The sequence below is a fragment of the Oncorhynchus nerka genome, linkage group LG12 (genome assembly GCF_034236695.1).
Source record: "Oncorhynchus nerka isolate Pitt River linkage group LG12, Oner_Uvic_2.0, whole genome shotgun sequence".
NCBI classification, from domain to species: Eukaryota; Metazoa; Chordata; class Actinopteri; order Salmoniformes; family Salmonidae; genus Oncorhynchus; species Oncorhynchus nerka.
In genome coordinates, this window is record NC_088407.1 from 31,036,252 (window position 1) to 31,106,479 (window position 70,228).

Consider the following 70,228-nt stretch of genomic DNA (forward strand, 5'->3'; position numbering starts at 1 on the left):
TAGTACTGTGTACCTCCCACAGTCTGTTCCATGTCACCAGCAGGCCAAAACTCAATCCCATCAAAACAGGCTGAGATTTCAGGGGGGGCTTTTCAAACAGCACTTACACTAAAAAAAGGGCATTATCATCCTTTTCACAGTATTATTCCAACCTTGGTGTAGAAATATACACTGATTGTACAAAACATTAAGAACACCTGCTCTTTCCATGACATAAACTGACCAGGTGAATCCAGGTGAAAGCTATGATCCCTTATTGATGTCCCTTGTTAAATCCACTTCAAATCAGTATAGATCACAGGTCTCATTCCACGGATGGCCAAGTGGCTGAGGGTTTTCGCTCCTCCCTTGTACTTGATTGATGAATTAAGGTCACTCATTAGTAAGCAATTCCCTACACCTGGTTGTCTAGGTCTGAATTGAAAGGAAATAACAAAAACCTGTATACACTCGGCTCTCCATGGAATGAGTTTGACACCCCTGGTGTAGATGAAGCGGAGAAGACAGGTTAAAGAAGGATTTTCAAGCCTTGAAACAATTGAGAAATGGATTGTGTATATGCCCTTCAGAGGGTGAATGTGAATATTTAAGTGCCTTTGAACAGTGTAGTAGTAAGAGCCAGGCACACCGGTTTGTGTCCAGAACTGAAACGCTGGTGCGTTTTTCACGATCAACAGTTTCCCGTGTGAATCAAGAATGGTCCACCACCCAAAGGACATCCATCCAACTTGACACAACTGTGGGAAGCATTGAGTCAACATGGTCCAGGATCCTTATGGAACGCTTTAGACACTTTGTAGTGTCCATGCCCATGAATTGAGGCTGTTCTTAATGTTTTGTAGACCCAGGCAGTATCAGCATGCACATACATACACACGCACACATATATAATATATATATATAAATAAACAATTAAAAATAAACAATAGACAACTTAACATTTCACAGACATTGGATCCACTAAACTGGACACGACAATGGCTGGGACTTAATACCCAACCTTCAACATAAAGTAAAAAGATGAAAAAAGTCTAGACAAAAACACAAACTCAGACGTACATACTTTTCAACAAACATTTTTGACATCATACTTGCTCAGACCTAAAGTGCCTTCAGAAAGTATTCACACCCCCTAGACTTTTTACCAAAAAATGTGTGTTACAAAGTGGGATTAAAATTGATTTACACAAAATAATCTGTAATAAGTGGATTTTTTTATTACATTTTTTTTTTTTTTTTTGTACAAATGTTAGAAATAATAGAACACTAATATATCATCTTGATTACATAAGTACTCAACCCAAAATCAATACATGTTATAATCACCTTTGGCAGCGATTACAGCTGTGAGTCTTTCTGAGTAACTCTCTAAGAGCTTTTTTTTTTTTTTTACTCTGTCAAGCTGGTGGTTTATCATTGCTAGACAGTCATTTTTCAACTCTTGCCATAGATTTAAGCTGATTAAAATCAAAACTGTAACTAGGTCACTCAGGAACATTCAATGTGGTTTTGGTAAGCAACTCCAGTGTATGGCCTTGTGTTTTTAGATTGTTGTCCTGCTCACAGGAGGCTGCTGAGGGGAGGACGTCTCTTAAGAATGTCTGGAACGGCGCGAAGGGAATGGCATCAAACACATGGAAACCATGTGTTTTATGCATTTGATACCATTGTACTCATTCCGGTCCAGCCATTACCACGAGCCAAATTAAAGTGCCACCAACCTCCTGTGGTCCTGCTGAAAGGTGAATTTGTCTCCCAGTGTCTGTTGGAAAGCAGACTGAACAGGTTTTCCTCTAAGGTTTAGCTTATCTCTATTCCGTTTCATCATTAAAAAAACTCTGTAGTCCTTACCGATGACAAGCATACCCATAACACGATGCAGCCACCACCATGCTTGAAATTATGGAGAGTGGTACTCAGTGACGTGTTGTATTGGATTTGCCCCAAACATAATGCTTTGTATTCAAGATAAAGTTAATTTAGCAGTTTTACTTTAGTGCCTTATTGCTGTACAGGATTAATTTTTTTCACTATGTCAATTAGATTAATACTGTGGAGTAAGTACAATGTTGATCCATCCTCAGTTCTCTTATCACAACCATTAAACTCTGTAACTGTTTTAACGTCACCATTTTAAAGTCAACAGTCATAATGGTAAAATTCCTGAGCGGTTTTCTTTCTCTCCGACAAGATAGTTATAAAATATGTATCTTTGTAGAGACTGGGTGTATTGATACACCATCAAACATGTAATTAATAACTACACAATGCTCAAAGGGATATTCAATGTCTGCTTTTTTTTACCCATCTACCAATAGATGCTCTTCTTTGCGAGGCTTTGGAAAATCTCCCTGGTCTTTGAATTTCTGTTTGAAATTCACTGCTTGACTGAGGGACCATACAGATAATTGTACATAATTGTACATGTGTGGTACAGACATGAGGTAGACATTCAAAAATCATGTTAAACACCATTATTATTGAGTCCATGCAACTTATAATGCGACTCGTCAAGCAAATGTTTACTCCTGAACTTATTTAGGCTTGCCATAACAAAGGGGTTGAATACTTTATTGACAAATTATTTTTCATTTTTAATTCATATGTAAAAATGACAAAAAAACATAATTCCACTTTGACATACATTATGGGGTATTATGTGCAGGCCAGTGACCCCCAAAAAATCAAATGTTCAATTTATTAATCCATTTTATATTCAGGATGTAACACAACAAAATTTGGATAACGTCACGAGGTGTGAATACTTTCTGAAGGCACTGTACATATTCCCACAGCCTCCATACCAGTCTATTTTGTTCTCATAATAACATTTTCTTCCTCATTTTTTATCCTTTGGATATTTTTTGTGCTTGTAATAATTTATGTCATATGGCTTCAAATTGTGCAATTTTGTTTCTCTCTGTAGCCCACATTTTTAAAAATATTTTAATAAAGCATTTGATTCATCCACTGTCTTAACGATGGAGGATCATTTGATTTCAAGTAAAACGTTTTGTCAAAATGATTAATGAGAAAAGTATGGTCCAACCCATTGGGTCTCTCACCGCACCCCATATGCCATGTCTTGAAATATGCACACAGATTAAAAAGAAATATACATTGTAAAATGTAGGATAGCCAACTTTCTAAATCCCTTTGAAAACAGGCTATGTGGCATCGATTCGAAACAGTAATTCTAGTGTCAAAATTGGCTACAAAGTGCAAATAGGATCATTTTGGTCATAAAGTCAGTCTCTTCTTAAATGGAGTTTGGAAGGTTTGGTTTTGATTTGACCATGTACATTTCACCCACTTAACCTTGGGTGAACAGCTGCAGTGATTGCGCTCTATACAATAGCATAGACAGTGAGACAGACCTGCCCAGAAGGTCTGACTTTGTTTAAATGAGACAACATATTTCTGAACTTGAGAAACACAGCACCAAACACTTTAGTTAATGTAAAATTGCACAACTAAAACATCCTCAGCAAAAAACGTCAAAATTAATTCCACATTTCTTAAATGATCTTAGATTAATTCTGGTTACTGAGGAAGTGAAATAGGCTTGGGAAACAAACATCATTAATCAAATGGAATCAGTCAAGAAACACACGTTTTTGGTACCCTTCCCCAGATCTGTGCCTCGACACAATCCCATCTCTGAGCTATATGGACAATTCCTTCAACCTCATGGTTTGGTTTTTGATCTGACATGCACTGTCAACTGTGGGGCCTTATATAGACAGGTATGTGCCTTTCCAAGTCATGCCCAATCAATTGAATTTACCACAGGTGGACTCCAATCAAGTTGTAGAAACATCTCAAGGATGATCAATGGAAACAGGATGCACCTGAGCCCAATATCGAGTCTCATTGCAAATGGTCTGAATACTTATGCAAATAAGGTATCTGTTTTTCAAAATGTCTAAAAACCTGTTTTCACTTTGTCATTATGGGGTATTGTGTGTAGATTGATGAGAAACCTTTTTTAAAATCCATTTTAGAATAACGGCTGTAACGTAACAAAATGTGGGAAAAGGGAAGGGGTCTGAATACCTTCCGAATGCACTGTATATGCAGCCCATATGTAGTAGTAAGCACACTGGTACTTTGTATGATCTGTATGGTAAATGTGTGAAATTATGTGGCTGAGAGTTTTTAATTACATCGCTTAGTTTCTGTTGCCCCACTCATTTGCACATGTGGATTGAGAGTTTTTGCTTGGGTTTCGGCTATGCAATCGGCAAAGTCTTAATGGTGGCACAATTATATGGCATTCACAATGACATTAATAATGTTTTCGATGCCTTTTGTTTTCCCTGCCTAAATACTTTTGCGAAAGGATTTTTTTTAAGCATTTCCAATTAAAAGCCTGGTTTAAGCACCTAATCCGCTTTAATTCGCAATTGCTTGTAATTCAAAACAGTTCTCCATGCTAAACAGCAAGTGTTTTATTGTTTCAATGTGTTCTCCTGCATTGCAACTGACCTGAATAGAATCACATAAAAGCAACCTTTCCAAGAAATGTGTCCTTAACCCAGGAGACGCCATCCAAGTCAATTTAAATCAAGGAATTCAAGAAACCTACCCTTTATTTTGGCATCAATCAAGCGGAACGATTTGCTAAATAGTTGTGAGCCCTCATAACACTCACGGCAAATACTTTCACTCCCATTCTTGTTAGGGAGATGATTATAACTCACACGTTCGCAAATTACAATCCTTGGAATTCGATGAAGACAGATTTCATACCTCAACATTCGTTTTTAAAGCAGAATGATTGGGCTGAAAAAAAATATGAAGGTAATTATCTCCAGAGACCATACGGCTGTTCTGTAGAAGCAGTTGTAGGCCTAGTGCTGCAGGATGAAAACATGGCAATACTGCTCATCATCAGGTAGCTTTGTTTGAAAACCAATAACTTGTATATCTCTTCAAATTGCCTCACGCATTGCATCCAATTGGTAGTTACAGTCTTGTCCGTACGTGAGTTGCAGCTATGAGACTCGGGAGAGGCGAAGGTTGAGAGCCGTGCGTCCTCCGAAACACAACCCAACCAAGCCGCACTGCTTCTTGACACAATGCCCACTTAACCCAGAAGCCAGCCGCACCAATGTGTCGAAGGAAACACCGTACACCGTGTCAGCGTGCACTGCACCCGGCCGCCACAGGAGTCGCTAGTGCACGATGGGACAAGGACATACCTGCCGGCCAAACCCTCCCCTAACCTGGACGACGCTGGGCCAATTGTGCGCCGCCCCATGGGTCTCTCGGTCGCGGCCGGCTGTGACAGAGCCTGGACCCGAACACAGAATCTCTAGTGGCACAGCTAGCACTGCGATGCAGTGCCTTAGACCACTGCGCCACTCGGGAGGCCCCGACTCACTTATGCTTTTAATGCAAAATGTAGTTTAACTATGGAGCACGCAGCCAGTGGATATCAAATATCAAATTAGAGTTCCTTCAAAGCAATGTTGTGTTCCTGTTGGTTCTGATTTATTGATAGGACTTCTGGCATAAGATTTATTCTCTCTATTGGGTTAATTCATTATTGATTTCGAGGGCGTGCAGTAGTTGTTTGATCCCTTGCCCAAAGCTGTGTAACTTTAGAATGGTAGCCTATCTGAGTTATGGGAGTTGCTGTTTCCTGGAGAGTATAGGGCAGGCACTTAGCCGATGCATTTCAATTCTATCAGCATATCACAAGTAAAAAAGTTCACAATGCCTGAAGATGGAAATGTAAAACTATGTTGAGTGGGACAGAGGCATTTTGATGTAATGGAAAGTCAAATTAGTAAGATATTGCAGCGAGTTTGTATTTAAACTATAGTAGTATAATTATTGCAATTTTATATTATGTTATGTATGATATTATAAACTGGATGGTTCGAGCCCTAAATACTGATTGTCTGACCGCCGTGGTATATCAGACCATATAGCACGGGTATGACAAAACATTTAATTTTTACCGCTCTAATTACGTTGGTAACCAATTTATAATAGCAATAAATCACCCTGAGGGGATGTGGTATATGGCCAATATACCATGGCCAAGGACTGTGTCCAGGCACTCCGTGTTGCGTCCAGGCACTCCATGTTGCATCGTGCATAAGAACAGCCCTTTGCCATGGTATATTGGCCATATACCACATCCCCTCAGGGTGATTTATTGCTATTATAAATTGGTTACCAACGTAATTAGAGCGGTAAAAATTAAATGTTTTGTCATATCCCCCCCCCCCAGGCTGTATTGCTTAAGTAGCCTACAGGTCAGGATATATTGAATGGGTGATGTCACCTCACATGTCATGATAAGCCTATCAAGTTTCCAAAGGTTTATTTGGTGGGATGTCCCAGCATGGGGACAGTGATGTAGCCATAGTGCAGTAAAGTAGCATAGTGTGACGCCACCATAAGAATTAAGCTACATTTAAATAAAGACCACTCTTCTTAAAGTGGGTATCAGGAGTTCAAATAATATTAAAGCTTTTCCCGCCCATGTTTCAAGGATGGGGCTGGAGAAATGTAACCACTCAAGTTCATAGGGATATGGGTGCAAGGGCTGACCATCCATGATATCAACATTCTAGTTTTAACCATGTTTTGAGGCTGTAATTTTTTTTATATTTACTTTGTTTTCAAACATTGTAATAAAACAAGTTTATATGTTGGGTTTTTAATGGGGTACGACCGTTGAACTAAGCTCGTTAGGCACTTCTAAATTATATTCTTCAAGAATCAAAATGGGTACATATTTAATTCATTTATCATTCAAAAATGTATGTAGCAACTGCTGATTGCCCCTTTAACTGAATTGTCGCCATCATCACGTTGCATTTGCCAGACATGGTTCAATTGCTTTGCACGATTTCCTCAACTTCATTTATGTCTACCTAGGTTATTAAAATGATACATAGCAGCCTAGATAGACTACGAGCTATTCACTGCTGCGCTTCTCAATGGGTTTGAATACATCCTAAAGCATGCACCTGCTCGCGGCAAAGGACAGGATGGATACTTTCATAGAGTCAGCGAGGAAGAGCGGAGTCACGTTCCTACCTGCTCATAAGAATTCTCCCAGGTGAGGTTCAGGAGGCAGGAGGAAAACAGCTCATCTTCTGTCAGCGCATAACCTTCCATGGTCTGTTGTGTCGCGACGAGTGAGTAGAATTTTTGGTTCGGAAAGGTTTTATTTCTTCCCTCGACGAGTGTTTCTGCCCCGCTTGCTGCTCTGGCGCCGTGTATTAAAACGAACGACCGCTGTATTGCTTGCTGGCTCCGTCACGTGGGCATCTTCTCCCCAAAACCGGGGATGCAGGACACCTTCACTGGACCAAGATTCTAGCAAGCTCGTTTTTTTGGTTTTCATTCCCTGACGACAGTCAATGGACTGTCAGCACAATAATTGAACCAACGTTTTGCAAACTTATTTGCAATTGTTGCCTCTCAGTCAGACGTTGTGCTGGTGGTGACTTGGCATAAACTTCAACAGGTAGCCAGCCGAGTTATCTCATGGGGGATTTTCTCCATCATGTTGCCTAAGAAACTAGGCTCCATCAGGTACTCTTTCATACAGAGACTGAAATAACTGAAATGTATATTTTTTGAATGTAGTGAAATCAAGTCTAGTACCCATAGATAGCATTAGAGTGCCATACCATTTATATGGTACACATAGCCTACCTGTTGTTGTGTGCATAATAGGGAAAAGTATAACATCTACAGTATGTGGTTCATTGACCATACTTCTAAAATGTCTACATGGGAATTTGCTCTGCATTTCATCATTGGGAAGCCATTGATTGGTCAAGCTAATACTGCATTGTATGTCGGGGATTCACATGTACTCTCCCCTACGTATTTACTTGGACAGTGAAGCTATTACTTTTAACTTGGCACTATAGTCCAGCATTTTGGATTTGAGATCAAATGTTTGAGGCAACAGTACATAATGTCACCTTTTTTATATGTATTTCTATACATCTCTTTGACCGTTTAGAAATGAATGCACTTTGTGTGTCCAGTCCCGGCATTTAATGGTGTTCTACACAAAACATTAAGAACACGTGCTCTTTCTGTGACACACCACGTGAATCCAGGTAAAAACCTATTATCCATTATTGATGTCACTTGTTAAGTCCACTTCAATCAGTGTCGATGAAGGGGAGGAGACAGAAATGATTTTTTTTAAAGTCTTGAGACATGGATTGTGTATGTGTGCCTTACAAAGGGTGAATGGGAAAGGCACAATATTTAAGTACATTTCAACGGGGTATGGTAGTAGGTGCCAGGCGTACTGGTTTGTGTCAAGAACTGCAACACTGCTGGGTTTTTCCCACGCTCAACAGTTTCCCGTGTGTATCAAGAATGGTCCGCAAAGGACATCCAGCCAACTTGACACAACTGTGGGAAGCATTGGAGTCTACATGGGCCAGCATCCCTATGGAACAATTTCAACACCTTGTAGAGGCCATACCCAGATAAATTGAGGCTGTTCTGAGGGCAAAAGAGGTAGGGGGCAGGGGTACAACTCAATATGAGGAAGGTGTTTTTAGTGTTTTGTACACTCAAGCAGTATCAGCCTCTCTCCAAAGGGGAGTCCAGCAAGCAGCCCATGTATTAAAAAAACATTGGAAGATTTTGGTTTTTGGACAATACACAAAAGACAACTTAACATTTCACAGACATGGATCCATTAAACTGGACACGGCAACGGCTGGGACTTAATACCCAACCTTCAACATAAAGTAAAAAGATGAAGAAAGTCTAGACAAAAACACCAACTCAGACATACATTTCAATAAACATTTATGGGGTGTGCAACTCAATATCAGAAAGGTGTTCCTAATTTTTTGTATACTCAGTATAATTATTTAGACAAATTAACTTAGTGTATTACATTTAGTCAAAATCTATTTGTTCCCATATTCCAAGCTAGCAATTACTACCTCAAGCTTGTGACTACAAACTTGTTGGATGCATTTGCAGTTTGCTTTGGTTGTTTCGGTTTGTTGTACACAATAGAAATGAATAGTAAATCATGTATGGTGTCATTTTTGGAGTCACTTTTATTTTAAATAAGAATAGAATGTCTCTAAACATGTCTACATAAATTAAGGTAATTCATGAATGAATCGTGAATAATGATGAGTGAGAGTTACTCGGCACAAACACAACCAAAACAAACTGCAAATGCATCCAACAAGTTTATTGAGTCACAAGCATGATGTAGTCATCGCGTGCTAGGAATGTGGGACCAAACACTAAACCTTTGACTAAATGTAATACACTAAGTGAATTTGTCCAAATACTTAAGACACCTTCAAATGGGGGACTAGATACATAAAGTGCTTTAATATCTAAACGGTAAAAGAGATTACTGAATTTAAAAAAATCAATCAATCAACACACAATACCCCATAATTAATTGGAGTCCACCTATGGTAAATTCAATTGATTGGACATGATTTGGGAAGACACACACCTGTCTATATACAGTTGAAGTTGGAAGTTTATATACGCTTAGGTTGGAGTAATTAAAACTCGTTTTTCAACCACTCAACAAATTTCTTGTTAACAAACTATAGTTTTGGCATGTCGGTTAGGACATCTACTTTGTGCATGACACAAGTAATTTTTCCAACAATTGTTTACAGACAGATTATTTCACTGTATCATAATTCCAGTGGGTCAAAAGATTACATACACTAAATTGACTGTGCCTTTAAACAGATTGGGAAATTCCAGAAAATGATGTCATGGCTTTAGAAGCTGCTGATAGGCTAATTGACATCATTTGAGTCAATTGGAGGTGCACCTGTGGATGTACAAGGCCTACCTTCAAACTCAGTGCCTCTTTGCTTGACAACATTGGAAAATCTAAAGAAATCAGCCAAGACGTCAGAAAACAGAAAAAAAATTGCAGAACACCACAAGTCTGGTTCATCCTTGGGAGCAATTTCCAAACGCCTGAAGGTACCACGTTAATCTGTACAAACAATAGTACGCAAGTATAAGCACCATGGGACCACGCAGCTGTCATACCACTCAGGAAGGAGACGCGTTCTGTCTCCTAGAGATGAAGGAACTTTGGTGCGAAAAGTGCAACTCATTACCAGAACAGCAAAGGACCTTGTGAAGATGCTGGAGGAATCAGGTACAAAAGTATCTATATCCACAGTAAAAAGAGTCCTATATTGACATAACCTGAAAGGCCACTCAGCAAGGAAGAAGCTACTGCTCCAAAACCGCCATAAAAAAGCCAGACTACGGTTTGCAACTGCACATGGGGACAAAGATCATACTTTTTGGAGAAATGTCCTCTGGTCTGATGAAACACATATAGAACAGTTTGGCCATAATGATCATCCTTATGTTTGGAGGAAAAAGGGGGAGGCTGCAAGCCGAAGAACACCATCCCAACCGTGACGCAAGGGGGTGGCAGCATCATGTTGTGGGGCTGCTTTGCTGTAGGAGGGACTGGTGCACTTCACAAAATAGATGGCTCCATGAGGAAGGAAAATGATGTGGATACATTAAGGACAACAAAGTCAAGGTATTGGAGTGGCCATCACAAAGCCCTGACCTCAATCCTATAGAACATGTGTGGGCAGACCTGAAAAGGTGTGTGTGTGAGCAAGGAGGCCTACAAACCTGACTCAGTTACACCAGCTCTGTCAGGATAAATGGGCCAAAATTCACCCAACTTATTGTGGGAAGCTTGATGGAAGGCTACCCCGAAACGCTTGACCCAAGTTAAACAATTTAAAGCCAACGCTACCAAATACTAATTGAGTGCATGTCAAATTCTGACCCACTGGGAATGTAACGAAAGAAATCAAATCTGAAATAAATGCTTCTCTACTATTACTGACATTTCACATTCTTAAAATAAAGTGGTGATCCTAACTGACCTAAGATGGGGCATTTTTTTACAATGATTAAATGTCAGGAATTGTGAAAAACAGAGTTTAAATGTATTTGACTAAGGTGTATGTAAACTTCCGACTTCAACTGTAAGGTCCCACAGTTGACAGTGCATGTCAGAGCAAAAACCAAGCCATGAGGTCTAAGGAATGCTCCTTAGAGCTACGAGACAGGATTGTGTCGAGGCACAAAAAAGGCTACCAAAACATTTCTGCAGCATTGAAGATTCCCAAGAACACAGTAGCCTCCATCATTCTTAAATGGAAGAAGTTTGGAACCACCAAGACTCTTCCTAGAGCTGGCCGCCCGACCGAATTGGGGGAGAAGGGCCTCTGACAGAACTCCAGAGTTCCTCTGTGGAGATGGGAGAAACTTCCAGAAGGACAACCATCTCTGCAGCACTACACCAATCAGGCCTTTATGGTAGAGTGGCCAGAGGGAAGCCACTCCTCAGTAAGACGCACATGACAGCCCCCTTGGAGTTTGCCAAAAGGCACCTAAAGACTCTCAAACGATGAGAAACAAGATTCCCTGGTCTGATGAAACCAAGATTGAACTCTTTGGCCTGAATGCCAAGCATCGCATCTGGAGGAAACCTGGCACCATCCGTACGGTGAAGCATGGTGGTGACAGCATCATGCTTTGGGGATGTTTTTCAGTAGCAGGGACTGGGAGACTAGTCAGCATCGAAGGAAAGATGAACAGAAAGTACAGAGAGATCCTTGATGAAAACCTGCTCCAGAGCGCTCAGGGCCTCATACTGGGGCGAAGAATCAGCTTCCAGCAGGACAACAACCCTAAGCACACAGCCAAGACAACGCAGGACTGGCTTTGGGACAAGTCTCTGAATGTCCTTGAGTGGGCCAGCCAGAGCCCGGACTTGAACCCGATCTAACATCTCTGGAGAGACCTGAAAATGGCTGTACAGCGACGCTCCCCATCCAACCTGATACAGCTTGAGAGCTCCCCATCCAACCTGATACAGAAGAATGGGAGAAACTAGTGGTTAGAGTGTTGGACTAGTAACCGGAAGGTTGCAAGTTCAAACCCCCGAGCTGACAAGGTACAAATCTGTCGTTCTGCCCCTGAACAGGCAGTTAACCCACTGTTCCTAAACCGTCATTGAAAATAAGAATTTGTTCTTAACTGACTTGCCTAGTTAAATAAAGGGTTTAAAAAAAGAAAATACAGGTGTGCCAAGCTTATAGTGTCATACCCAAGAAGACTCAAGACTATCAAAGTACTGAGTAAAGTGTCTGAATACTTATGTAAATTTAATATTTAATATTTTTAATTTGCAAAAAATTCTAAAAAAAGTTTTTGCTTTGTCATTATGGGGTATTGTATATAGATTTAGGGGGGGGGTTAATTGAATACATTTTTGAATATGGCTGTAACATAATGTGGACAGTGAAAGAAAAAAAAGAAAAAAATACAAGAAGTCAAGGGGTCTGAATACTTTCCGAATGGAATGATACAGAGTGTGTGAGCGCTGGTGACATTCTGTACTATCGCCTAATATAAAACATTTGATCTCAAATCCAAAATGCTGGAGTAGAGCCAAATGTAAAGTTTTAGCTTCACTGTCCAATTAAATAGGTAGGGGAGTGTACATGTGCAGGAGAAGAGACATAACAGCAAGATGTCATATTGACCCAGAAAAATGTCAGAGGAGGAGGTGTGTCAGCTAGCAAAGAGAGTCCACCCTTGTTCCTGCACTCGCACTAGGCCAAACATCTACGTTTTTTCTCCAAATGCAAATCATGTATCTTCCCAGAGGCCAGCGCTCACACAAAGTTTGGTTTTGGGTTGTTGAGATTAAAGCAGTGGTTCCCAAATGGTTTCGCCTCGCGACCCAATATCTGAAAAGTATTTTTAATGCTATATTGATAGAAGTAGCAATTATATGACAAAGGAAAATAGGAAATAATTACATTTTGCCCATATTCTTCATTAAGAACATTAATAAGATCACTATTTTGAGACCATCAAATTGACCAAATCCGCTAAATAGCGCTGCTAATAGCATAAAAGAATGCCATTTAAATTATTGAATCACTTTCTACCTGGGTTTAGTTATTTAAATTCAGACGGGATTATTTCTCAACCCCAAAAAATATATTTTTTAAAATTCCCCAGACACCTGGAGCCATTCAAAACCTCACAACCCAACAGTAGAGAATCACTGGATTAAAGGATACCAAACGTTGCTCATCAAACAAGGCTGATTCTCTTGCCTGTATTCTCGACTCACTTCAACTAGGTCCACCAACAGAGCTTGTTTGGAGGGCTGTCTTTCGCCTGTTTATCATGACTTGTTGCTGAGGACCACAAAGCAGCCAGAGCCTTTCATTCTCTCCCTGTATCTCTCTTTGCTCTCCTCCTCGTTTGATTTGACGTGTGTTTGTCACGCATCAGCTGTGACCTTTTTGAATTTTGGTTGAGTGGCTCAATGTTGTGCATTTTCATTCACACACAACTTGTCATACACTTCACTGGCTAGAGTAATGTAAAAATGAAATGGACACTGATGGTATTAACATGGAAGGAGAAACTGTGTTCACTGTAAAAGGCTTTTCATACAGCAATCAGATTTCAGCATGGTCACTTGGTTTGGAGGAAGATAAGAAAAACACATGTTTAATGTGTCACAGTTAATGTGGCCAATAGGGAATTCATGTATCATGCAAATTTCACATCAAAATGCATACTGTAATTGTATTTAATTTGTCAATTAAATATGATCAAATTGTCTTAATTGGGATTTACCACCAAGGATCATTAGTGTCATGTTTCCACTATAATTTCTCCTACACATTCCTCTTATATTTCCCTGGACTAGTGATTGCAAATGACCTTTCCTATTAAGGTCATTAGTTAGAATTCCCAAGTGTGGTACTGCCTTATAGAATGACTGTAAATAGCCTAAACCTAGTTTCTATGGGTAGAAAAAAAATAGGTTAACCAATTAAGTAGTAAGAGTAAGGAGGCCTAGATGAAAGTATAGAGAGTGGGGGGTGGGGGGGTGACACACGCCATATGAACACTGGGGGGGGGGTGCGTGGTTTGTGCTTTATCTCTGTCATAATCTACCATAATCTGTCCTCTACTGTAGATTAATTTAAAGATTGCAGAGCACCATGCATTTACACAGCAGAGGGGAGCTGCACAGCGAGAGAAATCACAATAGTCTGAGCAAGCTCTTTAAAAACAAATGTATTACGGCACACGCTACCCTTCAGGGTCCATTGCAATGTACTGAATCTTTGCTTTCTGTGATCTCCCTTTCTTATTACGTCTAATTCTAGGGGCATATTTGTTTTTCAGAGAAATCGCATTGACAGGTAGTAATAATCCACTGTGACAATCATGTGTGCCATTTCAAATACTGGTATATTTTAATAATTTCCATTTTTTTTTTTCATAAGGGGACCACACCAGTGAACTGGTTAGGTGATATGTCAGGATATCTATCTACTGAGCTTGAGGAAATAGATGAAGTCACAAATGATGCAAATATTGTTTTTCATTTCCTGCCAGCATGTTTCTGCATAGATCCCTCTAGTTGGGGGTGAGATTAATTTCCAATTGGCAGCTCAATTTTAAACATGCAGACTACCACCCACCTCCCCCTATATAGCCAATCTATCAAGCCTAACCCGGTGGTTCATGCATATATACCATATCACATAAAGGGCTGGCAAGCAACTGTCAGAGATGGCATGATTGAATTGTTCCGTTGCACTGTCACCAGAGAGGCTATTACTTCAAATTAGCATACAAATTCAAACCAGGACAGATGGATTTGTCACATTCCAGTCGCCATCTTCCTGTGAGATTGGCTGCTCTTGTGCTGCGTGATGGAGATAAGACACCTGTCTGGGCTCGTATTGGGAGGAAAGTGTGGTGCAGGATGGTAGGGGGCTAGATGGGTTAGATGGTGGAAACCCCCTCCCAAACTGATGAGGCCTCCATCCATCGCCCCATGGGTGGTCCAGAGATGCAGTCGTTCCCATACAAAGTGGTGATTTGTGTGCCGGTTGGCTAGCCATTTCCTCGTCCTTTTGTCTCAGAATTTGTGGTTTTGGTAAGTTATGTTCGCAGACCACTGTTGAATGGTCCCTTGTGTTGTCCTCTGTCACATTCAAAGGGGGGCACATCAGCAAAGGCTGAGAATGACCATGTCAGCAGGTGGGGGTTGGGTGAACAGTGATGATCTGAGGTTACTCTGGTTCAGGCAATCTCCTTCCTCGACATAATAATGTATCCATGGCCTTTTATCACCCAGGACTAAAGGTTCCTCTAAAATAGAATGCATTTGCTGAAATTATACAACTCCTTTATACTGAAGCATGAGATTACTAAACTTCAATCATGACTGCTTAGGCATAAAAGAATGGCTTTTAAAAATGGGGAAATATCAGCTAGTATGTGGACAGTCCATGTTGTAAACTATTTAAGTACAATTAAGACACAGAGGACATTATGTTTACATAACACACATTTCACCATGCCACTGAAATTAACTGTACTACACACCATTGTCTTCCGACAGATGGAGACACTAACGCAGCAAACGTTGTCAGTGCAGACGGCCGTCGTAATTCCAAAGGATATATGGTGGATGGGTCTAAAGAAGGACATTTTGTTAAATATATGTTATGCTTTCACTGTGTGTCATTAGCCACTCACTAATAACATAACCCCCCCCCAAAAAAAGGAGTGATTTTTCTTTTGTAATTATGTATGACAGAATGGGTGGATTGGAAATATTGAGCACGACAATATCCCAATCAGCTCAAACCTATGGGTTTTCCGTTGGCTTCAGTTAGGGGTGCTAATCTCCCTGGCACCATCTCGTGGTTACATTCATGTTCCTGTGCAAAAAGGAGTCGATTTAAAAACTTGGGCTGAAAAACTTGCCTCCCAACAGTCTGGAAATATAAAATAAACATACTAATCTCCTGACTTTGCATACTGCACAAACCATAGCCTTAATACTCCCTCAGTAGTATAGGGTGCCACATTCCCCTCCTCCCTCTCCTCTCGCTACTAAAGACCGCTCTGAAAACACTTAAACTTCCCCTCCCCACTTGGCTGACTTGCCTTTGAAACTTCAATCAGGGGGCAAATGCTAAGTTAAGGGTCGCTTTTGAAGTTCGTCTTCCTCAGTCGTGTCTCTTAGCATAAGACTCAACACTTCTCAGGCACACGGGTGAGATATATTACGCCATAGGTGGAGAAAAAAATGATTTGGTCCTCATGTAAGACTAATGGATCATCACGGAGCTAAAAACAAAAAAGACCCCTTGGGTGCCGTGGCAAACTGCGTTCTCGCCCACGTAGTCAGCTGCAGAAACATGAACCATGCTGCTGCAAATGCTTCAGTTTTTGCCCAGCAACACAGGGGCAGCCATTTTTAAAAGAAATGGACATAAAGTACCTGCAATGGCAGAGGTGTCCCAGACACAGGCTGCCATTCAGGTGAGATGAACTGGACCCTTCATAGCCTAACTGAGAATATACAATGAGGTAGAGAAAGAGGGGAAAAAAGAGAAATGTCACAACAGGGAAAAACCAACAGAATTCACCCGCAACGGTCAGAGTGCATAAAGCACCATATATTAGGGAATAAGCACTACATCTCTAAATCTCACAGCCATTGACATTTTTCTTAAGGCATGATCTACCATAGAGGGACTAAAACACCAGAGTTCATATAACTGTCAGGAGGCTTTAACTCTGAATAATATAGAGATTTTATGGCCAGCTGAAACTGCCTTGGACACACACTGCGAAACCCGCTCAACCCAAAGCAGCCACGAGGAGAGCCTTGAGGGGTGGAAGGACCCAAGATGCTCCACCAGTTGGGCTAGTCTTCTTTGGGACCTGGGCTGACCTGAGCCTGGGGAACAGCCCTGTCTTCAAGGCTCTCATCTCTAAGGAGTCCTGCGTCCAATTTCCTGTGGCTTCACGCACCGCCTCACACAGCGATGATGTGTTTCATTTGGGCTGCTGACCCATCGGATGACAGGGGAGCTCTCTAAGAAACTTCTCCAGGGCTCATCAAACTTTCTTGGCTATAGAATCAAATAAATATTACATTCCTTTGTTCAAAGTTTGATAAGAACTAGCTGTCCAATCCCAATGACAAATTAGGAAGTGGACTGAAGAACGTTTAGAATGTTATTGGGTCCTGTTTCAAATTATTATGCAGCCTCATCAGTGGCTTGACAAAAGCTTGAGCGATTTTATGCAACTATAGTCCCTACCACTCCAACAGATGCAGGCAAAGAGATTTCCACATCTTTTTAACCCTCAAACGTTTGTAATTAACTCATCTATGATTATTTTGACTAAAAGTGATATCTGGAATTTTCCTGAAATGTGCAGACTTCAAGTTATTGGCTGATATACACTGAACAAAAATATTTTTTTAAACGCAACATGTTAAGCATTGGTCCCATGTTTCATGAGCTGAAATAAAAGATTCCAGAAATGTTCCATATGCACAAAAAGCTTATTTCTCTCAAATTTCTGTGCACAAATTTGTTTACATCCCTGTTAGTGAGCATTTCTCCTTTGCCAAGATAATCCATCCACCTGACAGGTGTAGCATATAATAAAAGGCCATTCTAAAATATGCAGTTTTGTCAAATCCCACAGACATCTCAAGTTGAGGGAGTGCACAATTGGCATGCTGACTGCAGGAATGTCCACCAGAGCTGTTGCCAGAGAATTGAAGGTTCATTTCATTACCATAAGCCACCTCCAACGTAGTTTCAGAGAATTTAACAGTACGTCCAACCGGCCTCACAACCGCAGACCACATGTATGGTGTCGTGTGGGCGAGTGGTTTGCTGACGTCAACATTGTGAACAGAGTGCTCCATGGTGGCGGTGGGGTTATGGTATGAGCAGGCAGATGCTACGGACAACAGATACTGAGACGAGATCCTGAGGCCCATTGTCGTGCCATTCATCCGCCTCCATCAACTCATGTTACAGCATGAAAATGCACGGCCCCATGTTGCAAGGATCTGTACACAATTCCTGGAAGCTGAAAATGTCATAGTTCTTTCATGGCCTGCATACTCACCAGAAATGTCACCCATTGCGCATGTTTGGGATGCTCTGGATCGACGTGCACGACAGCGTTTTCCAGCTCCAGCTAATATCCAGCAACTTCACACAGCCATTGAAGAGCAGTGGAACAACATTCCGCAATCAACAGCCTGATCAACTCTATGCGAAGGAGATATGTCGTGCTAAATGAGGCAAATGGTGGTCACACCAGATACAGACTGGTTTTCTGACCAAAAAGTATGTGGACATCTGCTCGTAGAACATCTCATTCCAAAATCATGGGCAATATGGAGTTGTTCCCCCCCTTTGCTGCTATAACAGCCTCTACTCTTCTGGGAAGGCTTTTCACTAGATGTTGGAACACTGATGCAGGGACTTCCTTCCATTCAGCCACGAGCATTAGTGAGGTCGTGCACTGATGTTGGGCAAATAGGCCTGGCTCGCAGTCTGCGTTCCAATTCATCCCAATGGAGTTTGATGGGGTTGAGGTCAGGGCTCTGTGCAGGCCAATGAAGGCCTTCCCCAAACTGTTGCCACAAAGTTGGAATAACAGAATCGTCTAGAATGTCATTGTATGCTGTAGCGTTAAGATTTCCCAATCTGCCAAACTCAGATTCGTCCGTTTTGTACTGCCATATGGTGAAGCATGATTCATCACCCCAGAGAACGCTTTTCCAGAGTCCAATGGCGGCGAGCTTTACGCCTCTCCAGCCGCGCTTGGCATTGCGCATGGTGATCGTAGGCTTGTGTGCAGAAACCCCATGAAGCTCCCGACGAACAGTTCTTATGCTGACGCTGCTTCCAGAGGCCGTTTGGAACCTGGTAGTGAGTGTTGCAACTGAGGACAGATGATTTTTATGCGCTACATGCTTCATCACTCAGCAGTCCCATTCTGTGAGCTTGTGTGGCCTACCACTTCGTGGCTGAGCCGTTGTTGCTCCTAGTAGTTTCCACTTCGCACTTGCAGTTGACCGGAGCAGCTTTAGCATGGCAGAAAATGTGACAAACTGACTTGTTGGAAAGGTGGCATCCTACGACGGTGCCATGTAGAAAGTCAGAGCTCTTCAGTAAGGCCATTCTACTGCCAATGTTTTTCTATGGAGATTGCATAGCTGGATGAAGGATGATCAATTTAATAGACCTGTCAGCTATGGGCGTGGCTGAAATAACCAAATCCACTAATTTGAAGGTATGTCCACATACACTATATATACAAAAGTATCTGTGACCAACAGATGCATATCTGTATTCCCAGTCATGTGAAATCCATAGATTAGGACCTAATTTATTTATTTAAATTGACTGCTTTCCTTATATGAACTCTTTGAAATTATTGCATGGGGCGGCAGGGTAGCCTAGTGGTTAGAGTGTTGGACTAGTAACTGGAAGGTTGCAAGTTCAAACCCCCGAGCTGACGGGATACAAATCTGTCGTTCTGCCCCTGAACAGGCAGTTAACCCACTATGCCGTCATTGAAAATAATAATTTGTTCTTAACTGACTTGCCTAGTTAAATAAAGGTTAAAAAAAAAATGTTTTAAAGTTGCATTTATATTTTTGTTCAGTATGCAGAGTACATATCTATATGCACAAAAAAATAACTAATTGACTTCCAAGGCCAAGCTTGAAAAGCCAAAAAAAATGCCAAGACCTTCATTACAAATTATTACAGTTTATTCATGTTATTTAAAATGGATGACCAGGTGATTTCCCAGTCTGCACACCACTATAATCTCACATTTGTTCACACAAGGGGATCTCCCTTGTGTCCATTAACATACATTAAAGGCCCTATGCATCTGTTTTTATATCAATATCAAACCTTTCTTGTTAAATAAGTACCTTACTGTGATAGTTTTCAATTAAAATGGTCAAAAAGAAAGCAATTTCTCAAGCAAGAACTTAGCTTGGACTGTCTGGAAGTGGTCTGAGTGGCGAGGGGAAAACGGAAAACTAGCTGTTATTGGCAGAGGTTTGGAACTCTTTCTTATTGGTCTATCAACTAATTTACAAAAGTCCATCCAATCAAAACAGACTGAAATGTCAGGCTCTTTTCAAACAGCTCTTACACTAAAAGGGCATTATCATTTTCACAGTATTATTCCAACCTCAAAAACAATATATAAAACACAAGACAATCACGTTTTTAACATTTCAACCTATTGAGCCCCTCCCCCTAACATAACACCAAAGTCTGGTAGCTATACAAGCAAGACGGTGGGTGCTAAACCGTCCACGCTGGTATTTTTCCTTAAATTGAAGTCAAAGTTGGTTCAATGAATTAGCATGGAATGTCTCTACCTAAGTACATTTCAGTAAGAGTTCACACTTTCTAAAAAGGAATGTCAACATCTACATAAATGGTCATGCTTTACCATGGTCAATGGCAGTAACTGTGTTGACCGCTAACTCTTACCCAGATCGGCCGCAGTGCCAACCACCTGTTAATCACAAATGACTACAGGTGGTCAAAATAAGGAAGACCCAAACAAAAAGTATGAAAATAATACATTATGAACCAATGAGAAGAAAAGGCTTTTGAAGAAAATGAAGAGTGCTCAGATAAAGAGTTCAGATGCCCTTAGTGCTGGTGGTGATGGTATTGTTCTCATACACACTTGTGTTAGTACTGAGAGTATTCCTTGGTTGAGAGTTTAGCTACGATGCGCTCCAACTGTCTCTTGGCTTCACAGTTGGGGAAGTTTCCCATCTCATAGTACTGCGGGGCGATTTTCACCAGCCTGGGAAAGGACACAAATAAACAGTCATGAAATGTGTCTGGATTGGGGTGTGTGTGTGTGTGTATTTGAGAAATAGAAGGAAGGCTTTCTCTCCCAGGTACAGAGAGAGAGAGAGAGAGAGAGAGAGAGAGAGAGAGATCGGTGCAGACATGTAAACCAACAACGCGCACAGTCCCACAAACACATAAGGAGCGGGCTGACTGCTTTTTTTACACACGCCACTCACATTCTCACCAGTCTAGAAGGAAACATGAACACTAGAAGCTGTAGTCTCTCTCTCTGGAATATGGATCTAGGAGCAGGCGGGTTTGACTGCAGGCAAGCACATTCACAGACGCCTAGAAGAATCTAGGTGAGGACCGACTATAGTCAGGAGCACACGCACTAGACAAGATGGACCTGGGGCTAGGCAGGCAGTGAGCTTACCACTCTGGTTTGATGTCGGTGCAGGTGCGGATGTAGTTTTTGGTGGTCAGCACAAACTCATTGTACATCACCCACTCCGGCTTGTGGTCCAGCACAGTGGAGGGGTGCAGCTGGACCACCTGGTTGTCCTTCACAGTCAGGTAGTGGCCTGTACGCTCCAAATGGGCTACCTGTCAATCACATACAGAGACAGTAGGCTAGATAGTAGCTGCACTGGGCACTTGTTCACACAAGACTAACTACATTTCAAGAGGGCTTCCATTGACATTTATTAACAAAATCTCACTAATGCATACAGTATCAACTAATTTAAAGTCTATACACGAGGGATATGCATCTTTCTCTTTCAAGACGATTTGATGTGTATCTAGATACATGGGCTCCAATACGATACAGAAACAATACGTTTTAGTTTGAAATGATTTGGTGCGATTCGGTTTGATTAGAGGAATGAATCGATGCGGTTCGGTGGGATACGGTTCGATGCTCTTAACATCTGTTGCATAAACACATTCATTTTCCATTTTCAATTCAAATCTGCTGAGCTGACTTGTGTGTCTAAATTATGTACAATATATGTCTATGGTGTATGTAGTCACCTGAGCCACTGTCAGATTGGGGGACAATGTATGATTTTCTCTTTTGATCTGAATTAAACATGTTTTAGCTAGTAATGTATCAAATAATTAGCTATGGCAATGAATAAATAGCACAACTTTGGATTTCACCCCGTCTCAAAACGAATGGTTTTGGTCGTTATGTAATTATCAACTTGACCCTGTATATCTAAAACTGACCATATACACAGATTATTTAAAGCAAAACAACCAAAACTATTGCTGATGGGGAACCTGAACAATCGTTAAAAAAAATCCAATATAAGCCCCGATCAGCAGGTATAGACTATAGCCAGATGAAAGTTGTCTCCGGTAGCTTACTTTTATTCCGGTAAAACACATTTTTCAACGGCACAATAACCTATCAAATTACATTGGTTTTCACTCAACTAATAAAGCCTAATATTGTGCAAGCCAGTTTACAAGCGTTTGAATGCTGAAGGTGCCGCGCAAAAGTGCAAGATCAGGAATAGTCCGCCTACATCTTGTTGGTCTGCGCACGAGGCAGCACAGTGAGCAGTTTGACTCGGCTACTGATATTGCCTGGGGTGTTTCAGCATGAAAAATGACTTGTAGATCAATGACGTTGGACACAGTTACATGCTTAGTTTGACACTGATGAAGAGGACGTATCAGTCGTCACAAAAGAGTAGGTATTTTCAGAAGGTAGAAAAAAGTCATATGAGCAAAACGTTTTAGTGAACCGGCGATTCATAACGTTTGAATCTATTTTCTGACCGATGCATGCAACATTTGGATCGGTTTGAGGTCCCACAGACCGATGCACTCAAATCTTAAACATTTGATCCAGGGACCAATAGTTTAGTTATAGTTTTTTTTACCATCTATAATCCCTGCAGCCGAATCGGCCTATTCAGGTATGAACTAGACTGACCCCTTGGAATGTAGTGTACATCTTAAAGTACAATGAACACAATCAATTACACAGAAAAAGGGAAGAAGAGGCAGCTCTGGGCTTTAGGCGTTTTAACTTCAGCAGAATTTGCCAAGTTAAGGAGGGCGGTTCATTTTTGGTTTCCGTTCGAGGTACTTCAATATGCAGACGATGGCTGCTGTGATTAACGAGGCCAATCAATCAGTCTCAATAAAGACCTCTCCAAACAAAGATGTGCGCTCAAACGCCTCTGAACTGCAATATGAGCTACAAATGTGTCTTTGCGATAAAAGGTTAATGTTGACAAATATTGTTATATTAACGGCGTAATTCAACTTGTCAGGTCCCTTGTTTTCAGGTTCCCCCAGAAATGGACTTTCAACAAAATGTCATTTATTTTCCCTTAGCAGGCAGCAAATTGCCTTGAATTCTTATTATGTGTTTAACTGGTAGTGCCTGTGTGCGCACACTTAGGGGAGGCGATCCATTACAATAAGCATCTTGACGTGTTGTGTTTTAAGCAACAGTGTAAACACCTGTTAACTAAACAGACATGGTGAGTATCGAGAAAACACCACCAAGGTGAAGCACAAAAGCAGCGCTGCATCTTACTTCAGTCTTAAAGGGGCAATCTGCAGTTGCTACAAAGAATTTAACTTCTGTCTCGTGAGTTTAGTTCAACTGTCATACCCCATCAGAACCCAAAATATAAGCTTGTTTTACGCCAATGTTTGTTAAAGTAAATGTAAAACTATAGCCTCAAAACATGGTTAAAACTATCATTTTTAGATCAGTCCTTGCATCCATAGCTCTGTGTATGAATTTGAGAGCGGTTACATTTCTCCAGCCCCATCCCTCAGCTTTTTACTGAAACAGAGGCGTGGAGTACGCTTTGTTATTGTTTCAACTGTTGATTGCTACTTTAAGGGATGGCATTAGTTTGACAAGCTAACAAGCTTATATTGAAGATGGGTTATCTAACCATAAGTCAGTGGTACAGTGCTATTTTCCAATTTCAAAACATTGACTAGGGTTAACTGACTCATTCACATACTCTACTCTGGCCTGTGACATTTTTGGAACATGTACAAGGGACTAGCCAACTACCCAAAGGTCAAAACCAAGTGCTGTGTTGTTGGGGGACAATATGGCGCCATAGAGCATGACAACACATTCCGAGACAGAACCCTCTGGGCCCTTCCTTTCTCTGTTTGGCCAGTGAGCACTGACCTGCATGAAGAATCCTGTGACCAGCGCTCTGCGAATGTTGATGTAGTAGTCTCTGCTGGTGAACTCTGTGCTGCGGCGGGGCAGGCTGAAGCGGTCCATGATCCGGGACAGCTGCTGGCGCACGTTGTCGGCCGACATCAGCGACCTGTAGTTCACAAAGTTGTCGTAGCACCACTGTGTCGACTCATGGTCTGTGAGAGGTAAGATATAGATTTACAATGCCTTCAGAAAGTATTCACACCCCTTAATTTTTCCATATTTTGTTGTGTTAAAGCCCGAATTTTAAACTAAAGTAAAACTACAAAACATTTGACAAAGAAATTAACTTTTTGTCCTGAATACAAAGCGTTATGATTGGGGCATATCCAACACAACACATGAGTAGCACTTCATATTTTCAAGCATGGTGAAGGCTGCATCATGTTATGGGTATGCTTGTCATCTGCAAGGACTAGGGAGTTTATGATAGAAATAAATGGAATAGAGCTAAGCAGAGGCAAAATTCTACAGGAAAACCTGTTTCATTCTGCTTTCCAACAAACATTGAGAGACAAATTCACCTTTTAGCAGGACAACACCTTAGCACACAAGGCCAAATATACACGGGACCTGCTTACCAAGACAACATTTAATGTTCCTAGTTACAGTTTTGACTTAAAATTGTCTTGAAAATCTCTGGCAAGCAATGATTACCTACCAATTTGACAAGAGCTTGAATATTTTTTTAAAGAATAATGTGCAAATGTTGTACAATCCAGGGGTGCAAAGCTCTTAAGACTTACCCAGAAAGAGTCACAGCTGTCATTGCTGCCAAATGTGATTCTAACATGTTCAGACTCAGGGGGTTGAATACTTATGGAATCAAGATAGTGTTTTATCTTTCACAAACATTTTGTGTAGATCGTTGACAAAAAGGCACTGTATGTTAGGTGACATTAAGGTTGGCTTACCGGACACAGATTAAGCCTAGTCCTGAATTCTAATAAAGCATGCTCAATGGACATTCTGTGGGACACGTACTCTGTTTGAAGGCGTGGTAGACATTGAGGAGGGTCAGGTGGTCTCCGTCAATGTGGGCGAAACGCATCTTGGACTCGTCGGCCGCCTTCCTAGCCTCCGTGGGTCGTACGAAGCACTGTGGGACTAAACAAGGTTGGTATGGGCCCCAACACAGCCGCCCATAGGGATGAGTTAAGCAATTCCCACAGAGAAGAACAAGGCCTCGGGTCAGAGAGGCCAGAGAGAGCACTTCACGGGGCAAAGCATTGCCACAGGTGCGTGTCGGAAGAAGGGGGTGAAGGGGGGTGGGAGAAGGCAAAGGAGGGTTGGCTTTCTTCTGCTTTGCGCAGGATTGAGGTTAGATGTTTTACGAGCTGCATACTGTAAGACCTAACCTCAGCCAGGGTATGAGAGGGGCATAGAAAGGGGCTCCAACCCCCAAAATAGTATCTTTACTCAAACTGTTTGGGTAAAGGGCATTTATGAGGCTAGCCTGCATCTGACTCAAACTCTTTAAGCGGTGGTGCAGAGGGACACCAAAGAAAGTGTCCTCTTAACCACTCAATCTTTGCCTGAGCACTTTAGAGGGAAACCCATGGTCTTGCATCCACGCGGAAAAGCACTTGTACATCAAAAGGCTGCATCAAACACCTCCCGCCTTCCCAAAACTTGTTGTGAACAGCCTAACGTTAAAACATGCTCCATCGTGGGCTTAACGGGTGAAAGCTGAGTGTTTATCGATTCGAATCCCTACACTTGGTTGCCTGGGCGATGCGAGGCCTAGTATCCACTGCTGACTCGGTAATGAACTCAGCAGAAAACCGGGTTCCTTGACACACCAGTTATAGATGTGCAGCCTGTCCAAACAGCTAGTTAAATTCCCTTTCCCTCTGTTCAAAAGCATCGGATTCATCTCAATGAGCAGCACTCTGCTTTGGCAAGCCTAAAGTGCAATTACTGCCGCAGCACATTGGTGCTGCTCAGACTATAAACTCATTAATTTACTGTAGACACGCATTTTTCCTGCCTGACAAATATTAACTGACTGACACCACCAACTCCTTCTGCTCTACTCTTTCTTCCTCACTGTGTTCAATGGGGTCGTGTGCAAAGTTAAGGCCCATTAGAGATTAAATTTGCTATCAGCCGCAAGTCAAATCACATTCATCAACATCGTTATTGAAATTCACAGTTGCAGAGATGGAGTTCAGATTACACCCCCTATACACAGCTCTTTTTAGAACTCCATCAGTACTAGAGTGATGTCATTGCTACAATGACAGAGGCATGGTTTTATGTTCTTTCCCGGACAAATATGTTTTTCTAACGAACCAGGTGTGAAATGCTCGGACCAGCTCTAGACACCAGACAAACAAATCTAATGTCAACAACTGCATTTCAAAGGCTAGATAGAGTAGGGTCTTCATGTTGTGTCTGCAGACACAATCACATTAAAGTCTTGAGTTTCAGGAGAAGTTCATGACTTTTTTATTTTACTTAACTAGGCAAGTTCATGACTTTAAACATGTCATCTAATTATCTCCAAAAAACTGTCTGGTGAAATAGACTAAACAAGAAAGGGGTCAAGTGTGAAGGGATCATTGTCTGGACAACTAAGATGAAAAAAAATTGCAGATGCAGGGCACTGAATCCATCTTTTGTGGAGGATGAAGGGCAAATTTGTCAAGAACATACAACTTTCACAGGAAAATTAGTGTGCACAATAATGACGGTGGCTTGTGATGGGCATACCACACTTTTCTCCCTGAGTATTACCTGACAGCATGGCTGTGATGGACAGGATCTCATTGGAGCAGTTGAACTCGCAGGAGGCAATCACCATCTTGGCTAGCTGCGGGTCTAGGGGGAACTCGGCCATCATGGAGCCTAGCTCCGTCAAGTCGCCGTCATCGTTGAGCGCCGCCACGTAGTTGAGCAGCTCCAGGGCCCGCATCAGGGTTTCCGGTGCTAGAGGGAGACGAGAGAGGGAGACGAGGGTAAGAAAATATTTGTACTATTGTCAACCGCTGCCATCTTGGACCAGGTTTTTCACACAAAAATTTGATTTTATATCAAATGAGAGTAACCTGGATAAATAAGGTTTAAATAAAGAAAGGTTTAAATAAGAAATTGAAGAGAAGCACAGGAAGCGCAAGGGATGGCATAGGAGGAAAGTGAAAAAAGAAACCGCAGAGGAAGATGGAAAGAACACAAGGGGAGATTAAAACAAGCACCTCTATATGTGATGGCCGGTTACCCCGAACGGAAACTTTAATGGTGGAGGGGAGGCTCATTTTTCATCTTCTGCTCCGCTGATTCAAACCAACTCTAATGCAATTACAGGGGAACCCTTCACTTAATGCATCAAAACAGGGCTCCCACGTTTGGTTAAAAGATTTTCCCCAAGATGCAATTATTGACCTTCGGCTCGGGAAAACTGAAGCCTAATGACCAGTTGCATGTCAACTGAAAATTAGCTTCGGCTTCAGCTGAGGGCCATGTTGTTCACTTTAATTTCTCTCAAATAAGGAATTTAAAAAAGCCTTTTTCAAAATACAAGCAGGTATTTTCTTATGACGAACAAATTGATTTGGGGCATCAAACCTACTTTTGTTATAGAAAAGTGAGATCTAGCCACATTACTTTATCAATGGCTTGTGGCAGATGCACTCCTTTTGGAGGAAAATCTGATTTTGCAGTATCTGTAACATGATGCACAAGTGTGGAAATGCAATCTATACATGATGCACCTCATCAGAAATAAACTATTGACCACCTCAATACATGAGAATCCAATATATTAACCAAGGGCCAAATCAATGGGACTAAAGGCTGAAAGGTACATTAAACTCACATTGGCTTTGAAATGTACTACTCTGCAAATGTCAAGAGGCAAATGAATCCCACCTAAGGCTGGTCCTTCCTGTAAATCGCTACTGATTTCTCTGGGACTTTATGTGATTTGGTGAGCCGCTTCACGCCACTGCCACTGTTCTTATTGAGCGTGGAGCGAGGCAGGTTGACAGAGAAATAGACTGGCCGCTCGTGTGCTCCCTGGTTACAGGGTGGAAACCAAGGTTCTCCATTAAGATTCAGGCCTAACTCAAATGCAACACAAACTAAAAGCCAATGGCCTCCATGCCTGGGTTCTTTGGTTAACCTTAAAATATATGGACCTCTCCAATCCTTGCCCACTCCAAGGTATCACCCTGCCTGCACCGTTTCATTCCATACAGCCACAGAAGAGAGCAGCAGCTCAATGACAGTGTCCCCACTTGCCTTAATGACAGCAGCACAAACCCAAGTCGTGATTAAATCCTTTTAATGTGCCCAAATTGATGATAAATTAAAACAAATGGCTGACGGGACTCATCCCCCCCACCATCATAGTAGCAGAGGTTTTCAATCGTCTCAAGGAAGCATTCCATCCCTCAAGCCTTTAGAGGAGATGACATTTTATTCATTGGGTTGTCTGGCCTCATCAGTCAGATGACGGTGTGTGGACAATCCAAATGGCTACAGGCTAAGGCAGAGGTTCCCAAACCTTTTTTGGTCCGCAACCCCATTTGTGATCCCATTTTTTTTTGCAGCCCAATATTTACTTTTTTAATTGGGGCTATGCCAGTCTATTACAAATTGGGACTAGCGCTCTGGCCTGGCGCTTAGAGCGTTGGGCCAGTATTTCAGAGTTTCTCTCACGACCCCATTTTTTTCAAAATCAGGCGACGCCTAGTTTGGGAAACGCTGGGCTAAGGAGCAAAACATGTTCTAATCATGCCCCTCTACCTGGAGACCCACATCCATTGCGCTCTTTAACCAGTTCCAGAGATCCACTTGGCTGAACCCAAAACTCTGGCATAGCCATCCTGGGAGTGGTTCTTCTGCACCGCATGTCAAATTGACCTGTGCGCCGGCGAGATACAAAGACTTTTCTTGGACGAGAAGCTTTGAAGTGCGTTGGAGCGAGGGCACAGCATACTCCGGCTATTCATCTTTCTAGTCCAATCAGTTCGTGTTCCCGGGGCGCTAAGCAGCTAGTTAGACGGACCCAGTGCCTCCACTGACAGCGTGTAGAACTTCCAGGGACAGCCTTTTTTTCTAAGTGGATGAATAAGGTAATCATTCCTTCCCCTCATTCCCAGTTAGACTAAATGGACAAGGCTTGAGTGGACCAGGCGGGGGGCTAACCCTTAAGTGCTAGGAGACGTATAGTTGTGGGAGAGAACTGAAGGGGGTGGGTGGCGGAGGTTGGGGGAATAGGTCAGTCACGTTTCACCGGCGGAATATAAAGAGAAGGCAATAGCCAAGGTGATACCGGGGCTATTGATGTAACCAATTTCATTCTCAAAATGGTGTTTGGCGCCGTGGATGGGGAGAGATGGGTTTAATCTCGGAGGTGAGATGAAAACTGTATTAAGGTGGTGGGGGGTCTGGGGTTGAGGCTATGGACAGAGAGTCCGAGGGGGGTGGGGGGCAGTTCTCCTTGGGGAGAGTAAGAACACACGCATGGTGAGTTGGCTCCGGGGCTGCTGGGAAGAGAGGTAAGTGACATTGGGACGAGACAAGGCACCTCTTGTGTGTTTTGGCCAGGCTCCAGCCCAGTGCAGATGAACAGGGGGAATAGGGGGTGCCTGGAGAAGCGACAGCCCAAACACACATCGACTGACCAGCCAAACTACTCCTCCCTAGTCACTACACCATGTCCACCCACAGCGGATAGAAACAGACTTGTTTTGACAGTGCAGTTTAACTACCTATTCCGGCAAAGGAGCAAAGAACCACAAGGTCCAATGTGGCCATTATGCTCAACTTCCAAGACAGAACAATTATTTTAGACTCTACAAACACTCCACATTTTCTCTTTTTCATTTTTCTAAGCTCATAGCTGACCCAGATTGGGTGTCATACATCAAACATTTTCAGTTCAACAAAAATATTTTTGTGGACCTGAGATGTACCCGTCCATGTCTATTCATTAGCCCTTAACAGATGATTATGTGATTGAAATGAGACAGAAATTCACCATGGTGTTATCTATCAAAACCCAAACTTTACAACTTGAGGCCCTATTCAATCAATCTCCGTAACTGGGTTTCCAGGATAAGTCAAGAACATTAATCTCTTTTAAGTAAAAAAAAAGAAGTAATGTTTGGCTATGTGATTTACACTGTGAAACAAAGAAAAACTCAGCAGCATATACAATCACACTGTGTACACACACTGTGCAGAAATAAATTAATTTAGCCTTGACTGAGATTGACTGAATACGTCCCCTAGTAACACAAAAACAAGATATTAACACAACAAAAATATCTATCCCTTTTGTCAAAATGCAATAAAAGAGTTCTTACCTGGTGGGTCCATGAAGTCGAAATGGACCAAGTCATCGATACCTAGCTTCTTGAGCTGCAGCACGACCGAACCCAGGTTGGACCTCAAAATCTCTGGATACGTGTTGTCCTGTGACAGAAGAAAGGGAAACCGGAGGAGACGGTTTCAAATCAGAGCGTCTGCTAAATGACTTAAATGTAAATGTAAAACAAATTAGTAAGGGTGCCGATTATCTCGTTACACGCACTTGTACGTCAACGTGAACAGAAAATAGAAGTCTAGGGCCGCTTGAAGGGCTATTTAACTTGTTTTAAAATGCCCTCTGCCAGTCGGTGTGACGTGAAAGAATTACCCTGTTAAAAGTGGAGGACTGGGTCTTTCACGTGTTCATTTGTCACGGGGGGGGGGGTCCGTGTCACTGGCGCAGGTTATTAAAAAGGGCTGTGGGTGATTGGTGGGGAATCCAGCTGTCAGAGTGAATAGGGCTGAATAAGGAATAGGAGACTTGTATTCTAAGTGGAAATACTGGATAGCTGGGAAATGGAGATGTTTATTTTCAGTGTACAGGTATAATTAAGCCTCATATGCCTTTTCTCTGTATAGTCTAGAGGTACGAGTGCACTTATAAGAATCACGGATACAAGTAAGCAATGAACGACGATGCTCTGTACACTCTCTGGAAATAATGTAAGATGTAGGTATCTCGACCTGGGGACATTAGCATTCCTAAGCAGCTTCAAATAATCAAATCGGTTATAGACAATTAATCTGGGACTAATATAATTCTTATAGCAGTACCACTACTAACCTGCATCTCGGTCTTGTAGGCCTTCTCTGTGTAGAGGCGGAAGCACTTCCCTGGGCGTGTCCTCCCGGCGCGCCCCGCCCTCTGCTGGGCCGAGGCTTTGCTGATGGCCGTCACCAGGAGGGACTCCACTCTGATACGAGGGTTATACACCTGGAAGGAACAGCAAGGGGGACAGGTGAGGTATTGAGAGGATTCAAATCACTCTTTTCACAAACACAGGTACACAATCATTTACAAAAGGGATGAGGCATAGGGGGCATCATTGTTGAGAAATAGACCAGCATTTATATGCAGGTTACAGGGGGAAATTGAGTTTCACACATACACAAGAGGCACTAACACACATATTCCCAAATCACATACACACACAAGCACAAACACACATGCACACACAATCCAACCGGGAAAATATATCATCTCTGATTGAGCCACGTGTATGACTTGGCTCTGGGCTAGAGAAATGTCAGAGGAATAAATAACAGGCTTTTCCATCTCTGCCGCTGTCAGGTGCAGCGCTGCTCTGTTTATCTGGGGATTTTCAGGCAACAGAGGCAGATGATCGGAGAAGATTAGGCTAAGGAGGGGTGGATGGGGGTGACGCAGGGGAGGAAGGACAGTGGCAAACCTTTTGCTTGGCAAATCCGGGATCAATTACAAACACCACACCGTCAATGGTCAGGGATGTCTCAGCGATGTTTGTCGAAACCACGACCTGCGGAAATTAGTACAGCTGGGTTTAGAGTCAGTCGTTAGGGAGGAGTTGTGGGAAAGGGAGAGTAACATGGGTCGAGGCCCTGTAATGGAATGGCACTATTCAATCACTCACTCACTCATTCCGGTATTTGGTCATTTGATAGGTTAATAATTCAGTCATTCACATATTCATGAATTCTCAATTTTGACACAGAGTCTAGTCATAAGGTGTTGAATATGTGAGGGAAATTATAAGGTCATAGGTCAAAACCTACTGCCATTGGGGGAGGTCAAAATATCTTGAGATACTTGAGATACTTACATACTTGAGGTATGAGAGCGAGACGGAGCAAATGTTTTAATAAAGGGAAAAATTACCAATAGTTCATTTGTGGCCCCATACAAATCCCCCTTTAGTGGAGACACTGCTCAACACTCAAGTCACTACACTTCTACAGCGAGCACGCATCAACATCTGAATGAATTAAGTTCTACAGACACTTCCATGGCCCATCGCAGACACACTGTCTAATAGGACCCAACAGGGGAGTACTGCAACAGTTGTTGCAATCAAGTCGAATGAGGCGTCTGCAAACTGCAGCGGGCTGCCTCGCCGCTGAGTGTCCCTTCCACATGTATTACCACTGCTCTTTTTGGAGGGGGTGCCGCTGTCAGCTCGCAGCACGCTACCAGTCTCCACAAGATGTCATCTTCTCTCTTACAAAAAGCTCCTCCCACAGGTCTTCAAAATTACAACAAATAATTGATGTAATAGTTCCTTTTCCAGCGGGTGGCCTGCATTTAAAATGCAGTTCTTTCAGAATCACTGTGTACGTTGACGTTCATCCTCCGAGATTATAGTCTGGCAAGACTGGAGGAATTTGTTTTAGATTCAAATGAAAGTTGCGGTGAAAAAAATGAAAGGAAATCAAATTCTGACTTGCTTTCTGAGTAATGGAGCCTGTCGCCTTCAACAAACAAAGCAACACGCGGATGTTTCATGCGCCCCAAGGTGCAGGCGTCGTGTGGCAGCAAGAGAGCGCCCACCAAATTAAAATCACTCACTCCGGCAATCAGAGATGTGCTCAAAACCCACCTCGAAATAGAAGCGAAGTTGCATTAAAATTAATAAGCTCGGAGGATTGCGGCAATTATGTTTAGAGTCACAAAAAATGAGTCACGGCAAAATGAGGCTCTAAACTAGAGCAGGTGATGAGAACAGAGATTTGTTTTCAACTGCTTCAAAGCCAAGGAGGGGGTTTTCTTTTCCTATGATTCCCCATTTCCAAGTATAATGTTAGAAATATTACAGCTGGGTTTCTTTAGGAGAAATTCCTCCGAGGTAACACATAGTAATACTTAGAAGAAGCAGAGGGGAGACGAGGAGGAAAAAAAGCCCACTCCTCAGCTGTCAGAAGGGTGCGTCGGTTGATCAAAGCATCAGGGCCCGGCTGCAACATTTATTTTCCCTAAAATGTAATAGGGTGCAGACAAATACTGCGTAAGGGAGGGGAGAGAAGGAAGAGAAATAACAAATGAAAAGCCGTTTGGGTTGTGGTATCAACGCAAACGGGGAAGCTGCTGTGGAGTTGCACGTTTCCCAGTCCCAGATCTTTTTCTATTACAATTATCCCCTATAGCAAGGCTGTCTATGAGCAATGACAGCTGAATCGGAGCACCGAAATCAAATGAGTCACATCACCCTATGGGTCTCTCTCTGTCAGCGTTTACACAAACAGGAGAGGAGGGGAGGAAGGCATATCTGCAGCTGCTCTCACGCGAGCCTTGACCGCCGCTGGGGGGGTGTTCCCGTTATGTAACGATAGAGCCTGATTGGCCCCAGAACCCTTCGAACTATGTAGTGCACCATGGCACTGGAGACTGGAGTCAGACAGGCAGAAACCTGCTGTACTGGGAACTTCCACTCCCACTCCAATGTCTCAGCATAATGTAGGGGGGTGGGGTGGTAATAAAATTGCTTCATTGTATATTCTGTGCACTGCCACTTCTTTCATATGGAAAAGTAATACCAGTTCAACTACAAGCACAGGAAAGATGCTAATAATGAAAGTTGCCCATTTACATTAAATCTCCAAAAGCATTGAACAGACACTTCCTTACAACGAATGACAGGCGTGAGAAACATTCTCCCAAGGAAAAAGACAGCATCACTTTCCTCTTACAAATCTGCCAATCATGTACTTAATTTGTTAGTGTACATGTGGCTTGTATGTGAATACATTTCGTTAATGCTTTCACATCTCTTGATCAAACATTTGCCGGTACAAAAATACTTATCATCCATCGATATGGGTCCAAAACAGATTCTGAGCACTTGCCGCCCATCCTGCGTAGCTCCGTTTCGTTTGGCTGTCTAAAGCTGTGAGCCTTAAAGGCTTTTCAAAATCCTACCTTTTAAGCGAGGATTTCTCTCCAGCCAGAGAATGCCTGACTGTTTAGTTATTAATGTCTTGGACATTTTTGGGGGGCCCAGCCCTTGGCCTTGTGTAATTCTGCCATTAGAAGTAGAAGCATTCTGCTTTCTATTCATGCTGAGGAGAGAGGCAGCAGCCAAAGACGACCCATTTTAAACCTGTCAGAAGGCAGCCTGGCCAAGCCAACGGTCACTTCGATTAGTTTACACCTCCCCCTCGGGAGGGATGTACATCTTGATCGGATTGAACACTAGAGGTGCATTGCAAGAATCAACGGTGGCAGGTATCACTTCACAATACGTCTGAGGGGATCTCTTTGAACTAAGAGGAATCAACCACCTTTTGAAACAAAATTACATGCTGACAACTAGAGCAAAACTGTAATTAAACCAAAGCCAATTGCTTGGCAAAGAGTTCAAGACATTAAGAACACCTAGCCATATTCAGTGACCCGTAGGTGTGGAGAAATTGCGTCTTCTTCGAGTCAATGACACAGCTGATAAGCAATCTTGAACAACGTTGGCTAGCCTAGCATGGACCGGCAGGTTGGGCCATCATCTCTGGAAAACAACAATGTCGGCCAACATTTCCCCAAAAGGAACGGGTGGCAAGGAGCACTTCATGTCCTCCTGTTCAAAGGGAGCTGTGAAAGGTTCAATGAGATGACTCCCACCAGTTTAGGCCAATGACCTGTACGTCAGCGAAGAGTAAGTCAGTGCTTTAGCAGCTGCCACAGTAGCTAGCCTGTCTCCTCACATTTCATAACCATATAGGAGAGCCTCTCATTGACTGCATTGATTCAGAATGCGTCTGGAGGCTGGGGCCTGTTACACAGAGAAGCACAGTGCGGCTCCTTCCTGTCTGTCTGTCAGCTGTATTGAGCGTTCCAGACTTTTCATCAGTAATATCATTAGAGCATCATCTCTGCGCATTATTTCTGGGTTATTAACCTGCAGGGGGTGAGCACTGTGGCTAACAGGGGCCATCTTTCACTCCAACCCTCTGGGAGGAACCGCCTGTTGAAAAATAAAACCTTCCCTTGATTGGTAAAAATGGAGGGCGCCTCGAACAATTTGGGCCCTGCCACATCAGTGACTTACTGGAATGGATCCCAGCGGGCGTGCGTCGCTGACTATTGAAGGGATATCCACACACGTGAGGATGATAGAAAACAAACCTAACGCTAAACAAGAGCCCATTTGTCAAAAGCGCATAATGATGATACTTTGAAAGGGAGAGGGGGGATTAAAGTCTTTGCTAGTAATCACAGTGAATTGAAGCTCCAACACTAAATCATTCAAATGTTCTAAAATGGGAGATCAGTGGCTTTTCTGGGGAGACATGACGGGCAAGCAAGTTATGTTAATGGAGGGAGTGCTTAATGCAGCCATTAGCATGCGGGACAGCAGAGGCCGGGAGCCTTAATTCTTTCATTGCCTCTCCTTGGACTTGCTTGGGTGACATCTCACCTCAGCTAAGGCTCAGCCACTGACGGCGTCAGACTGACAACAGAAGGCCAAACTCACTCTGTGCATGCTTTTGTCCATTCAAGACAAATGCCATTGGCTGCCACTGCTACATTCAAGACCCTTGACCAATTAAGCTTAGCGAAAGACCAGAATTGATGATATTCATCAACCTGGACATTGAGTGAAAGCAAGTCGTATGGTGTTCAATGATCATTGCGACCTACACGGTCATTCTAGCCTCACTCTCCCCTTTTGCAATGTAAGTTCAGACACCGACAACAGCTCACCTCCATGTGACAGTCCCTTCAGGCCAGGTATGGGGGACAACATGAAGAAAAAACTACCTGAGAGGTAGCACGCTGTTGAGACTGAGACTGTAAACACCAGGGAGGAGTCTGGCACTGCTGAGAGTGCATAATGGGAAGAGGTTCTTTGTTCAAAGAATTGTTAAATGCAAATTTACAGCCACCTACCAATTCTCCCAACCATCCAAAACACCCCGTCCCAATCTACTAAGATGTGGAGGTGGCATCCAAACCACTCCCTGTGCTGCCTGTGTCCTTCTTTCATGTCAACATCCCTTTGAACAGCGCAAGCAAACACAGGGATGATGTTTGAACTTTGGAAAGATCCCAGGCCCTGGCTTAGGCCAAATTGTTGAGCCTCCTTTACACAAAACACACACACATGGAGGAGAGAGATAAAATAACATCACACCGGGAAGGTGAGCGAGGAAGGCCGGAGCAAGCATTTCATCCGACTCGTCTTGAACAGCAGGAAAAGAGGGGCCTGTCAAAATGCTGTGGGTCAAACCGCAGCGGTAGAAAGGAACGTGATGACAGCAGCCTTCCTAGACTTGCCTTCGGAAAGTACTCAGACCACTCAACTTTTTCCACATTTTGTTACGTTACAGCCTTATTCTAAAACTGATTAAATATATGTTTTTTTCCCCTCAGAAATCTACACACACCACCCCATAACGACAAAGTGAAAACAGGTTTTTAGAAATGTTTGCAAATGTATTAAAAACAAAACACAAAAATACCTTATTTACATAAGTATTCAGACCCTTTGCTTTGAGACTCGAAATTGAGCTCAGGTGCTTCCTGTTTCCATTGATCATCCTTGTGATGTTTTTATAACTTGATTGGACACAACCTGTGGTAAATTCAATTGATTGTACGTGACTTGGAAAGGCACACCTGTCTATATAAGGTCCCACAGTTGACTGTGCATTTCAGAGCAAAAACCAAGCCATGAGGTTGAAGGAATTGTTCGAAGAGCTCCGAGACAGGATTGTGTCGAGGCACAGATCTGGGGAAGGCTACCAAAAAATGTCTGTAGCATTGAAGGTCCCCAAGAACACAGTGGGTTCCATCATTCCTAAATGGAAGAAGTTTGGAACCACCAAGACTCTTCCTAGGCCTCATGGCCAAACCGAGCAATCGGGAGAGAAGGGCCTTGGTCAGGGAAGTGAACCCAAGAGTCACTCTGACAGAGCTATCGGGTTCCTCTGTGGAGATGGGAGAACCTTCCAGAAGGACAACCATCTCTGCAGCACTCCACCAATCAGGCCTTTATGGTAGAGTGGCGAGATGGAAGCCACTCCTCAGTAAAAGGCACATGACAGCCTACTAAAGACCCTCAAACGATGAGAAACAAATTTCTCTGGTCTGATGAAACCAAGATTGAACTCTTTGGCCTGAATGCCAAGCGTCACGTCTTGAGGAAACCTGGCACCATACCTACAGTGAAGCATGGTGCTGTGGGGATGTTTTTCAGTGGCAGGGACCGGGAGACTAGTCAGGATTGAGGGAAAGATGAACGTAGCAAAGAACAGAGAGATCCTTGATGAAAACCTGCTCCAGAGCGCTCAGGACCTCAGACTGGGGCCAAGGTTCAACAGGACAATGACCATAAGCACACAGCCAAGACAACGAAGGAGTGGCTTTAGGACAAGTCTCTGAATGTCCTTGCGTGGTCCAGGCAGAGCCCGGACTTGAACCCGATCGAACATCTCTGGAGAAACCTGAAAATAGCCGTGCAGCAATGTTCCCCACCCAACCTGACAGAGCTTGAGAGTATTTGCAGAGAGGAATGGGAGAAACTCCCCAAATACAGGTTGGATGAAGGGTCCCTTGGTTAAAGGGTCATACCCAAGAAGACTCCAGGCTGTAATCGCTGCCAAAGGTGCTTCAACAAAGTACTGAGTAAAGGGTCTGAATACTAATGTAAATGTGATATCAGTTTTTTATTTTTAATACATTTGCAAAATAAATATGGGGTATTGTGTGTAGATTGATGAGAGGACAAAAAAAACAATTAAACCAATTTTAGAACAAGGCTTTAATGTAACAAAATGTGGAAAAAGTCAAGGGGTCTGAATACTTTCCAAATGCACTGTATATATAAAAATGATCAGGCGGTGACTTCATTATTCCAAATAAGTCATCAATAATCTTTCGGGGCTCCAATGACAGCCAAATCAGCCTCAATTGGGTAGGCAGCACACAATGAGTCATTCATCAAATCCCAGTCAGATGTTGGGGCAAATGTTCGCAAATTACTGGCGGTGTGACAGGGTTTTGATATTCCATCAGATTCCTTGCCAACAGCGTGGCCGTCCAGGTGGTTCCACTGCTGTGATTATAGTGCGCTCGTTTGAACACCGAGCCATAAACAAAACGCTGGACAGGTTTGCGGCCCGTATTAATAATGGAACATGAAGTCGAAGGGCCGTACATTGCTCTGTGGGACCAGTTCAGGACAAGGGAACAAGAAGAGGGGAATGTTCACACATTCTTTTGTAGATGAGCAAAGTTCCGGTAATGCATGCTGCCTTTCCCTGGCACTGAGAAGACCAGATGATTGTGGCCTCTGTTCTCTGAGAAAGAGGCTGTGCAAAACCAATAGAGGAGTGCAAGAGATTAAAAGACTGTGGCTTCAGTGCTTTCCTCAGGCATGGAGGGAGTGAGTAATACCCCAGTTATATTTTAGAGCAGGGAATCATATGCTGACAAAAGCAGCATATGTTGTGTGAGTCAGTCCTGCACCAAAGCTGAAGCGGGAAAACAGTTTTTCTAACCCCCCCTCCCACTCCTCCCTCTCCATATCCACCCACCTACTTCCCCGTCTCTCTGCCACTCTCCAATTCTTGCTTCCTTTAGCCCTCTCACTTTCACTCCTCCCCTCCCTCTCTGGAAGGGAGATATTGAGTTGCTGGGATGCCCTGTGCTGCTGAGGAGTGAATCGAGTGGCGTTTACCTTCCTCCCGATGGCTCCGTTGGGCTTGCGGGGTGGTGGCGGCTCAAAGATCCTTTGCTGCTGCTGGGGCGGCAGCGTCGAGTACAACGGGATGATTTTGATGTCCCCCGCGTCGTGTCCCAGGTCGTCGATGTCCCTCTTGATGCGCTTGCAGGCCTCGTCGATTTCCTGAAAGATGAAGCGGAAAAAGTAAAAATGGGCAGGCAGGTGAAGGGTGGCTGACGAGGAGCAAGCATTTGGGCACACAGTAACCTGGGGCTTGGTTTGAATAGCACCTTGAGAGACAATGGGGAGAAAAAGGTCTGAAGAGGAGAGGAGGGGTTAGAAGGAGAACATTTGTTCTGCCCATCTCTCCATCTGACTGAGGAAATTAAACCTGGACTGCCGCGTGCTTGGTTGAGCTCCCCATGGCTGTGTTGTCAAATGCAGCAATCAGGAGAACACAGACACACACGGTTCATTATTCCAAACCGCAATATTGTAGGAGAAATGTGAAATGAGAATGCTGCACTGATGCATAACCAGCGGCAAATCATGGCAGATCAGTTTAGTGGAGCTGAACATTATAGAGCCAGTGGGCTCCCAGACAGAGAAACTTAACAACCAGGGGAATAAGAAAACATGACAGACGACAAAAGGCTAGGACTCCGACTGAACTAGGCAGCCTGAATATAATAAACCAACATGGTACGGACTGCCATAATGTGACGTTAGCAAATGCAACATATCAAATCGGTAAACGGCCCATGAATAATTAAGACTATTACTTTGCAATCGACCATGCCCACGAGAACCCTAAGTGACAAGCTTATATACAGCCTACATAATACTATATAGCCTGATAGGTGTCTATGATTCCTGGAATATCTACACTAAACACCACATTTGTTTTTTCCCCCCATCTCCAGACATTGGACAATGTTAGCTATGAAAAGACCAGAAAACGTACTGAAGCGATAGCCACTGCATTTTCATGTTCATACTTAAAGGAAAGGTTGCACCAGATATATATATACAGTGGGGCAAAAACGTATTTAGTCAGCCACCAATTGTGCAAGTTCTCCCACTTAAAAAGATGAGGCCTGTAATTTCCATCATAGGTACACTTCAACTATGACAGACAAAATGAGAGAGAGAAAAAATCCAGAAAATCACATTGTAGGATTTTTTATTGATTTATTTGCAAATTATGGTGGAAAATAAGTATTTGGTCACCTACAAACAAGCAAGATTTCTGGCTCTCACAGACCTGTAACTCCTCTGTCCTCCACTCGTTACCTGTATTAATGGCACCTGTTTGAACTTGTTATCAGTATAAAAGACACCTGTCCACAACCTCAAACAGTCACACTCCAAACTACTCTATGGCCAAGACCAAAGAGCTGTGAAAGGACACCAGAAACAAAATTGTAGACCTGCACCAGGCTGGGAAGACTGAATCTGCAATAGGTAAGCAGCTTGGTTTGAAGAAATCAACTGTGGGAGCAATTATTAGGAAATGGAAGACATACAAGACCACTGACAATCTCCCTCGATCTGGGGCTCCACGCAAGATCTCACTCCGTGGGGTCAAAATGATCACAAGAACGGTGAGCAAAAATCCCAGAACCACACGGGGGGACCTAGTGAATGACCTGCAGAGAGCTGGGACCAAAGTAACAAAGCCTACCATCAGTAACCCACTACGCCGCCAGGGACTCAAATCCTGCCGTGCCAGACGTGTCCCCCTGCTTAAGCCAGTACATGTCCAGGCCCGTCTGAAGTTTGCTAGAGAGCATTTGGATGATCCAGAAGAAGATAGGAAGAATGTCATGTGGTCAGATGAAACAAAAATATAACCTTTTGGTAAAAACTCAACTCGTTGTGTTTGGAGGACAAAGAATGCTGAGTTGCATCCAAAGAACACCATACCGCCTCTGAAGCATGGGGGTGGAAACATCATGCTTTGGGGCTGTTTTTCTGCAAAGGGACCAGGACGACTGATCCATGTAAAGGAAATAATGAATGGGGCCATGTATCGTGAGATTTTGAGTGAAAATCCCATCAGCAAGGGCATTGAAGATGAAACCGCCCGGGCAAGGAAGGAGTGGCTTCGTAAGAAGCATTTCAAGGTCCTGGAGTGGCCTAGCCAGTCTCCAGATCTCAACCCCATAGAAAATCTTTGGAGGGAGTTGAAAGTCCGTGTTGCCCAGCAACAGCCCCAAAACATCACTGCTCTAGAGATCTGCATGGAGGAATGGGCCAAAATACCAGCAACAGTGTGTGAAAACCTTGTGAAGACTTACAGAAAACGTTTGACCTCTGTCATTTCCAACAAAGGGTATATAACAAAGTATTGAGATAAACTTTTGTTATTGACCAAATACTTATTTTCCACCATAATTTGCAAATAAATTCATAAAAAATCCTACAATGTGATTTTCTGGATTTCTTTTCTCCTTTTGTCTGTCATAGTTGAAGTGTACCTATGATGAAAATTACAGGCCTCTCTCATCTTTTTAAGTGGGAGAACTTGCACAATTGGTGGCTGACTAAATACTTTTTTGCCCCACTGTATATATATTCCATATATATATATTCCACAAAACTAACAACAGCTAAACAGCCTTCATGCAAAAGTATACAAAACAATTTATACACTTCTATTTTCGCAATTTGAATTAAATGCATTAAAACCTCATACCAACAACACATTGCGGCTTTGACGTCAAGAGAGGAACAGCCTGCTGGTGGCTTCGGTGATAGAGGCGAATCGGGGAAAGTAGGTACTAAAGTGCCCAAAGAGTTTTGTCATGTTATGTTGCTCGTAGATTATTTAAAAAACAAACTAACTATTTTGTGCACTTCACAAAATAGATGGCATCATGAGGCAGGAAATGATGTGGATATATTGAAGCAACATCATCAACATCAGTCAGGAAGTTAAAGCTTGGTCCCAAATGGGTCTTCCAAATGGACAATGACCCCAAGCATACTTCCAAAGTTGTGGCAAAATGGCGTAAGGACAACAAAGTCAAGGTATTGGAGTGGCCACCACAAAGCCCTGACCTCAAACCTATAGAACATTTGTGGGCAGAACTGAAAAAGCGTGTGCGAGCAAGGAGGCCTACAAACCTGACTCCGTTACACCAGCTCTGTCAGGAGGAATGGGCCCAAATTCACCCAGCTTATTATGGGAATCTTGTGGAAGGCTACCCGAAACATTTGACCCAAGTTAAACAATTTAAAGGCAATGCTACCAAATACTAATTGAGTGTATGTAAACTTCTGACCCACTGGGAATGTGATGAAAGTAATAAAAGCTTAAATAAAACCTTCTCTCTACTATTATTCTGACATTTCATTCTTAAAATACAGGGGTGATCCTAACTGACCTACGACAGGGAATTTTTACTAGGATTAAATGTCAGGAATTGTGAAAAACTGAGTTAGAATGTATTTGGCTAAGGTGTATGTAAACTTCTGACTTCAACTGTAACTTGCAGGATATCATGGTGGCTGATGTTTGTGTTAGCCATTACACCTGGATTTACTGTTACTACTGCTAGTAACGTTAGTACTCAGGTTAGCATGTGGCTAGCTATAGCTACCATCACCCAACAACAGTTTGGTTATAGATGTTCAATGTCTACTATGATTGTAAAGGTTCATTTTGATTTTGTGTAACAGTACAATAAATGCTGATGTGCTGAATTGCTAATACAGTGCATTCGTAAATTATTCAGACACCTTGACTTATTCTACATTTTGTTAAGTTACAGCCGTATTCTAAAATGGAATGAATTGTTTTTCCCACTTATCAAATCTACACACAATACCCCATAATGACAAAGCAGCAAAAATCTGGTAAAATAGCACATTTACATAGGTATTCAGACCCTTTACTCAGTACTTTGTTGAAGCACCTTTGTCAGCGATTACAGCCTTGAGTCTTCTTGGGTATGACGCTACAAGCTTGGCACACCTGTATTCGGGGAGTTTCTCCCATTCTTCTCTGCAGATTCTCTCAAGCTCTGTCAGGTTGGATGGGGAGCTTCGCTGCAAAGCTATTTTTAGGTCTCTCCAAAGATGTTCGATCGGGTTCAAGTCCAGGCTCTGGCTGGGCACCTCAAGGACATTGAGACTTGTCCCAAAGCTACTGCTTTGTTGTCTTGGCTGTGTGCATAGGGTTGTTGTCCTGTTGGAAGGTGAACCATGGCCCCAGTCTGAGGTACTGAGCGATCTGGAGCAGGTTTTCATCAAGGATCTCTCTGTACTTTGCTTCGTTCACCTTTCCCTCAATCCTGATTAGTCTCCCAGTCACTGCAGCTGAAAAACATCCCCACAGCATGGTGCTGCCACCACCATGGTTCACTGTAGGGACGGTGACAGGTTTCCTCCAGACGTGACGCTTGGCATTCAGGCCAAAGAGTTCAATCTTTCACAAGACTAGAGAATCTGGTTTCTCATGGTCTGAGAGTCCTTTAGCTACCTTTTGGCAAACTCCAAGTGGGCTGTCATGTGCCTTTTACTGAGGAGTGGCTTCGATCTGGCCACTCTACAATAAAGGCCTGAATGGTGGAGTGTTTCAAAGATGGTTGTCCTTCTGGAAGGTTCTCCACAGAAACTCTGTCAGAGTGACCATTGGGTTCCTGGTCACCTCCCTGACCAAGGCCCCCGATTGCCCAGTTTGGTGGTTCCAAAGAGTCTTGGTGGTTCCAAACTTCTTCCATTTAAGAATGATGGAGGCCACTGTGTTCATGGGGACCTTCAATGCTGCAAAAAAAAATTGGTAGCCTTCCCCAGATCTGGGCCTCGACACAATCCTGTCTCGGAGCTCTACGGACAATTCCTTCAACCTCATGGTTTGGTTTTTGCTCTGACATGCACAGTCAACTGTGGGACCTTTTATAGACAGGTATATGCCTTTCCAAATCATGTCCAATCAATTTAATTTACCACAGGTGGACTCCAAGTTGTAGAAACATCTCAAGAATCAATGGAAACTGGATGCACCAGAGCTCAATTTCGAGTCTCATAGCAAAGGTTTTTTACACATTTGCAAACATTTCTAAAAACCTGTTTCATGGGGTGTGCAGACTGATGAGGATAATGTTTTACTTCATTCATTTTAGAACACGGCTGTAACGCAACAAAATGTGGAAAAAGTGAAGGGATCTGAATACTTTGATGTTTCAAAGCTGTTAGTGGGTAGGTAATAGGGCTGTAAAAGGGGCAATGCTAAAAGCCTGTGTGCTGTAAAAGTGATTAAAAAAAACATTTTTATCTGATATAGAATAAAGAAATCACAGGATATGGTCAGATGATAAGTTGGCTTTATTCAGAGTGCCAAAAATATTTTTTCAAAAACAATGACGACTCTATGATTTGGGTCTTTACCATCTTATGTGGACAGTGGCTTCACTCCTGTTGTGTGTTCTCCTCTTGACATCACTTTTCCGAAACGTTTAAAATTGATATGTCGTATTGGGACTTTTAGTTGGAAGGATGAAACCAATCAGAATGTTTAAAAGAAACCTAATTCTGCAATCTTCCTTTTAAACAAGAACACCAACATGTAAACGGTCACAGCCTGTGCTGTTGCTCCACCTTCAGGCCCTAGGGAACTGTGCAGCTCCTTCTATAGTTTGTTTCGGGGTCACGTGACAATTAGCACTTACAGATTAAAATAAATGTTTTATTGGAGTGCGAAGGAGACGGGGGCTGGGGCAGGAAGGGGTATACGTGCTTGGTGTATTCTGAAATTATGGGAACCATATTTGATAGTCATACCAAAGCCACAATGTGACACTGACTGCAACCTAGAGATACCCAGTAGAACAGATGCTCTCCTTTGACCTGGAGCATTTACTCTTTACGTGGCATTTACTTTACTCAGGGTAAGAACTGGCAAGGCTTTGCCCCGATTGAGTAAAACACAAAAACATAGGGAGCCTCAGCTAGGATCTCTCTGTGTGTTTGTGGACTTTGTTTGCAGACAGTAATGCATTCCTAGCCCAATTTTTCCCTGCTGTGTTCACTCACTACACAAGTCAAATCCATCCCACCGATGGCCATGTAATCAACACGTTGACAAGTTAGAGTGGAAAAGAGTAATGAATAGATTGGTAAAATTAGCCTGGGTATTAATAGACCATCAACCCTCTGGATGCAGCAGCTGTCATGAAAAGTGGACGCCGTTGCCAAGGCGCCGGGATTGAGCTGGTGTGCCAGTGCCCGAAGAGAAATGGAGCGCGTGCACAGCGGGGAGGCCAGCCAACTGTGAGAACCTGCACACCAGCCGGCCCACGCGACCCCAGGAGCGATGCGGTGGAGCACCAGGCACCTAACCAGACTCAATTAGGCACTCGCCTCGGTCCACTTAATTAGCAGAGGCCCGGGCGAATCTTTACGTTTTGAAGTGAACCGCTGAGGGGGCAGCTTAAATGGTGGGACTTATCAGGGCGAGGCAGCTGTGATAAGTTTTGCCTCTCTTTTTTGGGGAGTTTGAGTTTGTCCCTGCCGCGAACCATTAAAAAACAGACAATCTCCCCCAAATACTTCGCTTTTCATTTGTCATAAATGAAAACAGCTTTACCTCAAAGACAGAACTACGTTGCAGATCTGCGTACCCGATCATTAGTCGACATCAAAGTTGCGGGACGACGAAAGGTTGAGATGCGCTCCGGGGAGGCACTATTTTAACGCCCATCTCCTCCAGAGCTACCTCACATTGACTTCTTTAACCCAATTAGGATGTTAATGAACTCACCGTGGGAGTGCTCGCTGACTGCACTGCTTGCTTTGCCTCGGCAGCTTGACACCCTGACGCGTTCAGCGTTATTGAGCTATAGGGGAGGTGGCAATGGGGGTGGATACTCAGCAAGAGACGTATCAATGTTTAACGCATTTCCCGCAAATATTCTCTTCTCCTCTGCACATTCAACGAGGGGAGGCCAATGCTGTTCCCTGGCTGTCTGAGTGGCTGGAACACCACTAATCTAATCTACCAGCCCCTTGAAGGATACCACTTCAAATACAATGCTCCTCTGTGACTTCATCCCTACCATAACGAACCAGGCATCGATCCGGCATCTGCAAATGAAAACGGATGTAGATGCGCGGTAGTGCCGTCCCGCCGATGAATGACAAAATGACTGCCGTTAATAGGCTGCCATATTATCTGACTGGGTGAGCCCTCGGCAGATATGATTTATTTTTAAAGATGGCTACGCTGGATGATGACGTGGCGCTAACGTAAGGGAATCCATACATTCAAAATGAGAAGCTCCAGGCACATTAACATTCACGCTCGGTCACGAAGGATACTTAAGAGATTTATCTAGCCTACTTCCCCAGAGTCAGATGAACTTGTGCATACCATTTCTATTTCTCTGCATGCAGTTTGAAGGAAGTTGCTAAGCAGCGTTAGCGCAATTTCTAACTGTTCCCATAGACTTCCAGTCATTGTGCTATTGCTAGTTAGCCTTGGCTCGCAAAACTACCTCTAACGTCATTTAAACTGGACACAGAGACATCTTTCTTCATTTAACTAGGCAAGTCAGTTTAGAACAAATTATTATTTACAATGAGTGAGTGCCTTTCCCCCGGCCAAACCCGGACGACGCTGGGCCAATTGGGCGCCTCCCTATGGGACTCCCAATCACGGCCGGATATGATTCACCCTGGATTCGAACCAGGGACTGTAGTGACGCCTCTTGCATGGAGATGCAATGTCTTTGACCGCTGCACCACTTGGGAGCCCAGACATACAATTGGTATCCACAAGTTAATCTGACTCTGAGGAAGTAGATAAAGGGTTTCCTTGCCAAAATGTCCAAGTATCCCTTTAAACTCAGTCTAGGGTTACAATCATACAAACCTCACTTAATTAGTTCCCATGTCACAACCATAAGCTACACGAACTGTTACATTACGTAGGGAGAGAATGGTGAGAATAATAGTGTGGCACTGCTGAGCCCTGAGACAGGCTGCCTCTCCCACTCGTGAACTGGGAGGCAGACAGATGTTTCTGGGGGAAGGCAGGCAGGCGTGCGCCCCGCCCAGCTGTGACCAAATTCATCATTATGGGCATAAACCTCGCCCTCCATTACACATTAGTATACAACATTTTTAGGAGTGAAATTTCAAGGATTCATGGGGCAGGCAAAATCTGGGACATTGTCTTTTTTTCCCTCTTACCAGGGTAATGTTCCAAACAGGAAAGGACACATGCATTCAATACCTCTCTTCATCTAAGCATTGAACATCTCGTTTGTGCGTGTGCAAAAAGCTGGAATGGTGGCAGAAAAGGGCCTACCTCTTGTCCAGTGAGGAAGAGCAGACAGTCGCCCTCCTCCTCTTCACACATGTGGATCTGGATAACAGTGCGGATGGCTGCCTCCAGGTAGTCCCTCTCAGGTTCCGGCGTGTAGAAGATCTCTACCGGGTGCGTGCGTCCCGGGATGGTTAGCAGCGGACAGCTGTCAAAGTACACCTGGAACTTGCCGGCATCCAGCGTGGCGCTCATGACGATGACCTGATGAGACAAAGGACAGGGTGTTGAGAGGTGGACTGGGAAGAGAAAATGGCTGCCGATGGGGTTATATGATGCTATAGGATTTCGTTGCCCCTAGACACTGATCAGAGTTCTAGATTATAGTTTGGTCTAATGGTTCAGATTCTGATTAGTGTTATCTTAGATCAGTGTCTAAGGGCAACCCGAAACAGCAGCTTTTAGCAGGAGCAATACTGTGAAGAGAGGAGCTTACATATAACCAGGGGACAGCGGCGATAGTATAGCGTAGGTAGATAAAGGTTAAGATAGGAGTATTTAGAAGTTGACGAATGGTAGGGTCTGGTGTAGTCTCACCACAGGGTAGTTAAGAGTGATAGTTAACACATGTGACTGATGAAATGGATAAGGCCTAGGACGTAGAACATACAATACATTGGGAAAGTATTCAGACCCCTGGACTAAATAAACAATAATGATCAGCAATCTACACACAAATACCCCATAATAACAAGGCAAAATGCGTTTTAAAAAAGAAATAGGAAACATAATAGATACCCTCTATGCAGGAGAATAGGAAGCGGGCGTGAGCCAGAAAGAGAGTGTAGATTAGACCCTGGCCAAGTGAGAGGAAACAAAATGGTGGACATATCACAGGAGGACAGAGCCCCTGACCCATGAGGATCACAACGCTCACTGCCCGGATAAGTCTCGCGGGCACACCATGTTCTCCCCTAGGGCCCATTAAGCACATTAAAATTCTGATGGTGGGCGGCGCGCCTCTCTGCTCTCCCATTTTCACTCTCAAATATTTCGGTCCACGGTCTATGCGCTACTTCGCTTTACGCATAACAAGACATTATAATTCCACTTAATCAAGGCAAATTACACTTCAAATTTGGGAGAGGAGGGAGACTGGGAAGAGGGACATGAGCAGGGCCGGTACGATCATTGCCACTAACCTAGACCTTATTTAAAAGTCCCTGAACACGTGTGTAACCTTTGATGCCGTCCCTGACAACAACTAGTCATTACCCATCTGTTTTATGAGAATTGTGTCCGGCACATTCGGCCTATAAAAACGGAACCCCCACCCATCCCTGTCTGATTCTCTTAAATGGGCTGACCCGGGCAGCAATCTCAGTGCTGCCGCAGAGGAGACTCGCCGTGCATTTCTGAGCTGAATGGCTGACGTTTGTCTTTTCCTCAATAGACACATAGCAGTCAGCCCGTGGAGAGACTGCCACACTGAGGCTTTTTAGGGGGGGGGGGGGAGTAATAATTGAGTGTGTGTGTACACAACCAGGTGTGTGCACACAGAGAGGCAGGCTCTCATGAAGGATAGAGGACTAGGTCAGAGGTAGGATTTGAGTCTAGGAGAGTGAGCTGAGGAGAAGACATGAGGATCAGACGGTACAGGGCTTTGAGAAGCAGTAAAGAACACAACAGAAACTGCTTCTCCAATAGAAATCCCTGATCACTTGTAGACGATGTCATGGTGACGTTAGTTAGCTAAGCTCATGCGCAGAAACACGTCATAGGTCTGCAGGGTGTGTCGAACTGCGGCCATGAAATCAAACGCACTCTTCCAATATAAAGTTGTTTTTGATTCAAATGAAAACGTGTCAGTTTGTCACTTTCACAAGGTTGTAGTAACGACAGGTTCAGCTACTTGAGACACTGGTTTGTGCCTTTAGAAATCGAGAAAATGAACAAATAAGGAAGAATGGTTCACTTCTCTCACTGACTTCTCAAACCATAAAAACGTTTTTCCCACCTTTGGATTTAGAAACTCTGTGGCATGACTCTATGAGATGCTGTGGAATGTAGACTGGCGAGTGGAAACTTGGCAAGGCCGGGGTTGCATTCACCTGGCACGGATCAGCAGGGGGCGGCAGGGTAGCCTAGTGGGGGCGGCAGGGTAGCCTAGTGGTTAGAGCATTGGACTAGTAACCGAAAGGTTGCAAGTTCAAATCCCCGAGCTGACAAGGTACAAAATCTGTCGTTCTGCCCTTGAACAGGCAGTTAACCCACTGTTCCTAGGCCGTCATTGAAAATAAGAATTTGTTCTTAACTGACTTGCCTAGTTAAATAAAGGTAAAAAAAAAAAAAAGAGGTGCACAAAGCTCCTCTGACAAGTAGAGTCAAGTACAAATAAGGTCAGCTCTGTTCAGGACACCTCTACCTGCAAGGTTCAGTACATTGCACCCAGGGGTATGAGGATTTGACGTGTACCTTGAGGTCTGACCTCTGTCGGACCACCTCTTTGAGGACGCCCATGAGGATGTCTGTGGCAAGCGTTCTCTCGTGGGCCTCGTCCAGGATGACGACGCCGTAGCGCTCCAGCAGAGGGTCGTTCATGGCCTCCCGCAGCAACATACCGTCTGTCATGTACCTGCACCGAGGGAGGAAACAGTCTTTAAAGTGGACATTTTCCTCGAACAATTTAACTGCTAAATGTGTACTGCCAAATCAGCCAGTTTTCTCTTGTAAAGAATATTTGAAATCTAACTTTTTTTTTCTAACAGCAAAAAATAGGGAGGTACTATCTTAACATGCCAAATGTTCAGATAGCAATACATTTTTCAACGGAAAACATATCCTTCGAAGCGCCCCACTGAACCCCAGTGAAATAAAACAGTATCTTTGGCTTTTCAACTTCAGTAGAGACTGGCACTTACTTGAGGAAGGTCTTGGCCGAGCTGCAGTCCTCGAATCGAATGGAGTAACCGACCTCCTGGCCCAGCATGACGTCCATCTCGTCGGCCACCCTCTGGGCCACGCTCATGGCTGCCACCCTCCTGGGCTGGGTACAGGCCACTGCCTTCTTAGGTCCGCCCAACCCCTTAACCATGTCCACACACCACTGGGGGATCTGGGGAGAGAGAGGGAGATAGTGAGAGGAAGAAGTTACTCAACCACACTCACTTTTAGAATCCCTTGACCTTCCACAAATCAGCAACCAAACCAATATCAATCAAAAGTGCTTTATAAAATGGCACTGAAGATAACTTTAAGTCAAAAAAATGAATGATAGCATGGATGTTTTGGAGAGCAAAGAATAAAACGGCCAGTTACTGTCTGTAAACCCCATGCCACCATCCCCGATCACTTCCACTCTCTGATAATCAACTGCGAGCTCCAGAGAAGTTGAGATGATAGCTTGTATTAGACAGTCTGCCAGCTTTCTGCTGATAGGCACTCCCGGTGGGGATCACCCCGCTCACTGTTCAAAAGACGAGGGGACCTGCTAAGAGCAGCCTAAAGTTAGAAACTGTTTCTTCTGCCGGATTAGCCTTGTGCTCGGATGAGTGCCCGTCAGTGGCAACCAACCTCTTTGCTACGGGGAAGGGAAACACACACTCTGCATTTAACATTTCAACAAATCAAGATGGGGGGAAAGGAGATGAGTCACAGCAGCAGGATTCATTTGAAAATAACGGGAAAGTGTGTGAGGGCATCAAGGCATCTCATAGGAAACAGTATTGAGTTATCAGTTGGCTTTTCTCGGCTGTGTTACTGTTTGTTCGTGAATACAATGATATATTGCTTGGAGAACATTTAATAGATACATTCCGTCTCACCACATGAATGTAAAGCCTCTACCCTTTGTCCTGCTTACCTGCGTGGTCTTGCCGGAGCCTGTCTCTCCGACGAGCACGAAACTCTGGTGGCGTCCCAGGATGTCGTTGAAGCGCTCCTTGTACTCCCACACTGGCAGCTGCAGCCTCTTCTTCAGGATCTCGTAGTAACGCGGCGTGTGGGGCAGGTTGGTGAACGGGTTGATCTGCTGCTGCATGGCCGTCTGCTTGTGGGAGAGGCCTGCGCTGCCAAGAGCCGGGTTCAGGGCCATGCCAGAGAGCTTGGCATCCCGGTCTCTGTCCCTCGACCGCTCGTCGCGGTCCCTGTCGCGGTCTCGCCTGTGGTCGAGGCATGAATGTGAGTAGTGTGACAGACGAGACAAAGCTTCTTTTTTAAATGTATTTTTTTATATCGGCCAGGCCCCATTCCCTTCTCTTTTCCCATCACCATTCCAAAATGGAATGAACCCAACAACCAACACAGAAATAGGACGGCTCAGATTCTACAATGTGCCGCGGCTCGGCTATGTCATGTCCTTTTCCTCAAATAACATGAAAAGGTTACTGCGCATTTCCCTTTCACGCTGCAGAAGGATGTAATCAAGTGTTGCATGCAAAGGTCACATTAATAAAGAAATTAATAGGCTAAAATATCAAGTCAAAAGGGGAACACTTTCCTTTTACAAATGGGTGATATCTTTATTTCCTTTTAATTATGCTACAACACATGTCTGCACCCCAGAACCAAAGTATTGAATTTCCTTCTTTGATGAGACCAATGTTGAAGACTCCATTTGCTGAACTGGCAAAAGGCTAAAACGGGTTGTGGTAATGTAGCGGGGCGAGATCTTTATTATGCTACAATGCATGTCTGCACCCAAGAAACCAAAGTATTGATTTCATTATTTGATGAGACCAATGTTGAAGACTCCATTTGAAGAATTGGCAAAAAGCAAAAACTGGTCTTAGCAATGTAGCCTGTGTCATGAGCAACTACACTATTTCCTAGGACATCATGTCGGCTTGGGTACATACATACACACACCAGTTGACCCTTCAGAACTCGTGTCATGTTCTTATGGGCCTAGAATGTTTACATTTCAGTACCCAATTATAGCGAAGGACTTAATGAATGAATCTTGTTCTGACAAAGTTGGCCATGTGTTTCAGCACCACGTTGATGTCCTCTGACAACGGAGTCATCAGATGATATACAAAATGAGACATTTTATATAGCTAGGGATTATAGAAATGATTATAGAATTGTATAAAGTCTATGACTTAGCTAGTTAACAGTGCGTTGTTTCTTTAACCCATATTTTACCAGGTAAGTTGACTGAGAACCCATTCTCATTTACAGCAATGACCTTGGGAATAAGTTACAGGGGAGAGGAGGGGGATGAATGAGCCAATTGTAAACTGGGGGTGATTAGGTGGCCATGATGCTATGAAGGCCAAGTTGGGCATTTAGCCAGGACACCGGGGTTAACACCCCTACTCTTACAATAAGTGCCATGGGATCTTTAGTGGCCAAAAATAATCAAGACACCCGTTTAACGTCCCCAATCACTGCCCTGGGGCATTGGGATATTTTTTAGACCAGGGAAAGGGTGCCTCCTACTGGGTCTCCAACACCACTTCCAGCAGCATCTAGTCTCCCATCCAGGGACCAACCCTGCCCCTGAAAAGATTTAAGCACTACTGCAGTGGGATCATAAGGTGTATGCACCAATTTGTAAGTCGCAATGGATAAGACGTCTGCTTTCGGACTTAAATGTTTAAATGTAAAAAAAAAAAACCTAAAGCATGTCAGCTAGCCACTTATGTTTAAAAACACAAATAATATAGTTAGCTAATATAACTAGTTAACATTATTAACTTGCCATGATAGCGGTCTAGTTAGCATTAGTAATACTACTGACTGGATGCTAACTAGCTAGCTACATACCTAAGTTACCTACCTACCTTATGGCCAAGCGCAGGAGGCTACCCACGAGCATGTATGATGCATCTTTTGCACTGTTCTGTAACATTAGCCTGGTTTAGGAGCTTCCTAGCTATGTTAGCTTATACTGCGTGTTTATTTAAAAGACTAACTAACGTAACTAGGCTAGAATACTTTCCCGCCGCATGCACGTCCCTGGACGTTTTGTCCATTCGCCATTTACATTTTATCTAGCTAGATAGCATGCGAGCCCCCAAAAAAACTCCTGCACTGCAGTGCCCATCAAACACGAAAACAAAGGATCCTCACCCTGTTATTCCCTATTACACACCCATCAGAAGACTCTCTTTTCACTCGATGAATAACAATCACCCAAACGATGTCGTTTCGACATTTTTTGGTTTTACACATAAATAGCTACCCACAATAAGGAACAAAAGTAGGTCGATGCCATACAATTTCTGCACACTTCTGCCAAATATATTTAGAAATCGGTCCTTGTTCTATCTGTGCTGCTGCTATTGTTAAGCACCACAAGTATGGCGACCGGAAGCACTTACCTCATCATTAATATCTCTGCGTAAATGACAGAAAAACAGCAATTTAGCGTGAGTTTCGTCGAGCCAGATACATTAAATAACGTTTTTATATTAGCAAAATATTGCGACTTAAATATTTGCGCCACGGGGAACTGTAAAGGACAGCTGCTGCCGTGGACGTAGAGTCAGTTGTTAGCTGTCTGGGGGATGTTGCACCAAACTCAGCCTCCCCCTAATACATAAAAAAAAGAGGGTCCATGTGCAATACCAACATTGACCGAATCCGATGGTGAAACTCAGTTGTAGAATTCATCCTAAAGCCAAACATTTTATAAATAACATTATACGAAAAATATGTACTTGAAGAGGGCTGTCAAATTGTTTGTTATTGCAAGACAGCATTATGCACATTCTGGATGTAAAGGAGTTTTTTCAAGCCATGTCAATCTTTCAAGAACATTTGACCAACATTTTCAATGTATACACCTTCCAAGATATTTCTTAAATGTTTCAACCTATAAGATTATGTAGTGACGAATCAACTGACACCGGAGACAATCATTGCCGTTGACACAGGTAATTACACAGCCTGGACATTCCTAACAAGCTTTGTAATGGCAAATGGCTCATTGCTTGTAACCAGGGATTGATGGTGATAGGGAAGGAGAAGTCAACGTTATAACAAAGCTTTACTGATGCTCTTTATCCAAGGCTAATTTAAAATATCAGGTCTTTTTCTCCCTTTCTTTCACAGGCAATTAAATAACAGTCCAATTGTGTGTGAAATAGGTCTGCCAAGCAGAGCTGCTGACAGACAGAGGACCAACACCTACACAGGAAAGAATAGCCCTGTTATTTCAATGTGAAAGGGGACAATAGCATGCAATCTGAAGGGAAACAACCTCTCAATAACATCAAGATGAATGAATTGCAAAGCTGCACTTGAAACATCAAGTAACTGTATAAGCTATGAATAATTATTATTGCCAAGTGACAGTAAACAGGTATTGTTTAAAATAGTTATTTCAGATTTTCAAGATCTACAACTTGTTCATAGTTTGCACCACAGCTGTTTAGTCATTCACCCACATTTTTTTTACTTTGACGTCGCAGAATAGAATCAATAACAAGTCAAGTAGAGGAGGTAAATGCCATGTGCACATTGAACAGGGTAACTAGCCCCCCCCCCACCCCTGGGTAACTGCCCCCTGTATTCTCACAGAAACCACTTTCCCTGGCTGCCGCTAGTCTTGCTCAGCTGAAAATGCTATAGCGCTCATATAAAAAAATGCAAGTCACTAACAAAACGATTCTGAAGTAAGTTGATCTAATATTTTCTCATTTAGAAAAAATTATATACACTACCGTTCAAAAGTTTGGGGTCACTTCAAAATGTTCTTTTTTTCCATGAAAACATACATGAAATGAGTCGCAAAATCAATAGGAAATATAGTCAAGACGTTGACAAGGTAATAAATAACGATTTTTAATTGAAATAAGTGTCCTTCATATGTTGCTTTCGTCAAAGAATCCTCCATTTGCAGCAATTATAGCCTTGCAGACCTTTGGCATTCTAGTTGTCAATTTGTTGAGATAATCTGAAGAGATTTCACCCCATGCTTCCTGAAGCACTTCCCACAAATTAGATTGGCTTGATGGGCACTTCTTATGGTCAAACTGCTCCCACAACAGCTCAATAGGGTTGAGATCCGGTGACTATTATGGCCATCCATTATAGACAGAATACCAACTGACTGCTTCTTCCCTAAATAGTTCTTGCATAGTTTGAAGCTGTGCTTTGGGTCATTGTCCTGTTGTAGGAGGAAATTGGCTACAATTAAGAGCCATCCACAGGGTATGGCATGGCGTTGCAAAATGGAGTGACAGCCTTCCTTCTTCAAGATCCCTTTTACCCTGTACAAATCTCCCACTTTACCACCACCAAAGGACCCCCAGACCATCACATTGCCTCCAGCATCTTATCTGCATCTCACTAATCCGAACACTACAAACTGAGATTAATCTGTCCATAACATTTTTTCCAATCTTACTCTGTCCAGTGTCTGTGTTCTTTTGCCCATCTTAATCTTTTCTTTTTATTGGCCAGTCTGAGATATGGCTTTTTCTTTGCAACTCTGCTTAGAAGGCCAATATCCCGGAATCGCGTCTTCGCTGTTGACATTGAGACTGGTGTTATGCGGGTACTATTTAATGAAACTGCCAGTTGAGGACTGCCAGTCTGTTTCTCAAACTAGACACTCTAATGTACTTGTCCTCTTGCTCAGTTGTGCACCGGGGCCTCCCACTCTATTCTGGTTAGCGCTAGTTTGCGCTGTTCTGTGAAGGGAGTAGTACACAGCGTTCTACGAGATCTTCAGCTTATTAGCAATTTCTCACATGGAATAGCCTTCATTTATCAGAACAAGAATAGACTGACGAGTTTCACAAGAAAGTTCTTTGTTTCTGGCTATTTTGAGCCTGTAATCGAACCCACAAATGCCGATGCTCCAGAAACTCAACTAGTCTAAAGAAGGCCAGTTTTGTTGCTTCTTTAATCAGAACAACAGTTTTCAGCTGTGCTAACATAACTGCAAAAGCGTTTTATAATGATCAATCAGCCTTTTAAAATGATAAACTTGGATTAGCTAACACATCGTGCCATTGGAACACAGGAGTGATGGTTGCTGACAATGGGCCTCTGTATGCCAATTTATGTATTTTTTATTTCACCTTTATTTAACCAGGTAGGCTAGTTGAGAACAAGTTTTCATTTGCAACTACGACCTGGCCAAGATAAAGCAAAGCAGTGTGACACAGACAACAACACAGAGTTACACATGGAGTAAACAATAAACAAGTCAATGACACAGTAGAGAAAATAAAGTCTATATATAGTGTGTGCAAAAGGCATGAGGAGGTAGGCAATAAATAGGCCATAGGAGCAAAATTACAATTTAGCAGATTAACACTGGAGCGATAAATGAGCAGATGATGATGTGCAAGTAGAGATACTGGTGTGCAAAAGAGCAGAAAACTTCAGCGATTTTTGCAATTTGTTCCAGTCACTGGCAGCAGAGAACTGGAAGGAAAGGCGGCCAAATGAGATGTTGGCTTTGGGGATGATCAGTGAGATATACCTGCTGGAACGTGTGCTACGGGTGGATGTTGTTATCGTGACCAGTGAACTGAGATAAGGCAGAGCTTTACCTAGCATAGACTTATAGATGACCTGGAGCCAGTGGGTCTGGCGACGAATATGTAGCGAGGGCCAGACGATTAGAGCATACAGGTTGCAGTGGTGGGTGGTATAAGGTGATTTGGTAACAAAACGGATGACACTGTGATAGACTGCTTCCAGCTTGCTGAGTAGAGTGTTGGAAGCTATTTTGTAGATGACATCGCCGAAGTCGAGGATCGGTAGGATAGTTAATTTTACTAGGGTAAGTTTGGCCGCATGAGTGAAGGAGGCTTTGTTGCGAAATAGAAAGCCAATTCTAGATTTGATTTTGGATTGGAGATGTTTAATATGAGTCTGGAAGGAGAGTTTACAGTCTAGCCAGACACCTAGGTATTTATAGTTGTCCACATATTCTAGGTCGGAACCGTCCAGGGTGGTGATGCTAGTCGGGCGGGCGGGTGAGGGCAGCGAACGGTTGACAAGCATGCATTTGGTTTTACTAGTGTTTAAGAGCAGTTGGAGGCCACGGAAGAAGTGTTGTATGGCATTGAAGCTCGTTTGGAGGTTAGTTAGCACAGTGTCCAAGGAAGGGCCAGAAGTATACAGAATGGTGTCGTCTGCATAGAGGTGGATCAGGGAATCGCTCGCAGCAAGAGCGACATCATTGATATATACAGAGAAAAGATTTGGCCCGAGAATTGAACTCTGTGGTACCCCCATAGAGACTGCCAGAGGTCCGGACAACATGCCCTCCGATTTGACACACTGGACTCTGTCTGCAAAGTAGTTGGTGAACCAGGCGAGGCAGTCGTCAGAAAAACCAAGGCTATTGAGTCTGCCGATAAGAATACGGTGATTGACAGAGTTGAAAGCCTTGGCCAGGTCGATTTAGATAGGCAGGGCAGAATGGATATAGGTCTGTAGATATTCCATTAAAAAAAGCCAGCTACAATAGTCATTTACAACATTAACAATGTCTACACTGTATTTCTGATCAATTTGATGTTATTTTAATGGACAACAAATGTGCTTTCTTTTAAAAAACAAGGACATTTCTAGGTGACCCCAAACTTTTGAACGGTAGAGTAAGTATTCATACCCTTTACTCAGTACTTTGTTGAAGCACCTTTCTCAGCGATTACAGCATCGCGTCTTCTTGAGTATGACGCTACAAGCTTGGTACACCTGTATTTGGAGAGTTTCTGCCATTCTTCTCTGCAGATTCTCTCAAGCGCTGTCAGGTTGAATGGGAAGTGTCGCTGCACAGCTAATTTAAGGTCTCTCCAGAAATCGGGTTCTAGTCCGGGCTCCGTCTGTGCTACTCAAGGACATTTAGGGACTTGTCCCGAAGCCACTCCTGCGTTGTCTTGGCTGTGTAATTAGGGCCGTTGTCCTGTTGGAATGTGAACCTTAGGCCCAGTCTGAGGTCCTGAGTGCCCTGGCACAGGTTTTCATCAAGGATCGCTCTATACTTTGCTCCGTTTATGTTTCCCTCGATCCTGACTAGTCTCCCAGTCCCTGCCACTGAAAAACATCCCCAAAGCATGCTGCCACCAACATGCTTCACTGTAGGGATGGTGCTAGGTTTCCTCCAGACGTGAAACTTGGCATTCAGACTACAGAGTTCAATCTTGGTTTCTTCAGACCAAATTATCTCGTTTCTCATAGTCTGAGAGTCCTTTAGCTGCCTTTTGGCAAACTCCAAGCGGGCTGTCATGTGCCTTTCACTGAGGAGTGGCTTCCATCTGGCCACTCTTTTTTTGTACACTTCCCAAGATCTGTGCCTCGACACAATCCTGTCTCGAAGCTCTACAGACAATTCCTTCAACCTAATGGCTTAGTTTTTGCTCTGACATGACCTATAAACTCTGGGACCTTATATAGACAGGTGTGTATCTTTCCAAATCATGTCCAATCAATTGAATTTACCACAGGTGGAATCCAATAAAGTTGTAGAAACATCTCAAGGTTGATAAATGGAAACAGGATGAGCTCAATTTCGAGTCTCATAATAAATGTGCAAACATTTCTAAAAATCAATTGCGTGTAGATTGATGACAGAAAAAAACAACTTCATCCATTTTGGAATAAGGCTGTAACGTAACAAAATGTGGAAGCAGCTAAGGGGTCTGAATACTTTCCGAATACACTGTATATACCATTAGGAGAGACTAAAGATAAATAATATACTTCATTAGATATCAATTTTTAATAAAGAAGTACAATCTAAGGTGAGTGTGTTGGGGTCAATGAAAAGTGTTGCATAGAATTAAAAAGGTATGTCGGATGTTATTCATCCTAAATCAGACAGGTTTTTTACATGGATGATATATTATCTCCAATGTAAGACAAGTACTCCAAACAATAGAACACTATGAAAAATATGGGAAACCAGACCTGGTACTCATAGCGGACTTTGAAAAGGCTTTTGATAAAGTACAACTGGAATTTACAGTGGGGAAAAAAAATATTTAGTCAACCACCAATTGTGCAAGTTCTCCCACTTAAAAAGATGAGAGGCCTGTACACTTCAACTATGACAGACAAAATTAGGGAAAAAAATCCAGAAAATCACATTGTAGGATTTTTAATTAATTTATTTGCAAATTATGGTGGAAAATAAGTATTTGGTCACCTACAAACAAGCAAGATTTCTGGCTCTCGCAGACCTGTAACTTCTTCTTTTAGAGGCTCCTCTGTCCTCCACTCGTTACCTGTATTAATGGCACCCGTTTGAACTTGTTATCAGTATAAAAGACACCTGTCCACAACCTCAAACAGTCACACTCCAAACTCCACTATGGCCAAGACCAAAGAGCTGTCAAAGGACACCAGAAACAAAATTGTAGACCTGCACCAGACTGGGAAGACTGAATCTGCAATAGGTAAGCAGCTTGGTTTGAAGAAATCAACTGTGGGAGCAATTATTTGGAAATGGAAGACATACAAGACCACTGATAATCTCTTGATCTGGGGCTCCACGCAAGATCTCACCACGTGGGGTCAAAATGATCACAAGAACAGTGAGCAAAAATCCCAGAACTTTTTGGTAAAAACTCAACTCGTCGTGTTTGGGGGACAAAGAATGCTGAGTTGCATCCAAAGAACACCATACCTACTGTGAAGCATGGGGGTGGAAACATCATGCTTTGGGGCTGTTTTTCTGCAAAGGGACCAGGACGACTGATCTGTGTAAAGGAAAGAATGAATGGGGCCATGTATCGTGAGATTTTGAGTGAAAACCTCCTTCCATCAGGAAGGGCATTGAAGATGGGTCTTTCAGCATGACAATGATCCCAAACACACTGCCCGGGCAATGAAGGAGTGGCTTCGTAAGAAGCATTTCAAGGTCCTGGAGTGGCCTAGCCAGTCTCCAGATCTCAACCCAATAGAAAATCTTTGGAGGGAGTTGAAAGTCCATGTTCCCCAGCAACAGCCCCAGAACATCACTATTCTAGAGGAGATCTGCATGGAGGAATGGGCCAAAATACCAGCAACAGTGTGTGAAAAACTTGTGAAGACTTACAGAAAACATTTAACCTCTGTCATTGCCAACAAAGGGTATATAACAAAGTATTGAGATAAACTTTTGTTATTGACCAAATACTTATTTTCCATTATAATTTGCAAAGAAATTCATTAAAAATCCTACAATGTGATTTTCAAATTTTTCAAATTTTGTCTGTCATATAGTACCTATGATGAAAATTACAGGTACCTATGATGAAAATTACTAATTAAATGTGGCTGACCACTGTATATATAAATGCCTGGAATATTACTTTTTGGGGAATCTCTTATACAATGGGTTAAAGTTATGTATAGTAACTCTAGATGTAAAATAGTAAATAATGGCTATTAGAAAGTATTAAACTGTCAAGAGGAGTAAAACAAGGTTGTCCATTATCGGCATATCTATTCATTATGGCCATCAAAATGTTAGCTATTAAAATCAGATCCAACAATAATATCAAGGGTCTAGAAATCCAGGGCTTAAAAACAAAAAGTGTCATTTTATGCTGATGATTCATGTTATTTTAAATCCACAATTTGGATCCCTCCACAGCCTCAGAGGATCTCCATCTTGTCTCATCGCTGCAACTCCCCAATGGGCTCGGGAGGCAAAGTGGAGTACAATGGGTCTGAAACACTGTTCACCTGATGACAGAGGTCAGCCTGTTGGTATTTAAAATGCCATTGATAAAATGCAATTGTGTTCATTATCAGTAGCTTATACCTGTCCATACCATAACCCCACACCACGGGGCACTCTGTTCACAACATTGACATCAGCAAACTGCTCACCCACACAAGACCAGACACGTGGTCTGGGGTTGTAAGGCCGGTTGGCGTACTGCTAAATTATCTAAAACAACGTTGGTGGCAGCTTATGGTAGAGAAATTAAATTCAATTCTCTGGCAAAAGCTCTGGTGGACATTCCTGCAGTCAGCAAGCCAAATTCACCCTCCCTCAACTTGAGACATCTGTTTCATTGTGTTGTGTGACAAAACTGCACATTTTAGAGTGGCCTTTTATTGTCCCCAGCACAAGGTTCATCTGTGTAATGATCATGCTATTTAATCAGCTTCTTGATATGCCACACCTGTCAGGTGGATGGGTTATCGTGGCAAATATGAAATACTCACGAACAGGATGTAAACACATTTGTGCACAAAATTTGAGAGAAATAAGCTTTTTGTGCGTATGGAACATTTCTGGGATCTTTTATTTCAGCTCATGAAACATGGGACCAACACTTTACATGGTGTGTTTATACACTATTTTTGTTCAGTGTACATTCATGAAATAAACATTTATTTAAAGCGTCACTCAGCAGTTGAAACAACACGACCTCACCCGTTTCGGTAAAAAGTTGAGGGATAGGGCTGGAGAAATGTAGCCACTCTCAAATTTATAGGCAGGGCTATGGATGCAAGGACTGACCATCCATGAAATAAAAATTATAGTCTTAACCATATTGAGGCTATATAGTGTTTGTTTATGTTTACAAACATTGGAGTGAAGCAAGCCCCCTATTCTGGGTTCTGGTGGGTACTACATTTGAACTAAGCTCATGAAGCATTTATAAGTTATATTCTTCAAGAATCAATAGGTTTATTTCATTAATTCAGAAGTCCAAAAATGGATGAAGCAACTGCAGATTGCCCCTTTAATGTAAACATATTGTATTTTGTTAATGTCTAGTCCTGATATGTCTATTTACAATCTGAATGCATTTATACACTCAAAAGAAACAAAATATCTGCGCAATATACAATTAAATAACAAGAACACTATCACATTTTACAGGACCACTGTAGGAGACAGACAGCTTTGGGAAACTACAAATCACACAGTTAAACAGCTGCCCTACTCACCTTACAATAAAACCTTTTTTTTTTTGTACATAGGACAAGTTAAAGCACTTTCAAGGGATAGTGTGACATTTAGGAAATGAATCCTTTTTTTTTTTTTTACCCAGAGTCCAATGAACTCATGGATACCATTGTTATGTCTCTGCTTGCAGTTTGAAGGAAGTGGAAGGCAGTTTCTGGAGCCATGACTAACTAGTGTTAGCGCAATACCTGGAAGTCTACAGGAACAGCTAGCATGCTAGTTGTTCCTGAAGACTTCCAGTAGAAAAAAAGGGCTTAATTTCCAAAATGTCACAGTATTCCTTTATTAAGGTGTGGAAAATAAGACACCCTATGCCCATGCATGAATTGCAGCATTATTTCATAAAGTGACAGCAATATCCATGGTTTAATCACAAAGTTAGCCACATTTGGAATGTTAAAGGTCAGTGCTGATGAGCACCTTAGATGGGGAAACCACATAAATATCAAAATTGTATATTAGTATTTTCACCCCTTATCCTTTCAGATATAGATAGAAAAGGTTTAATATGCCTGTGTCCCAACTTCAATCATTCTAACTGTAGAAACACAAATTGATGTGGATATGTCTGCTTGTTGTCACATTACATTAAGCGAGCTAAAGCTGGTTGACTCATCAGCACTGTGTGAGCTAACGCTAACTCTCCGACATCCACTGTATACATCTCTCTTGGCAACTGTGTGGTCTGGAATGATGTGTTAGCTCAATGTGACGCCCTAACCTGCTTTTAAAGGCTTAATGCGTGACTTTGCTCATGCAGGTGTGTCATTTCATTTGACAGAAATAGCTCAACCATTACTCACACTTGAAAAATAAAATAAAAAGTGTTTTTTCCCCCTTCGACATTTAGCTCTAGTCATCCCGATCTCATTTTAAAACACCAGCCATAACAAAGCGAGTGACTAACCAGGTTGTTGGATGGCTCATTTTGCCTGAGTGAGACAGTGTTGCAATGATCAAGAGGGAGTGTGTGGGAGTTCTAGATGACAAAGCTGGCAGTTTCTAAAGATGGTTGTCACACACTGGAGTAATGGAGGCCCTGCAGGTAGTGATGCCCTGAGGCGATGCACTGGAGCAGCCAACTCTAGGCAGGGTGGGCATTGAAACGCCCTGTCAACAATGTGCCAATGTGCATGATGAGGCTTCTCTCAGCAAGGAGAGGGCACACAGACAGGCACAACACACATTTTCAATAGTTATGCCAAAGATTGAGTAGGGGGAGAGGGGGGGGGGGTTGAAGGATACTCAATAACACAACATGTCAATTGACTATCCTGTAGAAGCTCCAAACATATCAGTCAAACTCATTCCTATCCAGACCTGGGTAGAATATGTATTCAACATATCATAGTTGCGCTTGATTTAGCTAATCAGGCACAACAGCACTAACAGAATAGTCATGCAGGACAAGATAAGCTGGTCTGTCCCCTTACTGCATGGGCTAGATCAGTGGTTCATGTCTCCTCTTATAGCTCCAGCCCACCCTCTTATCTTAATAGAGATCACACTGTAGGACTACACCTTGACAGTGTGCTGACCCCCCGGCGTGGCCTCTGCTTATTGGCCCACCACAACTCTCCCTCCATCCATAACGTCATCTGATGCCGGCCTCACTGGGGCCATTGGAGCCATTTAGGTGCCGCGGTCGCTTGTTTCCTTAAAGAATAAGCGGAAACTGCAAGGTAGGTCACAATGGATAAAGAACCCGTCAACAAATGTAGAAGAGCGACGTGGATGGAATTGTCTAAAGTCGAGCGAGGCGCCACTCGACACGACGCGATTAGCCACTCAACTTGGGTGATTTACAAAAATAATTTGCATAACTGCCCACGGATTCTCCAACTCAATTCCCTGTGCATAAACAAATCAAATGTAATATAAATAAGGCCATAAAAAGCAACAACCCGAGCGGTTCCGCGTGTTGTTTCCCTGGGACTTTGCCCTTGTGAGGAAGCACGACACATGTAATTGAATGTAATAAATAACAGTGGAGAGACGTAACTCTACAGTATATCTAGGACATTCGTGGAGGTTGATGTTGGGTTTGGGTGATTGATGCTAATGTTAATCCTAACGGGCGGCTGCTTTATTTGCTTCTTTAATCAAGGACAGTATCATCGAAGCCATTGCACTGACGTATAGGGATCCGAATGAATAGACGTAATGTAATAATCACAACATTGTTCAATAACCAGTTGCTCGCACAAGGGTGGGAATGAGGCGTATGGCTCATCCATGCGTGGGTGACAAACAAGCAGGAAAAAAGATCTGACAAGACATTTCACATTGTTTTTCCACCTCCCCATGAGAGATAATGACAGACCCGTCATCCACCGAGCAGAAAGTTACACTTTTCACATCACCAGGTGACAACCTGGTGGGCTCGCTCGGTGCACTCTGATTGGTTCCCTCTCTCAGGGATTGCTGACAGAAGTCAGGTAGCATAAAGAAGAGAGAACTGAATGAAGCGCAGGACATAGACACAGCCATTGGCCATCAGTGGCCAGGGCACCTGGCTGGTAAAGTAATTAACCCCGCTGAGTGGTTGGCGTAGAAACCGCTGACTCCAAGTGTCCCACCCCCTCCCCTATCCCCCTAGTTCCCTTGGCGATGATGGGGTGTCAATTCCCCCCACATCCAGCTGCCTCCTGCCTCCTCAAATCACACCTATTAGAGCCAGCAGGCCCCGTGGTGACCCGGCTGGGCCACTGCGTCTGTCTGTCCAGGGTAGTGTGTGTGTGTGTGTGTGTCCGTCCAGGGTAGGAGGAGAGGGGGGCAGGTGGCTTGGCTGAAGCATTTGGAGCAAAGCATCTCACCACCACTCCCTGTGAGAATGTGATTAGATTGCAGTGCTGCCAAAATCACCACGCTGGATCTCACACACTCACTGAGAGGCACATATAATAAAGGCACAGCTGTGCACACACACACACAGTGTTAACAAATACTATTCTAAACAAAACTACATTACTATTCTAAACAAATTCATACTAACATAAGGGTGGGGTATGGGTCGGGGATGTCTCTGTCAGAGATGTGGGGCTGAGATTAGTTTTGGCAGGGGCTGCACAGTGGTGACCATGACCTAATTCTACCTGCCGTGGCAGAGAGACCCACTCACAAGGGGCAACAGCAAGCTAGCCTGGCAGCGCCCTGCTCTGTGACAACTACCTAACAACCAAAAATAGCATATATATATATATATATATATATATGCATACACACACACAGTTGAAGTCGTAAGTTAGGTTGGAGTCATTAAAACTGTTTTTTCAACCACTCCACAAATTTCTTGTTAACAAACTATAGTTTTGGCAAGTCGGTTAGGACATCTACTTTGTGCATGACACAGGTAATTTTTCCAACAACTGTTTACAGACAGATTATTTCACTGTATCACAATTCCAGTGGGTCAGAAGTTTACATGCATGAAGTTGACTGTGCCTTTACACAGCTTGGAAAATCACAGAAAATTATGTCATGGCTTTAGAAGCTTCTGATAGGCTACTTGACATCACTTGAGTCAATTGGAGGGGTACCTGTGGATGTATTTCAAGGCCTACTTTCAAATCATGGGAAAATCTTAATAAATCAGCCAAGACCTCAGAAAACAAATTGTAGACCTTCACAAGTATGGGTCATCCTTGGGAGCAATTTCCAAATGCCTGAAGGTACCACGTTCATCTGTACAAACAATAGTATGCAAGTATAAACACCATGGGACCACGCAGCTGTCACACCGCTCAGGAAGGAGACGTGTTCTGTCTCCTAGAGATGAACATACTTTGGTGCGAAAAGTGCAAATCAATCTGACAACAACAGCAATAGACCCTGTGAAGATGCTGGAGAAAACAGGTACAAAAGTATCTACATTCACAGTAAAAACGAGTCCTATATCGACATAACCTGAAAGGCCGTTCAGCAAGGAAGAAGCCACTGCTCCAAAACCCTCATAAAAAAAGACAGACTACGGTTTGCAACTGCACATGGCGACAAAGATGGCGACAAAGATGTTTGGAGGAAAAATGGGAAAGCTTGCAAGCCGAAGAACACCATCCCAACCGTGACGCAAGGGGGTGGCAGCATCATGTTGTGGGGCTGCTTTGCTGTAGGAGGGACTGGTGCACTTCACAAAATAGATGGCATCATGAGGCAGGAAAATTATGTGGATACATTGAAGCAACATCTCAAGACATCATTCAGGAAGTTAAAGCTTGGTCGCAAATGGGTCTTCGAAGTGGACAATGACCCCAAGCATACTTCCAAAGTTGTGGCAAAATGGCTTAAGGGCAACAAAGTCAAGGTATTGGAGTGGCGATCACAAAGCCCTGACCTCAACCCTATTGAAAATTGTGGGCAGAACAGAAAAAGTGTGTGCGAGCAAGGAGGCCTACAATACTGACTCAGTTACACCAGCTCCCAAGTAAAACAATTTAAAGGAAATGCTACCAAATACTAGTTGAGTGTATGTAAACTTATGACCCACTGGGAATGTGATGAAAGAAATAAAGCTGAAATAAATAATTCTCTCTACTATTATTCTGACATTTCACATTCTTATATATATGGGGAGAACAAGTATTTGAAACCCTGCCGATTTTGCAGGTTTTCCTACTTACAAAGCATGTAATCTGTAATCTGTAATTTTTATCATAGGTACACTTCAACTGCGAGAGACGGAATCTAAAACAAAAATCCAGAAAATCATATTGTATGATTTTTTAGTAATTAATTTGCATTTTATTGCATGACATAAGTATTTGATACATCAGAAAACCAGAACTTAATATTTGGTACAGAAACCTTTGTTTGCGATTACAGAGATCATACGTTTCCTGTAGTTCTTGACCAGGCTTGCACACACTGCAGCAGGGATTTTGGCCCACTCCTCCATACAGACCTTCTCCAGATCCTTCAGGTTTCGGGGATGTCGCTGGGCAATACGGACTTTCAGCTCCCTCCAAAGACTTTCTATTGGGTTCAGGTCTGGAGACTGGCTAGGCCACTCCAGGACCTTGAGATGCTTCTCACTCCTTAGTTGCCCTGGCTGTGTGTTTTGGTTTGTTGTCATGCTGAAAGACACAGCCACTACCCATCTTCAATGCTCTTATTGAGAGGAGGTTGTTGGCCAAGATCTCGCGATACATGGCCCCATCCATCCTCCCCTCAATATGGTGCAGTCGTCCTGTCCCCTTTGCAGAAAAGCATCCCCAAAGAATGATGTTTCCACCTCCATGCTTCACGGTTGGGATGGTTTTCTTGGGGATGTACTCATCCTTCTTCTTCCTCCAAACACGGCGAGTGGAGTTTAGACCAAAAAGCTCTATTTATGTCTCATCAGACCACATGACCTTCTCCCATTCCTCCTCTGGATCATCCAGATGGTCATTGGCAAACTTCAGACGGGCCTGGACATGCGCTGGCTTGAGCAGGGGGACCTTGCGTGCGCTGCAGGATTTTAATCCATGACGGGGTAGTGTGTTACTAATGGTTTTCTTTGAGACGGTGGTCCCAGCTCTCTTCAGGTCATTGACCAGGTCCTGCCGTGTAGGTCTGGGCTGATCCCTCACCTTCCTCATGATCGTTGATGCCCCACGAGGTGAGATCTTGCATGGAGCCCCAGACCGAGGGGTGATTGACCGTCATCTTGAACTTCTTCCATTTTCTAATAATTGCGCCAACAATTGTTGGCTTCTCACCAAGCTGCTTGCCTATTGTCCTGGAGCTCATCCCAGCCTTGTGCAGGTCTACCATTTTATCCCTGATGTCCTTACACAGCTCTCTGGTCTTGGCCATTGTGGAGAGGGTGGAGTCTGTTTGATTGAGTGTGTGGACAGGTGTCTTTTATACAGGTAACGAGTTCAAACAGGTGCAGTTAATACAGGTAATGAGTGGAGAACAGGAGGGCTTCTTAAAGAAAAACTAACAGGTGTGTGAGAGACGGAATTCTTACTGGTTGGTAGGTGATCAAATACTTATGTCATGCAATAAAATGCAAATTAATTACTTAAAAATCATACTTGATTTTCTGGATTCCGTCTCTCATAGTTGAAGTGTACCTATGATAAAAATTACAGACCTCTACATGCTTTGTAAGTAGGAAAACCTGCAAAATCGGCAGTGTATCAAATACTTGTTCTCCCCACTGTATATATATATATATATATATATATATACATACACACACACACACACACACACAGTGGGGCAAAAAAGTATTGTCAGCCACCAATTGTGCAAGTTCTCCCACTTAAAAAGATGAGGCCTGTAATTTTCATAGATACACTTCAACTATGACAGACAAAATGAGGAAATAAAATGCAGAAAATCACATTGTAGGATTTTTAATGCATTTATTTGCAAATTATGGTGGAAAATAAGTATTTGGTCAATAACAAAAGTTTCTCAATACTTTGTTATATACCCTTCGTTGGCAATGACAGAGGTCAAACGTTTTCTGTAAGTCTTCACAAGGTTTTCACACACTGTTGCTGGTATTTTGGCCCATTCCTCCATGCAGATCTCCTCTAGAGCAGTGATGTTTTGGGGCTGTTGCTGGGCAACACGGACTTTCAACTCCTTCCAAAGATTTTCTATGGGGTTGAGATCTGGAGACTGGCTAGGCCACTCCAGGACCTTGAAATGCTACTTACAAAGCCACTCCTTCGTTGCCCGGGCGGTGTGTTTGGGATCATTGTCATGATGAAAGACCCAGCCACGTTTAATCTTCAATGCCCTCGCTGATGGAAGGAGGTTTTAACTCAAAATCTCACGATTTTTAAAAATATTTTTTATTTATTTTACTAGGCAAGTCAGTTAAGAACAAATTCTTATTTTCAATGACGGCCTAGGAACAGTGGGTTAACTGCCTGTTCAGGGGCAGAACGACAGATTTGTACCTTGTCAGCTCGGGGATTCGAACTTGCAACCTTCCGGTTACTAGTCCAACGCTCTAACCACTAGGCTACCCTGCCGATACATGGCCCCATTCATTCTTTCCTTTACACGGATCAGTCGTCCTGGTCCCTTTGCAGAAAAACAGCCCCAAAGCATGATGTTTCCACCCCCATGCTTCACAGTAGGTATGGTGTTCTTTGGACGCAACTCAGCATTCTTTGTCCTCCAAACACGACGAGTTGAGTTTTTACCAAAAAGTTATATTTTGGTTTCATCTGACATTCTCCCAATCTTCTTCTGGATCATCCAAATGCTCTCTAGCAAACTTCAGACGGGCCTGGACATGTACTGGCTTAAGCAGGGGGACACGTCTGGCACTGCAGGATTTGAGTCCCTGGCGGTATAGTGTGTTACTGATGGTAGGCTTTGTTACTTTGGTCCCAGCTCTCTGCAGGTCATTCACTAGGTCCCCCCGTGTGGTTCTGGGATTTTTGCTCACCGTTCTTGTGATCATTTTGACCCCACGGGGTGAGATCTTGCGTGGAGCCCCAGATCGAGGGAGATTATCAGTGGTCTTGTATGTCTTCCATTTCCAAATAATTGCTCCCACAGTTGATTTCTTCAAACCAAGCTGCTTACCTATTGCAGATTCAGTCTTCCCAGCCTGGTGCAGGTCTACAATTTTGTTTCTGGTATCCTTTGACAGCTCTTTGGTCTTGGCCATAGTAGAGTTTGGAGTGTGACTGTTTGAGGTTGTGGACAGGTGTCTTTTATACTGATAACAAGTTCAAACAGGTGCCATTAATACAGGTAACGAGTGGAGGACAGAGGAGCCTCTTAAAGAAGAAGTTACAGGTCTGTGAGAGCCAGAAATCTTGCTTTTTTGTAGGTGACCAAATACTTATTTTCCACCATAATTTGCAAATAAATTCATTAAAAATCCTACAATGTGGGAGAACATGCACAATTGGTGGCTGACTAAATACTTTTTTGCCCCACTGTGTGTGTAATATATATATATGAATATGAGAGAGAGAGAGAGAACGAGAGAGAGAACGAGAGAGAGAGAGTCCCAGGTAATCCTGTCATAGAGAGACGAGGAAAAGTAACCCTAGATGCCAATCAATCTGTGAAATAAGATTGTCTTTAATAATTACATATTTTTTATATTTTTGTTTTTTATTCTTCTAAATCATGGATAGTTAAGCCTCCTTCTGGAGAGCTATTGGGTGTGCAGACTTTTGCACCAGTCATGCTCTAACACATTTGGTTCAACTG

The 70,228-nt window shown here is 43.1% G+C and overlaps 1 protein-coding gene across 5 annotated transcripts; it reads right to left on the bottom strand.

Annotated features, from left to right (window-relative positions):
• Nucleotides 1-19,666: 19,666 nt before the first annotated feature.
• On the bottom strand, nt 19,667-53,684 carry LOC115138092 (ATP-dependent RNA helicase DHX15). 5 transcript variants are annotated; one of them, XM_029674562.2, is made up of 14 exons: nt 53,499-53,684; nt 51,035-51,332; nt 50,094-50,287; nt 49,648-49,807; nt 47,218-47,436; nt 38,919-39,086; nt 31,683-31,769; nt 31,058-31,207; nt 30,270-30,378; nt 26,695-26,886; nt 24,940-25,062; nt 23,920-24,110; nt 21,178-21,347; nt 19,667-20,751 (listed from the first exon to the last, which is right to left on the bottom strand). In XM_029674562.2, exons 1-14 carry the CDS (start codon nt 53,504-53,506, stop codon nt 20,634-20,636), a joined length of 2,187 nt encoding a protein of 728 aa, XP_029530422.1. In that variant the 5' UTR covers nt 53,507-53,684; the 3' UTR covers nt 19,667-20,633. The 5 variants fall into 5 exon arrangements, with proteins under 5 accessions (XP_029530422.1, XP_029530423.1, XP_029530421.1 ...); XM_029674563.2 differs by lacking the exon at nt 53,499-53,684 and adding an exon at nt 53,248-53,471; XM_029674561.2 differs by lacking the exon at nt 53,499-53,684 and adding an exon at nt 52,959-53,043.
• Nucleotides 53,685-70,228: the final 16,544 nt, after the last annotated feature.

What these genes read in the sequence shown, in the direction of transcription:
- LOC115138092 (XM_029674561.2), bottom strand. Translation starts at nt 53,026, where the DNA reads ATGTTACAGAACAGTGCAAAAGATGCATCATACATGCTCGTGGGTAGC. An exon ending in ACGGAGCCATCGGGAGGAAG is followed by an intron (nt 31,770 to 38,918) that starts GTAAACGCCACT and finishes TAATTTCCGCAG; the next exon opens with GTCGTGGTTTCGACAAACAT. An exon ending in CGACTTCATGGACCCACCAG is followed by an intron (nt 26,887 to 30,269) that starts GTAAGAACTCTT and finishes GTCTCCCTCTAG; the next exon opens with CACCGGAAACCCTGATGCGG.